Source organism: Scardinius erythrophthalmus, assembly GCF_964197995.2.
Source record: "Scardinius erythrophthalmus genome assembly, chromosome: 18".
Lineage (NCBI taxonomy): Eukaryota > Metazoa > Chordata > Actinopteri > Cypriniformes > Leuciscidae > Scardinius > Scardinius erythrophthalmus.
In genome coordinates, this window is record NC_138238.1 from 2,868,255 (window position 1) to 2,940,343 (window position 72,089).

The 72,089-nt window shown below is 39.4% G+C and overlaps 1 protein-coding gene across 1 annotated transcript; it reads left to right on the forward strand.

The window, feature by feature from the left end:
* Window positions 1-16,192: 16,192 nt before the first annotated feature.
* Window positions 16,193-46,921, forward strand: LOC308706831 (alpha-tectorin-like; the record flags this gene model as incomplete). The annotated part of the gene is made up of 25 exons (XM_081392697.1): window positions 16,193-16,250; window positions 18,377-18,519; window positions 18,702-18,980; window positions 19,108-19,203; window positions 19,288-19,441; window positions 19,603-19,856; window positions 19,946-20,092; window positions 20,179-20,758; window positions 21,030-21,613; window positions 21,713-22,277; window positions 22,387-22,991; window positions 23,070-23,637; window positions 23,811-24,016; window positions 24,299-24,508; window positions 25,024-25,212; window positions 25,305-25,594; window positions 26,339-26,610; window positions 27,133-27,252; window positions 27,370-27,554; window positions 28,432-28,592; window positions 28,761-29,006; window positions 29,201-29,363; window positions 30,974-31,076; window positions 45,261-45,339; window positions 46,525-46,921. The coding sequence occupies 25 exons, from the start codon at window positions 16,193-16,195 to the stop codon at window positions 46,919-46,921; spliced, it is 6,654 nt and encodes a 2,217-aa protein (XP_081248823.1).
* Window positions 46,922-72,089: the final 25,168 nt, after the last annotated feature.

The window sequence follows — 72,089 nt, forward strand, 5'->3', positions numbered from 1 at the left end:
AAAGAGTAAAGTAGAATTAAAGTAAATTCATTTGTGCACTACCAGTGGACTAGCCTACCCCAAAATTCAGATAAGCAGAATTAGAAACATATCTGTTTTATATCAATATTTAAATCAATATTTTCAAACAATGTAAGTTTCATAAGACTGTATATGAAAAATTATGTAAAAAAAATATATTTAATAGGCTACTCAATCAAAAGAGTTAACACAACTACAAGCCAAGTATACTTTGAATAATTAAATTTTTAAGTATATCTCGATCAAAAGATTGAGTACAAGTACAGGCCAAATATACTTGGACTTTTTTCTCAGTAAGTCAAGTACACTTAAGTGTAATTAAGTATATTTCTGAGAATTACATAAAGTATATTTTTGAGAAGTATATAAAATGTAGACTGAAAGTTTGCTTCTTTTTAGTTGAAAAGAAGTAAAGTAATAGAACACTTGAATAAACTTCTTTTTCGTAAGGGCAGTTACCGCAGCCCAGCTAATCAGCACGCTAGACTGTTTGCACGCTGTATTGTGCTGGCTGTGCAGCTGCTCTGCGTTTTAAATTAATGGCTTCAGTATTCTCGAGAAAAGGAGTTTTCCCACTGCATAAAGCTACGCAATACTCGTTCCCTACTTTCAGGGAACCCTATGGAGCTAGAATTGTGTCTTTATTACATGCCAGAAAATAAATGATCTGAGAGAGAAAAAAAAGTTGAGAGAAAAAGTTATCACACTGATAGCAAAAAAGCATTTCATGAAAGAAAAAAAAGAATGTTTGAGAGAAAATTTTTCATACCAATAGCAAAAAATAATAATATTTGAGACTAAAAGTTTTGAGAGAAAGTATTTTCTCATAGAACATAAAAAAATATAAATTTGAAATTTTTTAAATTATTTCTGAAAAAAAAAATCTCTCAAAATACTTTGAAAAAAAAAAAAACTCTCAAATATATATTTTTTGCTATCAGTGTGAAAACATTTTCTCTAAAAAAAAAAAAAAGTTTCTCTCAAAACGGTTTTCTTTGCTCTGTCAGGATTTTGCTTTTGCTGTGAAAATTGTGTCATGGGCGGGGCCACGTTCCTTTTGGCTGAGCATCGTCTTGTCTTGGGAGTTGAACTGAATCATTACACCATTGTTCGGTTCACCGGCATAGGTGCCGCCTCTGCCTTAGTTGAGCACGAACACTCCAATGTTTGGGTAAGATGATGACACACACTTGATGGGTAGCTGGCTGAGCAAGTTCAGCATCACTGAAGATTAAACATTAAAAATAGCTCTCATATTCATGAATGAATGTGTATTATATTATTAGCTTTTACCTATAGTGAGAGATACAGATGCTAAACACATTAATAACAATCATTTTATACAGTAGTTCAGTTATAGGTTCAAACAGGAAATCATATTGACCTTAAAACAAAATAGTTTATTCTGAGTCCATGGAGTAAAACTGTACAGGAGGTTGTATATGATGAACTAGGGATGGGCGATATATCGGATGAGGTTGTTATGCGCATCTCGTCAGAAAAGCCGGTTCCTTGATTAGTAGTAAATCGCCATCACCTGCTTTCAGATGGAGCGGCATTTACTACACAGAGCCGTAGTTCACTGACAAGCTGAGCCATATCGCATTAATTATCGCAGGCGATACGTCCGTTATAATGAAGGAGAAATTGCCCCGGTTGTCAGTGAACTACGAAACTAGTGAAAACTTCAATTACAGTGAAACTATCTAAATCAAAACATTCATTTGGCATTTGATTTAAAAATAGTATAAACCTATAACTGAACTATAACCTAAATTGATTGTTATTAATGTGTTTAGCTTCTGTATCTCTCACTTTATTTATATATGATAAAATTATCCCACCATGCGCTGGTTCTTCCCGGGTTAACCCAAAACCGACGCTCCATGTACGGTCGATGCCGCCGCTGCACACGAATAATAGCTTGCTTCCGGCGCATGTAGAGCAGTTATAGCATTGTAAAATGCAGAATTTACTTGCACAACAGCTGCTAGCAAAGATATACGCCATGACTGATGAAACCCAATCATAGAGCCGAGCGTGAGCCTCTACTACGTCATCGTTTCTAAAGTCCTCCGTTTTGACCCGTCCATACTAAAACGCCCTCCGGAGATTCAAAACGAAAAACGGGTCGGCAGCATTTCTAAACTTCTCCGTTTTGGGTCTCCGTTTTTGCTGTTTTAGTGTGGACGGGAGGTGCAAACGTAGCAAAAGGTCTCCGTTTTTAAACGAAAACGCAGTAGTGTGGACGGGGCCTAAGCAGGGCCGTTTGAAGGAATTTGGGGGCCCCAAGCAAAATGGACATGGAGGTGTAATAATATTTATAGATGGGTTACAAAGTATTTATTAAGTAAAAAGACTGTTTGCTAACAGTTAAATGACAATTAACTAAAGATTAAATAACTAACAATTTACCATCTATTAATGATGGTTATTATAAAGTGTTACCGAAAAGATATGTTAGCATTTCCATATTTTGATATTAGAAGGGATTGTCAAGACTCGGTGAATTCGTGAGAGAGGACTCAAGTGCAGGAAGGATCTTTATTAAACAAAACAAAACTACAAACAAAAACCTCCTCAAGGGGGAAAAACAAGACAGGCAAAAGTCAGGACCAGAACACAAGGGAAACATAAATAACGAACCAGCAAACACAGGGAGACTAAATAGGGAAGCAAACAAAAGAGGATAACGGGGAAAGCAGGTGAGGCAAATAATTAAATAATCAGGTAACAAGATGGGAGGGGCTAGACAATTGACAGGAGAGCACATGGCACAAGGAATACAAGACAAGCCATGTGCTCACAACAAACCAGACAAGACACATGACAAACCCAACACTGTGACATAACCCCCCCTCTACGGAACGGCTACCAGACGCTACAAGACAACAAGACCACAACACAAAACAAAACAAGAGTCCAGGGTGTGAGGTAGAACAGTAAGGGATCAGGGGAAGGGATGGGGGCCAGGTCCATGGAAGGGAACATGGACAGGGGGTGATGGCTTAACTGATGGCCAGGGCGGAGATGACAGTCCATCGGATGGCCAGGGTGGAGACCTCCCCTCGGGCGGCCAGGGCGGAGACCCCCCCCTCCCCCCGGGCGGCCAGGGCGGAGACAACCCTTCGGGCGGCCAGGGCAGAGCAGAGAAGACAGTCCATCTGGCGGCCAGGGCGGAAATGACCCCTCGGGCGGCCATGGCGGAGACTTCCCCTCGGGCGGCCACGGTGGAGATGACCCCTCGGGCGGCCAAGGAACAGGCACCGGCTCAGGAACAGACACCACCGGCTCGGGAACAGAAGACACCACCGGCTCGGGAACAGACACCACCGGCTCGGGAACAGACACCACCGGCTCGGGAACAGACACCACCGGCTCGGGAACAGACACCGGCTCGGGAACTGGAACAGACACCGGCTCGGGAACTGGAACAGACACCTCCTGCTCGGGAACTGGAACAGACACCTCCTGCTCGGGAACAGACACCACCGGCTCGGGAACAGACACCACCGGCTCGGGAACAGACACCACCGGCTCGGGAACAGACACCACCGGCTCGGGAACAGACACCACCGGCTCAGGAACAGACACCACCGGCTCAGGAACAGACACCACCGGCTCAGGAACAGACACCACCGGCTTGACGGCGGCCATCTTGTCCGAAGACACAGGCTCGGCGGCGGCCATCTTGTCCGAAGACACCGGCTCGACAGACGTGACGTGAACAGGCTCGCGGCGGCCATCTTGTCCGAAGACACAGGCTCGACAGACGTGACGTGAACAGGCTTGGCGGCGACCATCTTTTCCGCAGACACTGGATCCGACTCGGCGGCGGCCATCTTGTCCGAAGACACAGGCTCGGTGGTGGCCATCTTGTCCGAAGACACAGGCTCGGTGGCGACCATCTTGTCCGAAGACACAGGCTCGACAGACGTGTCGTGAACAGGCTCGACGGCGACCATCTTGTCCGCAGACACTGGATCCGACTCGGCGGCGGCCATCTTGTCCGAAGACACAGGTTCGGCGGCGACCATCTTGTCCGAAGACACAGGCTCGACAGACGTGATGTGAACAGGTTCGGCGGCGGCCATCTTGTCCGAAGACACAGGCTCGGCATAGTGAGGGCAGGAAACAGGGGTGATCAGTGGTTGGTGGGAGTCCTTCTGCTGAATCTTCATCTTGGCTGGTTCGTTCTGTCACGACTCAGTGAATTAGTGAGAGAGGACTCAAGTAGTGATGTGACATTTGAAGCGAGGCGTCGGAGCGTGTGTCGAGAAAAAACGGGCGTGCCAGATGAAGCCGCGATTCGAGGCTTGTGTTGTTAACGTGAAAATCACGTGACTAATGACAAACGAGGCCTCGGTTTGTGTGGATACGTCATCGGTTCGGTCTGAGTGTCGCTTCCGGATAAAATGCGGTTCGAAACTCGCGCCACCCTGTGGGTGTTGTCAGGAGTAGTAGAAGCAGTTGTAGTAGTGTCAGAGAGTCAGAGAGTTAGAAAACTATCATTGTCAGTGTCAGTGTCGTTATTGTGTCATATGTGAGGGCTGTATATTATTACATTATCAGGTTAGAATAGTTGTAGTATATTATTATTATAGTAGGCCTCGCTATATTATAGTCTTGTTGTATTAATTAGATAAGATTATTTGGATTGCTCTGGATTTTTGCATCTGGACTGGACTGCTTTTTGATTTGGATTGCCCTTTTGGATTTGTTTGCTTTTTGTGACTCTTTTCCTGGTAATGGAGCCAGCAAGAAAGAGGGAATCCTCCCCTGTCTGGGCTCAACAGAAGCATCAGTATCCTCATTTGTACCACTGCCATTTTTACGTTCCCCTGCATCCTCTGTTCCTTGTGAAAGGATATTTTCCAAGGCTAGAGAGATTTTGTCCAAGAAGAGGAATCATCTAAACCCCAACACACTTGAAATAATTCTGTTTCTCAATAAAAAAAATCTATTGTAATCCTTCCTTCTGGACTATTCTGATGCAGTTTACTTCAATCTGTTATCTATAATCTGCTAAATGAATAAATGTACTTTATTACACTCCCTCTAACATAAGCACTGCACTCAACAGTGTCACTGTTGTTGTTCATACTGTCACTATCCAAACAATTTATGAATAATTAATTAACTATGTGTGTGACTCGCACAAGTAAATTCAGATAGAGAAAGATACATATTTTATATTATACACAGTAATGGACAAATGTCTGATCATGTCTTTTTATTACTGCAAATGAAAGGTTACAGACATCAACAGTGAGTACAAAATAAATAAATAAATATTTTTATTTATAAAAATATTTTTATAAAATATAAATTTAAATATAAATAAACAAATAAATATAAATATTTATTTGTATATTTATATTACAAATAAATATTTTTATTTATAAAAGTATTTTTATAAAATATACATTGGGAGGGAGGGGGGGGGGCGACACTGGTTCAGAATGAATTAATTTGTCTGCTATTTCTTTGCACAGTAGCTAGGTGTCACTAGCTACTGTAATGCTGTATTCTACAGTAATGCTGAATGAAGCTTCGAGTAATGAACCTTTGGCTGAAGCAATGGGCTGCAAGGTCTCAGTGGTTCAGGAAGCCTCATTTTGCCATCACTAGACTCAAGTGCAGGAAGGATCTTTATTAAACAAAACAAAACTACAAACAAAAACCTCCTCAAGGGGGAAAAACAAGACAGGCAAAAGTCAGGACCTGGGGCTCGTTCTTCGTACGTCGCTAACTCAGTTAGCTGGATTTGATTGTTGACGATTTGGCATGATCTTGGATCGTTTGGTTCTTCGAAGCTCATCCTGGACTTGCTGTCATAACAACACATTCGCAAGCTCAAACCTGCTCGGGAGCAGGCTTATTTCATGTAAACAGGATTAGATCGCGGCTTCATAAGCGGAGCTGAAACGGGAAGTCCAGCACAGCGCGATAGTGCACTTTCTGAGATGTTTTTTTTTTCTTTCTCGTGACTCGTGAGATTGTCGTTTACATTATTAAATTGTTGGAAACGCACATTTATTTTCGACTTGTCGGAGTCTGGCTTTAAATACAGCACAAACTGTTTGCATTGCCCTAAGATTATTTGCGAGTGGCTCTTTCCTTTACACTATTGGAGATGCGGAGAAGTTGATGGAAAGGGCTGTCTGTCGTGTCATTTGGAGTTTACCTGGCGCTTTTAGGTTTAAAAAACAGTTTTTTTTTTTTTTTTTGGCATTTCCAAGCCACTTTAGACCCAATGTTGTAAAGCAGTTTTTTTTAAAGCAATTTTTTTTTTAGGCTATCATCATTTTTTTATGAAGATCATACAATCATGACCATGCCAAAGAGTATAGAAGCCCAAGAGGCGAAACTCTGTTGTGTTATGGGTAACAGTCTGTAGATGGCGCTGCGGAGGCGCGTCCGCCATTATGGACTGAAAGCTGCTGAAATCGTTAGCGCCAGTCAATGGCAAAATCCATTTTAATAGGCGTTTATAGTTCATGTGTGCACTTGCTAGATTGCACATCTTTTTTGTACCTTTCCGCCTGTAATAGGACATTCACAGATTGTTTTTGTTCTTCCCATTGAAACGTTCACTGTGTGCACTTTCACTGAAGATGTTGAAAAAACAAGTTAATATTTTTGTGATATTCTATGTAAAATATTAACTGTCTTTAGAAATGTTCATTTATAATTTTATTTATTTATTTATTTTTCCAAATCATATATATGGTGATGTTCACTAATTTCAAAATCAACATTTGAATAAACATCTTATTACTTATATCTTATTACTGTGTGTCTGCCTATAGCCTATATTATTTCATGAATTTCTGTTAGTCATATAACTAGGAAAATGCATAATAGAACATAAATATTGATAGATTAAAGTTTTGCAGTAATTTTATAATTTTATCTTTGCAAACCGTAAGTGGTAGGCTAATGAAGCCGATTCGGTGGGGGACATACCCTTACTAAAAAGTACTATAGGAATCTTATAGTATTTTGGGACAAAATATTATAGTAATCTTATAGGAATACTATAGTAATTTGGAAGTACGATAAGACTACTATATAAATACTGTAGCAGCTTTAAAATATTATAGAGGTATTACAGAAAATCACAGAAGTATGTTATGTTCTGTAATACCTCTATAATATCCTAGAGCCGCTATAGTATTTCTATATTAGTCTTATAGTACTTCTATAGTAATATTTTGTCCCAAAATACTATTTTCCTAAGGGTAATTAGGCCATGCATAACCAACACATAGACGTATATTTTCTGTCATTTAACGTCATTTAACGTCGGTCATCCTCATTAATGTATTTTAAATTGTTTTCATATTGAGATATGACGGCCAGAAAAAATTAAGTTATGTTAAGTTTTTGTTATGTTAAGTTTTTCAGTGCCATTGACTCCCATTATTTTTCGGCGTTTTCCTTCAGTTTTCAGTCCATAATGGCGGCCGCGCCGTCACGTCATGGGGGCAACTGTTGCTATGGAGCGTTCTATTGAGTTTCGCCTCTTGGGCTTCTATACTCTTTGACCATGCCGATTACAGTATGTCACTCAGGCTTCACTAACGTGATTGGTACCATAGACTATAGGCTGCCATCAAGGCCTCAATGAAGGGGATTATGTGAACAGAAAGGGGGATTATGTGAACAGAAAGGGGGTTCACAATGTAAATGTGCAGCCCAGTTACAATTGGGATTCTTAATATTGCAGATTAATAATATTATATCAAATAAAAAAAAGGCAGTTTACAAATCTTCCATAATCACAAATGTGAAAGCAAAAAGGTCAGGATCTGTGCATGACTTAAGAATTTTCAGAGATTCACATTCCTGCACATTATTTGAAAGTGGTAAGGAAAGTTCCACAATTAAATATCAAGCTCACTGTATTACATACACTTATTGATCCTAACAGAACTGCATTTTTCATAGGTGATTATGACATGTTCCTGCAGACAGGTGTTTTATGACCCCATTCCCTGACCCAAACCAGTTACAATGCAGCTCTAGCCAGGACAAGGGCACACAATAAAAATGAACTTCAGCTAACTAAAGGGAAGATTTCAGTGTCTGAAAAGTCTGAGGGTTGCACACCTGACAGGGCCTGTGACATTGCTACATGTGCCATATTACACAACATTGCCAAAAAAAAAAAAATCATTAAATGTTTAATAAAAGACAAATATGCTTAGTTCCTTGAGTTTTATTTCAATTGTTCTTTGTAAAGAAAAGCCAGTGGTCAAGTGCCTGCAACAAGATATTAGACACATGCCTCATGCAACAAATAAAAAGGAAAAGTTGGCTATACACTGCCCACCTGTAGGCCTATGTCTCCTCTGTCTGTGCAGACTCTTCTGTAGGCCTTTCTGTAGATGTGGAATCCTGCAACTTATATTGCAGCCATAAAGCATACAAGTATAAATTAAGTAAAGTTATTTATGCACTTGCAGGTAGGCTAGTTCCTCCATATGACAGTTATCTGAGAGGGGTTATTCAGTGCATTGGAAACAAATGGACATTACAAGGTCTTATACTTTCTTTCCTTTGGAAAGTTAGAGAATGTCCACTTACTGCACATATTTCAGCCACCACTTTCTTGGGAACAGATACAAGTGTTGGTGTATTATGTAAAAGTGCACAAAAGAGGAATTAAACACAATGTCATTACAATGAACTACACTCGGGAAAATGTGATCAATAACTCATGGCAAAATATTTTTACATTAATATAAGTTTATCAGTTTTCACTTTCACAAGTCAAAGCAATTCATCATTACTTTTAATGCGACCTTCATTTAATGCAGCAATATTTGTACAATTATTTTACAGTGTAGGCTACTAAGATCTTTTCTTTTTTTTCCAGCCTTTTTCTTGGTTGCTTTTATAAACAGACAACCATTTATTTAACAGTGCCTTTTATAGAAGAGAAGAGACTATAATATAACTAAAAATTACCATTAGGCTGTGTAGAATATTTTTGTACTTCACTTTTATTTTTTCCCATGTTCTAGTGTGGTGACTGACATTACAATGAACAAAGTAGCCTAATTATGCAATTATTAAAATACAAAAAAGGCTAATAAGTGATAAAAACATCTAACATGGCCACTTCTAACAGATTTAAATTGTCTGCTACTTTTTGCCAGCCCTCTCTCCGGGCTTTTGCAGACTTTGTGTTCCCTGGCGTTTTGATTAAACATTAAAATTCCGAATAAACTTCGACTATCTTGCTCTGTTGAGGAGAAAAACTGTGCGCGCTCTTTGGCCACGCTGAACAGCCAATAGCAGCGTTGCTGATCAATGTTTCTACGATCGATACATATCCCCTTTTAAGCCAGCGCATGAACGCGCAGTTATCTCAGATAACTCAATCCAGCGATACTAATCATAAACAACAGGTGAGTTCGAAGAACCCAATTAGCCGGATCATGATTAGCACGATGATATCATCTTGGATGTGTCATTTGATCTCGGATGTATTAAGCAACGTACGAAGAACGAGCCCCAGAACACAAGGGAAACATAAATAACGAACCAGCACAGGACTTTCTTTCTTTCTTTCTTTGGTTATGGTGGATTGCAACCAGCTTAAAGGTGCATACCGCCACCTACTGTACAGGAGTGTGTAACATCATGTCTCTGTACCTTAAATTCTACTTATTAATCCGGTATTTTTAAGAAATGTAAATAATGCCTCTCTAGTGTTCCTTATCCCTTCTCTCTCACCTTCTGTTCCCAGTATCCCCATCAAATTCCACTCTCTTCCTGCCTCCTGAACCCTACCCTGAAGTACCCGCCTTTCTAATTTGTGCAATGCACAGTGCAAAATAACATGTTCTGTGTTTTCTGTAACCCCACATTTTTCACAATTATTATTATGCCTTTTCCCCATTAAAAACAAGGTGCTATTCAGTCCTGTGTGATCCAATCTTAATCTTGTTATTAAAATTTCTTCCCTCCTGTTCTTTTCTTTATAATTTTTAATACTGACAGACTTTTGTACTTTATAGTATCCTCTTCCCTTCTTGTTTTCATCCCACCATTTCTGCCATAATTCAATACCTTTCTTCTTGATTATTGCTTTTCCCTCACCTTTTCCCAATGATATTGGAACTGATATTTCCTTTTGTAATGCCTCTTTTGCTAGTTTGTCTGCATATTCGTTTCCTTTCACTCCCTCATGTGCTGGTACCCAACAAAATTGAACATCCATACCACCCCTATGCAATCTTAATAGACTATAATAGAGTTCAATTAGTAAATCTTCTCTTGCAGATGTCATGGATTGTATGCTTTTTATAACAGCTAAGGCATCTGTGCATAATATCACTCTGTCAGGTCTGACCTCTTCAACCCACTGTAGCGCAATGATGACTGCTACAATTTCTGCTGTATATACTGAGAGCTGATTAGATAATCTTTTGGAAATGTTCACTTTGAATTCTGGGATATGTATTCCGATTCCCACACATTCTTGTTTGTTCTTAGATCCATCTGTAAAAATTTTGAGGTAGTTATAATAACTGTTTCTTAGATAAATATTTGTTTTAATTCCAATTTCCTCCATTCTCCATTCTTTCTTTTTCTCTATGATACTGAAATCTGTCATTACCTCCGGAAAAAACCATGGCGGAATATTACTAACTGGGGTGAACTTAGTGAAATCTAAGGACTCCATTCCATATTCCATTGCTCTATTTTGTCCATTCCATCCAAAACCCTGTCTCTGAAACTTGGAATACTCCCAACAGTCTTGTATTGTCTCCTTTGTAAGATTTTCTTTCCCACTTCCTTTTAGTCGTATCCAGTAAGCTAGAGTAAGTTTTTCTCTTCTTAACTTTAATGGCAATTCTCCTGCTTCTATGAGTATTGCATCAATAGGTGTGGTCTTAATGGCTCCGATACATACACGTAATGCTCTATACTGAAGTCTATTGATTTTTTCTAATATTGTTTTTGCTGCTGCACTGTAAACTATGCAACCATAGTCTATTGATGACCTCATACAAGCTCTATATATGTCAATTAATGATTGCCTATCTGCACCCCAATCACATCCAGCCACAGCTCTGAGTAAATTAATAACTTTTTGCATTTGGTTTCAAGATGCTTTATATGTGTTTTCCATGTATACTTACTATCAAACCATAAACCCAGATACTTAAACTCATTAACTTTCTCTATTGGTTGATGATATAAGGTTAGCTTGTCAATATGACAATTACGCTTATTTGTGAACATCATATAACAAGATTTGCTTATTGATATCTTAAACCCCCAATCATATGACCATTTTTCTACTTTCCCTATTGCTTTTCTTATATTCTCTGACACATGTGACACATTCCTTCCTCTCATCCATATGGCACCATCATCTGCATATAATGCTGTTTTGATATGATCACCTAAATTTGAAAACATATCATTTATCATAATGTTGAATAGAACTGGGCTAATTACACTCCCTTGAGGAATGCCATTGTTTACATAAAACTCCATAGAAACCTCTGATCCCACTTTAACTCTAATTCTTCTATTTGTTAAAAAGTCCATTATCCAATTATACATCCTTCCTCCAATACCCATTCTACTTAGTTTAATGAGCAGACCTTCTCTCCACATTGTATCGTAAGCTTTCTCTATGTCGAAATATACTATAGTCAACAACTCTTTCATTTTCAATGCCTTCTCCACCTCATTACTTACTCTTACTAAAGCATCGGTGGTGGAACATCCTTTTCGGAATCCACTTTGTATGTTAGTCAATAATCCTCTCTGCTCTAGAACATGTGATATCCTATGAACTATTATCCTCTCCATCCATTTACATAAGTGAGATGTCAGTGCTATGGGCCTATAGTTACTAGGATTTGTTGGATCTTTACCAGGTTTGTTAAATGGTAAAATAACTGCACTTTTCCAACAATTTGGAATTACTCCATCCTTCCATATTTTATTGAATAGTCTTAACACTAACTTAGTAGATTCTATTGGTAACTGTCGAAACATGGCATAACATAACTGATCTTGTCCTGGACTTGTATATCCAGTGCCTAGCAAAGCTATGTTCAGTTCTGACATTGTGAAGTCCACATCTAATGTTGAATTGTTATCCTCCCTCTTCAGCTTAATATCCTTATTCTCACTAAGTGCAAGATCTTTCAACTGTTTATGAATGTCTGTAAGATGGTCACCACTATGCACTAACATAAATGACCTGCCCAAAAGATCTGCCTTTTCTTTGTCAGTCGCTATCACATTTTCCCCATCAGTCAAAGCTGGAATTTTAACAGTTTTCCTCTTCCCACTCATCCTTTTAAACATAGACCATATATCTCCTAACTCTACTCCTCTACCTATGGTGGAACAGAACTCTCTCCAACTTTTCTTTTTGGTGTATTTAATTGTCCTGCGTGCCTCTGCCCTTTTCCTTTGATATTCCAAAACATTCTCTTGAGTCAGATTCTTCTTCAGAGTTCTAAATGCTTTGTTTCGTTCTCTTACCGCTCTACAACATTCCTCATTCCACCAAGGCACCACTTTCTTCATTACCTTTGTTGTTCTTTTTGGAATACTTAACACTGCTGCATTAAAAATATGTTCTGTGATTTCCTTTGTACATTCCTCTATGTCTCCTTTTAGTGAAACTATGTTTACGGTATCTTCACAACATGACCTAAAATATTCCCACTTCGCTTTCTCAAAACACCATCTATTGATTGTACTTCCTTCTTGAATGCTTATGTTTGTATTAACTATAATAAGAATTGGATAGTGATCACTTCCTAGGGTAGATTTACTCTTAATATACCAGTCACATACATTTACTAAGTTGTTTGATACCAACGTAAGGTCCAAACATGATGTATTACCCCTATTTACATCAATTCTAGTACCCTGTCCATTATTAATGCATACCAATGATCTTTCTTCCATAATTTCTTCAACTATGTTCCCATTTGTGTCTGTATGATTGCTACCCCACAGGCTGTTATGGGCATTGAAATCCCCACACCATATTTCTTTCCTGTAATCAGACCCAGCTATTTTATTTAACTGATTAATATCTAAATCTTTGCATGGATTATATAAATTAATCAACTTAATATTTCCCTCTTTCCCTGTACTGAATATCTCAACTATTACACACTCTATATCTTCTTGGCAAGGAACCTCCTTATATGCCACCCCATCCTTAATAAATGTTATGCACCCTCCACCATTATGATTGCTGGATCTATCATGTCTTACAAAATTAAACCCTGGGATCACAAAATCCAGTTGGGATCGCAACCAGGTTTCTTGCACACATATTATATCAGGAATAACATCTAATTCATATATGTATTTTTTAAGTTCTTGACCGTTTGCTAAAAGACTTCTAGCATTCCACTGTAGAATTTGTAGTACCATAATTAATAACTTAATCTTCAGCTTGAGTATTTCCTCCATTTCCAGTTTCAAACAGTAATGCATGAATCTGATCTGCTTTAACATTTCTTATGTCCAGGAATTTTTCTGCTGCTTCTACAATAGCCTTAATTCTGTCACTTTTCTTTTTTAATTGAGTTGCTACATTAATAGTGTGACAAATGAAACCCACGAAATTCACTTTTTTCACTACTAAAGTATCATCATCAACTTTACATTTGTGCACACAGTCATTCTGCTTATGTTCTTGAATCTGAGTTTGTGTCTGATTTACTGAGGTTATGTTTCTTTGAGCTACTTCACTGTAGCTTTTGCCAACTGATCTTGTTTCTCTCACTTTCTTTAATGCGTCTGCATATGATACTTTATTCAGAAACCTAACCTTCTGGACTTCTCTGGCTTCTCTTTGCACTTCACAACCTCCAAATGCTGCACTGTGCTCCCCTCCACAGTTACAACATTTGACCTTTGCATCCTTTTCACATTTGCCATACTCATGTTGGCCTCCACATCTAGCGCACCTTAATTGTCCTTTACACTGCTCTGCTATGTGACCCATTCTTTGACATTTGTAGCATCTGAGAGGTTTAGGGATGTATTCTCTCACGCTATAATTCATATATCCCATTTGTACTGATTTTGGAAGGGTTCTCTCAAATTGCACGACCACAGATAATGTTTCTTTTAATTCTCCATCTCGTTTAGTTTTCAACCGTGTCGCCTCAACTACTTTACCTCCTTGGATCTCTTTTTTGACATCTTCCATTGACATACTCAATGGGACTCCTGAAATAACACCTCTCACTTTTGTCATTGCTCCCGGAATATGAGCCTTCATCCTTTCTCCTTGCAGTGAGGACATGCTAAGAATTTTTTCTTGTTGTTGTTTGCTTATTGCATAAATCAGAATTCTTTTGTTGTTCATAAATCTTGCAAATTTGATTTTACCAATTTCCTTCTCAATTGCCCTGGTAAGTTTGATTGGATGATAATGCCCGCCATCCTTGTTAAACTCTATTATAACTTTCCAATCATTTCCTTGTACTTTTTCAGTATTCTCGTATTGATTGTCTCTTTGTTTCTTGTTAACATTTCTCTCATTAGATTCGCTATTTTCCGACCAACTTAATCCTCTATTTCTTTCTCTCAAAGCACGTTTCTTTCTTGAAGACTTGTCCATCATCCAATCCATTTCATCCCCATCAGAACTATTTGACATGATGTTACATTCACAGTACAGTTTATGCAAATCCACCAAGAAAAAGAAAGTTTGTTACGTATCCTTGAATGCGTCTATTTGTAGCTCCCTCGCTAACCACGCTGCCCGCCGCCCTCTTCCTCTGCCTATCCACAAACAGATCCACGTGTGTCCATCACGTCCATCATCCGACGGAAGGAATTGAGTGACGTCCAGCACAGGACTGCAAACACAGGGAGACTAAATAGGGAAGCAAACAACAGAGGATAACGGGGAAGCAGGTGAGGCAAATAATTAAATAATCAGGTAACAAGATGGGAGGGGCTAGACAATTGACAGGAGAGCACATGGCACAAGGAATACAAGACAAGCCATGTGCTCACAACAAACCAGACAAGACACATGACAAACCCAACACTGTGACAGGGAAGGGATGCAGCTGCTTTCACAACTACCAATGCTTAAAAACATCCCAAGCTAATGTTTGATGCACAGAATTTATTGTGTGGTTTTCCTAACCCCCATTTGGTAAATAGATTATCACGGTGGAATAGTTAGTATAGCATGCTATGCCACTTTCATCAAAACCTATTACAAAGCTATAGCAATGTCATGTCATTAAATACGATAAACAGTGATTCTGGAACAGATCTGCGTCTTCCTTATCCCGTTAAAAAAACATATTATAGTATGTAACCATATTCCGTCCGTTCGAAAAAAAAGTTGCACTAACTGTTTGTTACAAGCAGCATTTGCCGTCAGGCAGGTAACGTAGCTAACATAAACATATTTTTGCTAGCCTACCTGCTGCAAAATTACACCATTTGTACAAGACAAGTAGAGCTATTTTATCCAGTGTAATTTATCACTTACTACTATCTTGTTTTTTCTTATCCTACTCTTCCTTTCTTTTCTGGCTTCCTGAAGCATAATTCCGCTTCATGATGACTGCCGAGGAGGTTTTGTATTTTGCCAGCAGCAGAGATCACGTGGTTGGCTGGCTGCTGTCAGTGACTACTGAGAGGGGCCCCCTTGAGGGGGATCCCGATAACAGTGTCATTGCACTTTACTGCATTGACTATCAAAGGGGCGCTCACACAGTTTGTCGTTGCATTTTATTCTTAACCAGTCATTGTCTTGGGGCCCCAGGCCAGCTCGGGGCCCCAAACAATTGCTTGGTTTGCTTGCCTTGTCGCGACGGGCCTGGGCCTAACGGTACGTTCACACGGGGCGTCAGCGTCAACGCTTCCCATTGACTTTGAATGGGTGACGTCAAGCGTTGCCGAAAAGAATTGTGGATCCGTCGGCGGTGCTTCACTGGCGTTGCTCGCGGCAGAAGTTGAGAATTTTTCAACTTCTGCCGCGAGCAACGCCAGTGAAGCGCCGCAGACGGAAGCGTCAGCCAATAGGATCGCTCTATGCAAATACAGTAGCCAGGCGGCAGCCAATCACGTTCATCCTGTTCAAGAGCAGCAAACTGAGGATACATTTTAAATTTCATTGGCTGACGCTGCTATGACCATGGCGTCAGTGCCAAACTTCAGCCACGCCTTCCGTCAAGCATTGACGCTGACGCCCCGTGTGAACGTACCGTAAGGCAGAGGCGGCATCTATGCCGGTGAACCAAACAATGGTGTAATGATTCAGTTCGACTCCCAAGACAAGACGATGCTCACCCGACTGGCCAATGACACAATTTTCACAGTGAAAGCAAAATCCTGACAGCAAGAAATTGCATCGAGAGAAAAGAAAAGCATTTTGAGAGAAAAACTTTTTTTTTTTTGAGAAAATGTTTTCACACTGATAGCAAAAATATATATTTGAGAGGTTTTTTTCAAAGTATTTTGAGAGAGATTTTTTTCTCAGAAATAATGTAAAAAATTTCAAATTTATATTTTTTGAGAAAATACTTTCTCTCAAAACTTTTTTTAGTCTCAAATATTATTATTTTTTGCTATTGGTATGAAAACTTTTTCTCTCAAATATTCTTTTTTCTCTCGTGAAATGCTTTTTTGCTATCAGTGTGATAACTTTTTCTCTCAAACCTTTTTTTTTTCTCACAGATCATTTATTTTCTTGCATGTAATAAAGACACAATTCTAGATCCATAGAAACCGAGGTTACGTTAGTAACCGAGTACGTTCCTAATTATTGTGATCCAACATTTGCCTCGCATTTCAGGATGAAAAGATAAACATTTCAGGTGAAGGATGATCACATTCTTACCTCTGAGACTGTGTTATGATATATATGACCTTATTATTTTTATTGTGAGTATTAGGCTTATCATTATTGCTGATCACTGTTGATATGCTATATTTTTTATATAAAACTCAACATACATGTCTTCTAATATGTTAAATTGTTGCGTATACTGAGCTGCAGCGGACACATTTGTAAACGACTTTACTTGGACCCATTGTGCAAGCTGTCTCTTTAATAAAATTGGTCTGACATTTTTGATACACCCACCAAACAAGAGAAAACTTACCTCAAACCCCGTTGCACACCGTTTCGAGGAAACATGTCTTTCAATCGTAGCAAAAAGTTGTGCACTGTTTTTGTTTTTTTTTTTCTTCAAAATTACAGAATTCAATATTAGAGAGGTCCTGGGTAAGATTTGTATGCATTTCATTTAGCGGAGAATATCTCAACTGTTATCGACTAATATGGCCCCATTGAACAACGTCAGATGTGTGCCAAAATCTCTACCCGGGACGAAAGTCCTGAAAATGACAACAATAGGTGACACTATTATCACACTACAGGTGAATGGGACTTTTTTTCCCTTTATAGATATCCTCATACATTTCTACCAGTTTAATCTTCATATTAAGAAAAACACTTTTTGTATTACACTTTGTCTTAAAAATAAAATAAAATATGCAAATTAGGCCATATCTAATTAAATATGCGTACATGTAAACCCTTGAAGCTACAGATTTTCTGAGGTGATCACAATGTTTACAATGACTTTCCAATGTTATCATTGGAACATTAACTTGAAGTGAGAAATACAAAACAACAGGTTTATTCCGTGTGTTGCAAGGTAAAACTTTCACAACAGAGTCCAGGTATGGGGATGATGATGAGAGCTCATTCAGTGATAGGATTTTTACAACTATTGCCTCCCTTGCATTTGCAGTACTTGCAACAACGGATACCAGCTACCCGACAGGGACACCCATTCTTGTGTGCACAATTTCCACATGAGCAATGATCTGGCAAACCTTCAGGTTTTGAGATTACAATCTCAGGGACTAATAAACTGCCCTTTCTTACAAAACCATAAGTGTCTGCATTTAAGATCGAGGTGGCGTCTGTAAATGGTGCTTGGATCCAAAGCTGCTGTTGATAATAGGCTCTTTGTATATGTTTTCTTGCATTAGTTGAGGTGCAAGCGGTCCTCTCAAAGTCCATCTTAACAGCATTACTATCGAACGCAGCAATGCGCAGGTCATCAAATGTCTAAAACAAACATGCAGTTTGTTTATGTAAGAGATCATGTTTTGTTTTGTTTTTAAATCTAATAATTATCATTTATTTCAGATTCAGAAAACATAAACACTACAACCATGGACACTACGACTGGTAATATGATGTATTTTGTTTCAATATGGAGGATTATTGATTGGCATCAGAAAATCAGATTAATATTATGGGTTTGTGATGCATGTAAATAATTTTGTTTTGTGTTTCTCTCAGACAATGGCTTCAATATTACAAGCCGATTTTATCCATTTGGAACTGGAGACTCAGTAAATGGACGCATTGATGATGGGAGTTCATCTGTTATATACCTCCAGCAGCCATTTATATTTTTTGGGCAAACATACAACCAAATTTATGTAAGTCAATCTGACATAAATGGATATTGGATTATGAGTGTCTAATACATATGTCTATAAACTCTCTTTGAGAAAAGATAAATGGGAAAATGACCATTCACTGCTGTTTAAAATACTGTTGCAAATAATTTTGCATATTTTATAAGTATCCTCCACTGATAATAAGACCTCTTCTATTTCAGGTTAACAACAATGGACACTTGACTTTTGATGGGGCATGGTCCAGCTACTCTCCATACCAGTTCCCAGCTTATGGAGGGAAAGACCTCATTGCTCCATTCTGGACAGATATTGACAACCGTTGGAATGGTGTTATCTCATATCAACAGTACACCTCTGGCAGTGTCCTCACACAGGCGACCCAAGACATAAACCAATACTTCCCTGACATGAGTTTCTCTGCTTCATGGGTTTTTGTTGCGACATGGGATAGAGTTGCATACTACTCCAATTCAGGAACAGTAAGTAGAACAATTTGATACCATGGAGACTGTCACGTGCCCATTTAAAAATAAAAATCAGTATACCACATGTTTTTTGCTTCACAAAAAAAAAAAAAAAAAGTATTATTATTTGTCTGTTTTTAAGGAAACATCTTTCCAAGTGGTTTTGATCTCAAATGGCCATCTCTCATTTGTTGTAATGAACTACGGTGCAATCGCTCCAACGCAACGATATGTACAGGTAGGCACAAGATGACATTGATATGATGTATTGAACTGTTTATGACTAAATAATCAGACATCTGAATATCTTCCTTATCATTAGGCTGGTTATGAAACCATCGACTCAAGTCACCATTTCTCAATTACTGGATCACTCCAGAATGACATCACACGCCTACCATACAGCAGCAATGTCAATGTGCCAGGCAGATGGGCCTTCAGAACAGATCATGGAACACGTGGTTGTCAGTTTAATGGTAAAACTTATTTTCTGATTGCATGAAATATTTGCTATTTTCTGGAAGACTATGAATGGCTTATTCCAATGTAATTATATCATGCTAGTTAGCCATAGGTGATGCTTTCCAGTAATTACACATTATTTTTGGTGTTTATATCCATAAACTCTTTGTTATAGGTTTTCCAGTGCAGCTGGGAGACTCCTTTTGGAGTGATTCCACCTGTCAGCAGAGATGCACATGTACCAGAAGAGGCATCCAGTGCAGCTTTGAACCCTGTACTTATTCCCAAGCTTGTCGTCCAGCTGCTTTCCAATACTCTTGTCAGAACATTCAGAGACAAACATGCACCATCTCGGGTGATCCTCACTACTACACCTTTGACAATCAGATATTTCACTTTCAAGGGACCTGCACATATGTTCTGTCTGAGGTTAGTAATGCTGCTATGGGTTTCCATTTATTGTAGAACAGATTTAAAAACATTTTTTTTACTTATTCTGAATTTTTGGCATTGTTTAGGCTTGTGGAAATGGTTTGCCGTACTATCGCATTGAGGGGAAAAATGAGCATCGGGGTAGTACTCATGTGTCATGGACTCGAATGGTCAGAGTATTTGTCTATAATGAAGAAATTGAATTGGTCAAAGATCACTATTATGAGGCAAAGGTAATAATCACTTTATTGCTGTAGTGTTGAGTTGAGTTCAGCTATCCATCCATCTTCCTAATTTCTTTTTTGTCAACATTGTCAAGGTTAATGGGACCTTTCTAGCAACACCATTCACCCTCCACAATGGATCCATCCAAGTCTATCAGTCAGGGTTTTCCTTGGCCATCAGCACAGATTTTGGTCTCCTAGTGACCTATGATGCATATTACTATGTCACCATCTCTGTTCCTTATGACTATCAGAATGCCACATGTGGTCTTTGTGGGAACTATAACCTACATCCTGAAGATGACTTCCGTTCAGTCTCTGGGGAGATCTTGAGCTCAGATGTTGATTTTGCCAACTCTTGGAAGGTAGAGGGGGACACCGATCCTGAATGCCATGATGTTAGGTGCACAGGTCTCGCTTGTGCGGTTTGTACCAGCAGTGAAATGAGCCTTTACAGGGACACAAATCACTGTGGAATCCTGGGAGATGTTTCGGGGCCTTTTGCATCTTGCCATTCTGTGTTTTCACCACAGACCTACATAGAGAACTGTGTCTATGATCTTTGTTTAGGAGGAGGTTACCAGCCTATTCTCTGCCAGGCTCTCAATGTGTATTCTGCTCAATGCCAACAGCAGGGTGTACAACTTGGACAGTGGAGACAACCAGGCTTTTGTGGTAAGTGCCATCTTTATTATAAGTAAGTCTGGCAATCAGCTTAAAGGAACACACCAACTTTTGGGGACTTTAGCTTATTCACTGTATCCCCCAGAGTTAGATAATGAAAAGATGAAAAAGGTATGTATGGACTTATCTAACTGGGGGGGATACGGTGAATAAGCTAAAGTCCCAAAAAGTCGGAGTGTTCCTTTAATGTAACTGAAATATTTGTGCAAAGTAAAAGATCCAGAGTTTGATGCATATTCTTATTTTTGCTTTCCATTTCCAGAAATCTTATGCCCTGAGCGCAGTCATTTTGAGTCTAATGGAACAAGCTGCCCTGCAACTTGCAGTAACCCAGCTGCCCCAATAAACTGTCCCTTGCCTAATCAAGAGAGCTGTATTTGTGATGATGGGTACATCCTCAGTGCTGGACAATGTGTGCCTGAAGTGAACTGTGGCTGCACATTTGAGGGCTTCTATTACTCTGAGGGACAGTCAGTAGTGTTAGACGAGGACTGTGGGAGACAATGTGTTTGCAGTAGAGGGTCAATGGTCTGCCATCAGCACCAGTGTGGTCCAGCAGAGGTGTGTGGACTCCATAATGGTGTGAGGGGCTGCCGACCCATCAGTTATGCTACCTGTTCGGTTGAGGGCCTGGGTTCATACCACACATTTGATGGACAAACTTTTAGATACCCAGGAGCTTGTGGACTGACCCTTGCAAGAGTGATGGGGCCATCCCAACTGCCATACTTTGTTTTGACAGTGGAGAAAGTACCCAGAGGCCTTCAAGACTTTTCCAGGTTCCTGAATTTTGAGGCAGGAGGAACTCATGTTTCCATTGAATTGGGAGAAGGTAGCAATGTACAGGTTAGCTAAAGAATCTTAGCTTGTCATTTATTTGGAGCAGTTTAACTATATTATTTAAAACTAATATGCTAGATCTATTAACTTTTATATTGTCCTCAGGTGGATGGACAGATGGTTGGCCTTCCCATCAGTGTTGGTTCCAGTCAGATCCACATCTATCACAGTAGTGTGAGGGGTTTCGTTTTGGAGACAAACTTTGGAGTGACCGTTAGAGCTGACTGGCCGCACATTGTCCGAATCGCAGCTCCAACCACTTACAATGGTACACTTGGAGGTCTGTGTGGGAACCTGAATGGAAACACTGATGATGAATTCTACAGCCCGGATGGGGTCCTGCTGGATGACTCCCAGCTATTTGCTGATAGTTGGCGTGACGGATCCCTGTCAGCCCACTGTGAGGACCCAGCTGACATTTGGGAACCAGGACTTTATCAGAACAGAAGCGAGTTCAGTGAGCTCTGCAACATCATGGCAATGAACGATGGACCATTTGGTGAGTGCAGCAGAACACTAGACCCTAGGCAGCGGATTGAAGATTGCATTCAGATGCTGGAGCGGACGGAGGGTGCCAGGGAGGCTCTATGTGAAGCCCTGCGAGGGTACACACTACACTGCCAACAGAATGGCATTGCAGTTGGAGAGTGGAGGACCATCACCCACTGTGGTTAGTATCTTGTGATGTGATAATATTTTCAGAATTCAAAGTATAGATCTTCTTCAAAATTCTGATCATTCATTGCTTTTTCCATCCCATTTTGCCTTTATTATCCCAGATCCCAACTGTCCAGCAAATACCCATTTTGAACTGTGTGGCACATCCTGTCCTGCGTCCTGCCCTAGCCTCTCGTTTCCCTTCCAGTGTGCTCTGCCATGCCAGGGGGGATGCCAGTGCAATGATGGACTAGTGCTGGATGGAGATCGCTGTGTTCCCCCCACTGGTTGCGGCTGCCACTATCATGGCCGCTATCGGCAGCCTGGAGAACAGTTCTGGCATGGTGAAGAGTGCCAGTTCCAGTGTGTCTGTGATGGAATCACTGGGAATGTCCGTTGCACACCATCATCTTGCAGTGACCAAGAAGTCTGCAGTGTGGTGGAGGGGGAGTATGCCTGCCATCCTCGTCCACATGGTAGCTGTTATGCTGCTGGAGATCCACATTATATGTCCTTTGATAGAACCTACTTTGACTTTCAAGGCACATGCCGATATGTGCTGGCCACAGTATGTAATGATACTCGTGGACTACCACACTTCCAAGTGGAAGCAAGGAATGAAGCATGGCATGGATGGCCTGTGTCAATAACTGTTGAAGTTTTTGTCAATGTCTCTGGGCATCTTGTGCACATGTCACAGGACATGAATGGTTATTCTTCTGTTAAGGTAAGCAAGTCCACTGTAATCAATGTAATTATTGATAAGAATGGTTGAATAAACAAGCTCAACTTTTTCTTCAATTAGGTTGATGAAGAGATCAGAAACCTCCCTGTCTATCTTGACTCTGGTCGAGTATCTGTCTACTCCACAGGACAGTTTGTCTATGTCTCCACTGACTTTGGTTTTAATGTCGTTTATGGTGGTTCCTGGGTGGTAAACATTGTTGTGCCAGCAGACTACAGTGGAATTATGTGTGGCATCTGTGGTAACTTTAATGGCCATCCGGAGGATGACTTCCTCACTCCTTCAGGTGCTCTGGCACCTTCAGCAAACCAGTTTGGTGCAGAATGGATGGTTGAGGATGACATGTCATGTGATTATGACCATGGGGAGGGCGGTTCTGACCATTGCCATGATGAGAGCACAACTGAGATTTCCCAAGCCTTATGTGGGATCATCAGAGACAATCAGGGCCCCTTTAGCTTCTGTCATGGTTCTGTAGATCCACAAGCCTACTTTGATAACTGTGTGTTTGATGTGTGCATCTCTGGGAACCATAATGATGTCTTGTGTCGCTCTGTCCAATCCTATGTGAGTGCTTGTCAGTCTGTCAATGCCATGGTCTACCCCTGGAGAGAACTTGCATCGTGTGGTAAGTGACTGGAGATGTGAATGAGATATTTAAAAAGACCAGTGCAATTAAACTAAGTGTTTATTTATGTCCCTTACTCGTTGTGTTTTCATTTAATCTCAAATATTTAATATTGTACATATTATTAATAGCATTTAGTTTTCATGTACATATATTTTCTGCTACATTGCCAGTCATGGACTGCTCATCAAACATCCCAAACAGTCATTATGAGGTGTGTGGAACAGACTGTGGCCACACGTGCGCCAGCAGCATCGATGCTAGTTGTGAACACACATGCTCAGAAGGTTGTTTCTGTGATGAGGGATTTGTGAGAAGTGGAGGACTCTGTGTACCAGTGGAACAATGTGGCTGCTTATATGATGGATTCTACTATCATGTGAGGATTAAAATATAATGTTTTTATGTTAAGACTTATTATACAGGGCAATGGATAAGGGGAAGCACAGCCGTAGCATTTTATGGCAACATACATCATCTCAAACACTTGTCAGAAAACTGTGATATTGCCATTATAAAAAGATGGCATTATCATAAAACTTGCATTTACATTACTCCTAAAAACGACATGGTGAAACCATGATTTGATTTTTTATGTAATAATACTCACTGATGTTATGTTATGGAAAGGTAAAGTTTGTTGTCATTGTTGATTTTGTAGATTGGTGAACAGTTCTGGGATTCAACATGCTCTCAACGCTGTCAGTGTTTTGCTCCAAATGATCTACGCTGCACTGCAACTTTCTGCCCAGCGGCCATGGAGTGTGCGGTCAGAAATGGACGTCGTGACTGCTTCAGTCCAATGTCCACATGCACAGTCTGGGGCGACCCCCACTACATCACCTTTGATGGGGCTGTGGCCCACTTTCAGGTATAAGCTGGTAAACTGCTGTTTTTTTTTGCGGACAATTACCTTAACTTTTGTTTTGTGTCCCAGTAGACAAATAAAAATAAAATAAAAAAGGTCATTCTAAGGTTATTGGTTTTAGAATATCTAAACAGGGTTGGATTTTAAATGGATTTCATAAATCGAAGAATATTCATATATTTATGAATTTATGCAATGTCTTGCAAAATATTTATGGAAGGAAAGTGAAAGAAATAATGAATACTATGGCCTGCTCTCATCACAGACAAGGCTTAGATTAAGCCAGAAATAGGCTTTAGTTTAATTAGGACATTTAAGTAGCTTTCATTAACATGCCTTAGAAAAAAAAAAACTTTAGTGTGTGTATCTTGAGACAAAACAATGGCACTGACATATTTTATGATATGTCAGTGCAAGTTGCTTTCAGTTAAAACAGCTCAAAAATGCATTTAGCCTGGGACTAGGTTTAAGCCTTGTCTGTAAAACCGCAGGTAAGTGTATTGTGTTAATCTCACCAGGGAACGTGTTCGTATGAGATTGCCCAGACCTGTGGTAATGTTACGGACAGTGATCTGCAGTTCCGTGTGGTGGCCACCAACAGGCACCGGGGGAACATGGTGGTGTCATTTGTGTCTGCAGTGGATGTTTGGTTGTCTCAGCATGAACAACATAAGCACATCAGTATTGGGCAGAACAGGAGAGTAAAGGTAAGCTACACTTTAATTGATACCAATATAAATACATATTTCACTTTATTTCTCTTTTCTTATGTTGCAATTATTTTCTGATTCTCCTCCAGGTTGATGGAAATGCTATTGACACACCAGCCTATCAAATCAATGATCTTGTAGAGGTACATGAGGATCATGGATTTGTAATTCTAAATGCATTCAATGAATTCATTGTCCATTTTGATGGACATAGCAGCCTTCTAGTCAGAGTGAGTGAAAGATTCTCTGGATCTCTATGTGGAATGTGTGGGAATTTCAATGGTAATCCTGCGGATGACAAAGTGCTGCCCAGTGGAGAACTCGCTTCTGATGACATTTCCTTTGGCCACAGCTGGAAATCAGACACCAGCATTCCAGGGTAAGAACCACAAGACTTTAGGACAGTCATTTTTACCTGGTTGGATGTGATCCAAAAATGTGTCTCAGTTTGTTTTGATAGAGTGGTGGACAGGGAAAATGGTTAATGTAAATGTAAAGCAATGTAAATCAATTGCTATTAAAGCTTCTATCGAATGCAATCAGAGTGAATTGGATTGTTGGAATTATTTGCTGCTGACAGAATGAACCTCTGCATTAATTTAACACATTTGCATTTACAAATTGCCATTGCATTGGTTTATTTTTGACAGGATCATGTCCAGGCTGAGCCAAGAGGCTTTTTTGTACTGTATATGGTTTGCATGTTCTCCTTGTGTCAGGATGGGTTTTCTTCAGGTGCTCTGGTTTTACCCAAAATCCAAATAATTGGATGCACTAGATTACCAATAGAGTAAGTGTGAGTGTCCCAGCCACTAAGGTTGCACAAGCTACTGTACTCTAAGTGCTGCTCAGAATTACACCATTTAAGGGCTTTTAAAGGATTATGTATCCGGTGTAAAAGCTGTGCCGAATAGCTCTGTTGATGACTCCGCTCTGCCAACCCCAAGTAGGAGAAACCAAAAAAAGAGATAGAGAGAACAGCTTCCAAATATGAATTTCATGCTAATGCTCAATTTTACTAGTTTACTGTTAGTATTGTGTTGAGCACAGTGTCCAAATTAGAATCTCTCTGATGAAATAGTATAAGCATATAATTGACCTGAAGTTTCTTTGTATTCTTCAGCTGTGGTGCCAGAGACCAGACCGGTAATATTGATGAGTGTCCATCCAGGCAGAGGTATTCTGATCTCTGTAGTATCATCACCAACACCACTGGCCCCTTCCAGAACTGCCATCTTCACGTTGACCCGGCACCTTACTTCTACTCTTGTGTGTATGATCTCTGTCTCTACACACGTGCAAATGGCATGCTATGTTCAGCTGTTGAGGCCTACGAGACAGCTTGTGCCATCTTGGAGACACAGATCCCAGAATGGCGCTCGGGTCTCCGGTGCGGTAAGTCAAAATCACATTTCAGCACAGATTATTTTGGGATATTTGTCACCAGTGTCATTAAAAATGTAGGTTACTGAACTAACCTGAAAGCTAACCTTTAGAGAAAGTAGCAGGGCTTTCCATAGGATTCAAGTTTGCTTTTTGTCCTCTGTGTTACGGTTGCTGTTTTTAGAGAAACTAGTTCCAAATGATTCAGAGGATGAATGAGCTGATTTTTATCTAACCTTTAACTGATTTTCTAAACTAATAGAAAATAATGACAATTTAAAAGCCAATTTAAAAGCCCCCCCCCCCCTTATTTAATTCTTATGGTCAGATGGATGGAAAGTGAACTATCTGTGGATCTCAAAGGAAATTATTAAAAATGAAATGACCCATTGAATTCACTAGAAAGAATAATTTATAACCTTGAGGAATACAGAGCAATAATCATTCAGGGGACCAGAATATTAAGCTCTGATTTTGTTAGCATGACTCAGTGTCAATGTGTTGTATTTAATCTATCTGTGCTTTTCCTCTTAGATGTGAGAGATCCCTGTTCTAAACTCAACTGCTCTGAGGATGAATGGTGTGGGAAGAAAAATGGTGTTTATGGCTGTTTATGTAACGATGACCAACCCAGACCACAACCGGACTCTTTTGGTTGGTATCATTCACCAATAAATAAATACATAAATAAATATATATTTTTTCGGTCATTAGTTGCCTTTTTCTTTTTTAACAGTTATTACAATTTTTGGTCTTTTTATCCCCTCTCAGAGTTCTCAGAAACCTGTGAAAGCAGCTCTGGCTCCATGTCTGTGTCTCGCTGTCAGCTCTTTGAGGCTGGTTTTCCAGCTGATGTCTTACACCTCAATGATCCCAGCTGCAAAGGAACGGTCCGGAATGGCAGAGTGGAATTCCATTTTGATAATGATGAACACATCTGTGGTACAAATCTTGTGGTAGGTATAAATATGTATAAACTATTCAGTACACAAAATGTAAATATTTGTAGTGTCTGATACAACCAACAGAGTTTAATCTGACCACTAGGGCAATCTCTTTGAGACTTTGAGAAGTCTGTAGAAAGGTCTGTAAGGATACTGAATCTGTAAATACAAAATGAAGGACTTCTCAGAAGTCTCGAAGAGATTCAGTGGGGAAGGATACACAACATAATGCCACAAAAGACACTGGAACTTGTGTCCACTTTCTTCAATTCTACATCCTAAAAATTCAATTTGTAGCCCTTGACTGATACATTTTGGGCTTTGTAGTTTTAAATGATATGTATAATGTTGAGTTACAAAAAAAAGTTTATATTTACTCCAAGTGCATAGTTAGACAGAGGCTACTTACACTAACTCTAATTTAATAGTAGGAATAAAGCTTTCAACAGGCCTATAATTTGAATTGGATGTTGAGTCTTCGCGTTGATCGGATGGGCGGAGACATTGACGCGACACATGCAGCTCTTATTACCACACTCAAAACCATGGCTCTCTTCCTGGACCTTCGAGGACCTTTACTGATCAGCAGGTTCAATATGATAGGGTCAGGGGAAGGTGTAGTGTGGGCTTTAGGGACAGAGACAAGTAATGTCCCAGTGAGGTAGCATCCATTTATTATTATTGCAGACTGTTTTATAATAGTATTATTACAATATGAGGTGCAATTTAGTATCTGCCACTATTTGCACTAAGTATAAATAGCATCTAACTACCTCTTTTTTACTTAGAGCAAGGTAAATACTGCTGTAGTGCAAAAAGCTGCTGCCTTTTTTAAATACCTTGAATTCATTTTAGGCTAAATTACAAATGTTTTCTTTGTTGTCCACAGGCTAACGGCTCCCACTTCATCTATGATAACTTTATTCAGGGGACACCGAGGTCAGAAGATCTCATCATCAGCAGAAAGAAAATCCTGAAGCTTTCTTTCAGCTGTGTTTATCCTCAATCACAAACACTTTCCATGAATGTGGAAATCAACCCACTGGAGAGGTGTGAGTCAAATACAAATTCTGATTTCAGCAACGCTACCGTTATTAAAGGAGTAGTTCACCAAAACTGAATATTGTGTGTTTGTGTTTAATATATGCTACTCCTAAAGCAGAATTTTACCCATAAAACAAAGTAGTTTTAACACAGATCTATCCATTATTTCGACAGCATTGTGCACAGGACTCTTCCCGCTGGTCAAGGCAGATATCAGGTCCGGATGATTCCATATCAGGATGATGAGTTTACCCGGCCCTTCACTGGTCGTGTGGATGCAGAGCTCGACCAGGAGATGCATGTGGAAGTTCGTGTTGAGGGGGTCGACAGCCGCCAGTTTGCCCTGGTGATGGACACGTGTTGGGCTACACCTGTGAATGATCCTGATTACAGCCTTCGCTGGGATCTCATCCTTTCAGAGTAAAGCAGGGATTCTTTCTATTCTTTTTAAGCCTATAGCCTTAACTCAATGTAACATTTGAATAAATAATACTCATAAAACTTTTAGCATTGCCTTACATGCTTTGTCTTTCAGTATTTCAGAACTAAAGCATGAGATCATTTGAAACAGTTCATACAAAAGTGAAAGAATTTGTCATTATTGATATTCTCAGGTGTCCCAATCCAAATGACGACACAGTGGATCTGCTGCAGAACGGCGTCTCGACATCCAGCCGTTTCTCCTTTGGGATGTTTATCTTCACTGCAAACTCCACTAAGCTTTACCTGCACTGTGCTGTTCACCTTTGCCTTCTGTCAAGCAATCGCTGCTCAACTGTGAGTTTACAAAACCTCTCATAATTCATAAAATTGTGATATATTTTCAAGAGAAGCTTTAGTACTGTAGTTGTGAAATAATTTTTCAATGTGTTGAATATCAATTAAATAGCCAATGTCCCTCTCTGTCTGTTGTACAGTATATATATATACACACACACATATATGGAGTATCTATAGTACAATTAGATGTGTAAATGCAAAGGTTTATGAATCTGCATAACCCTTATTGATATAAAACACTAATATAAATAAGGTTGGTATATTTAAGGTTAAGGGCCAAATTTACTAAACAGGTCAAATAAGTGTGAGACAAACTAAAGAACACGGATGCAGTCAGTTCATTAACATAATAACCAATGCAATCTATGCAAATTTGTGTGAGAATTTGTGTAGGGCTACAAACAAGCAGAGCCACTGACAATCAGGTGCGTGTAATCTGACAACACGGGTGAAAAATGGGTTAAGACATGCTTTTTTGGAGCAGTAAATAATGGAGTAAATACCAATAAACTGACTAGCACAAACTTTAGTAAATCACATTACATGATTCATTATAGTATTGTCCTCGCATACATTTTGTGTCTGAAAGATAAACCCCTACAAATGCATATGCAAAAAAGTCCACATCCTTTCATCACTAATTCACTGCGAGTCTTTGTTAAATCCTGACAGTATTTTTTTATGTTGTAAAATAACGCTTCTGACACAGAGCTTCAGTACAGAGTCATGCTCATACTTTTTACTAAATACATACTGCCGTGCACATACAAAGTAAGAGAGGACATAGGTACAACTACAGAGGCCAGAGCGTCACTTAAAGAAAAGTCAAAATGACAATACATTACATCTTCCCTCCTAAGTATGAAACAAGAATGGAGACATAATCGCTTTACATACATATGCAGATATTGCAAACATTATACACTGCTGTTTACTTTAACTCTGGAATTTGCATGAAACTTTCACATCCAAATAATAATAAAGAAACATTAGCAAATATTGTATGCAACTTAGTCAATGATACAATCTATCACAGTAATGAACTGGTGTAACTAGGAAGGAGAGGTTACTAGGACATCACTTCCATGAGGCGTCTTTACTGCACCTTTCCTTGACTACAAGCAGAGCCTGTCAGGAGGCTTCAACTCTGGCTCGTCTAGTAGTGCACTGCCCAGTTATTAAAGTCTGCTTAGCATTCCTGAGTTCTGTATAGGTGATGTTTGGGATGAACTAGGATAATCCCAGCGATCTTGGGGTGATTGAACCATTCTTAACTTTTTATCTGTTCTTGACAGACTTCCGACACCATGATGACACAGAGCTTCAATACACAGCCATGCTCATACTTTTTACTTAATAGATACTGCCGTGCACATACAAAGTAGAAGTAGACATAGGTACAACTACAGAGGCCAGAGCGTCACTTAAAGAAACGTCAAAATGACAATAAATCACAAATGTCAAAAGAGGTTTTGTCTCTATCTGTTAGTAAATCTGGTCCTTAATGTTCAAGGCTGCCCTCTTCTGGAGACATTGTGCTCTCCTTTATCTTGTTGTTCAGTGATATAGGAATTCACACAGCTGGATTTTGCTCTTTTCTCTATTAGGACTGTTCTTCTGGACACCACCGGAGAGAGGGCAGATCTCTGGACTTCCATGACAGTGCTTCCATATCCATGGGTCCTCTGGTGTTGTCTGAAGGGAACACAGGTGAACATTTCATTTATTTTAATCAATTGTAAAAAGTTTCTGTTTGTTTCTATTATGAATACATTACATCTCACTGTATGTTCACAGATAAGTGGGTCCCAGAACAAGTGAAGGTATCTGAGGCTTCTTGTCTGTGTGGTTCTCTGATGCTGATACTTGTTCCTCTGATGAGTGTCCTGACACACTTTTAGCTTAATCCCACAACATTTTACATGCATATTGTTCAATGACATTTTAATTGGACACACTGGTTTGGGGTTTCTACATTTTTTTATTTCATAACTGTTATTTGATGAAGCATAATAGATTCATTGTTTAATAATTTGCATTAATTGTTACTACATAAATACATAGATCAAAACTGCCATATGTTACTGAATGAAATGTTGACCAGGACGAGATAGAGGACTGTGAAGCTTTGGGGGTGTTGATGGTCTCGATCTACTCCAACTACGCTTTGATTCCGATCCAGATTTTGTCTTTGACAAAAATGTGGTTTTCTCAGCTTTTTGTTTAAAATGCAGAGTTTTTTCCATCTTCTTTTTAAAGCAGAGGGTTTGTTCTTTCCTTTGATATATTGCATGTTCAGACATTGACACAACAACATATTCTTCTTTTGAGTTTATTTGACATAAAAAGTAAAAAGTAAGACAAAATATTCTTTGTCAAGGATAACACAATAAAGTTGAATTCATTTATTTCCATTGTGGTCCTTGATTTTAGAGAGTAATTCTCATTAATTTTCTTTAAAAAAGTTATTATAATTATTATTATATTATTATAAGGCATGTATGAAAAGGGTCTTAATGATCCAAAAGGTAAATGATAAAAAAAAAAAAAAAATGGTTGGACACTTTACAAATTATGGACACTTTCCTCGACTGAGAGTGTAATAACTGTTTAAGTTCTTATTATTATTAATACCATATTGTGAACGTGTTTCTATTACTAAATATGTTGGATTTGACAACAAAATATTACAGATCAAATACTTAGAAGATATCTACATTTGATCATAAACAATAAGCAGTATGTCAGTATAGTCAATGACCATATTCATGGTGTGATTCAGATTGCAAAGTCCTATCAAACATGAGCTATCATATATGTATGATAAAGTAGAAAGTAAGATAAAGTATGAACTGCTTCAGAGAGCAGGGCAGAATGCAGAACAAAAAGAACGAGAGACCAACACAGGCAAGGTAGCAAAGAGAACTGGAAGCTACTGATGATGTTACATATGTGTTGTGTGTGTGTGTGTGTGTGTGTGTGTGTGTGTGTGTGTAATATATATAAATAAGCCTACAACCTATGTTACATGATCATATATTCTGACACATAAACAGCATAGAAAACAAAATAATAAGACCACCATCAAGCAACTCTGTTGGTATTTTTTATTTCTGTATAGTATTAATAGAATTGTTACATTTATTTTATTGCCACACTTTAATATGTGAATTATATGATCAGAAAACTGAACATTAGCGTTGTCAGGCTTTTATTTGTGTTTAATGGTTAAAACAACGGCGCCGCGCACTCGGCTGCTCATAAACATGGCTGCTATAAATTTGACCTGCCACAAGATGCCGCTGTTTACGACACTTGCTGCTTCGAATCATTTCCCGAAACATTCAGGGGAAAGCCTCAGTGCCTCACTAGGCTTCTTTTGCCCATCCCTACTGGAAGCAGGCCAGGACACCGGGAACACTCACAACGATCTGACAACACAAGACACCAAACAATGAAAATATATAGGCGCGGCTGATTGGCAATAATTACGGTGATTGGCAATCACTGACACACACACACACGCACACGCACACACACCCACACACACACACACACACGCACGCACGCACGCACACACACACACACACACACTGACATACAAGCAGAAAGAGAGACAGTGAATTCATGAACGTGACTTTTATGGTTTCTATAGCAACAACAATACTAATAATAAACTATGGTATTTGTAAATTAATGAAAAACATCTTAAACACTATAAAACAACCTCTTTAAAAGTGACTTGTTTGCCCTAATATTACCCAATATTTAATGTAAAAATAATAATGTTAATATTAACCATAAATAACAATGTCATATTTCTACACCTTTAGTAGCTGCATAGTGCTGCATCTGTGTGTATTGAAAAGCTTAATTATGTTGTGTACAGTTGACCACAACACTTCAGTTTACATGGAGCTGTTTAATCTGGTTACGACTAGTTTTACCACAGAGCAACTTGTAGTTTAGCCGTTAATATATTCAGTATAACAGGTTTTTAAATGTGTCAGATATACATTTGCTTATATTTCATTGCACATCCATTTACCTTAGGCATACAAAAGCTTATGATGAACATTTGGGTCAAATTAGTATCCATTTTAATTAAATGAGATGCTAAGCAGAGATTGTTTAGGGAATAATTAAACAATATTCATCCTCTTAAGCGTGTTTCTATAATACTTTTATACATGAGGTTTGAGCTTCACCGAGAGCCAGTATACGATCAGCTAATAATGTTCAGGTTTCATGCTGTACATTCATACATTTCATTCTGTTTGTCTCGATGGTTAGATTATCTCGTCATAATTTTTAACCCTTTTACTTTTTATCACATGATCTACTGCATTCTTATGACTGATTTTAACATGATTATTTTGCCCATTTGTAATAATATGCAGAAACTGCAATCATCATATTTGCCATTGTGTGAATGCAAAATAAAATAAAAAAGAGTGCAGTGGTGACAGTCAAGTACTCAAAGCTCTGAAATGTGTAAAAATGAAAGTAACCCTTAATATCAGGTTATGAAATAAACAGTATACTTCTCATGAGATGCTCATACTTTACTGTATTCAGAGGATGAAATGTGCTTTATATCAGTGCCAGATTTACTGTGTGAATTTAAACTCATAATAAATGAACTAATCTTCATTTATTCTGCTTGTTAAAAAATTATAATTCTCTCAAACTTGTCATGATCCCCATTTTGACAAGGGAGTGTGTAAATGACATAATAATGTCATGACTAATTAATCAAACCATACTGTTCAATTCTTTAACAAAAACTCTTGACATATACAAAGCATTGCACATTTGATAACTAGTAAGAATAGATAGCCAAATCAACATGGTGACACATCTAGTTTAAATGTTACCTATACAGTATGTGTAAATGTATATGTGTGTGTGTGTATACAAATACATATGTTGGTACATATGTACCCACACACACACACATTAATATTACACAGGATGTGTAATGACCCGGGGCTAATAAATCTGTGTCCTCATAAACCAAATGGCTTAAAAAACATACTAAATGGTGTTTTTTGAAATTCAAAAAATGCCAGAAGTTTTCTGTGATTGGTAGGTTTAGGGGTAGGGTTAGTGTAGGGGGATAGATTGTACAGTTTGTACATTAGAAAAACCATTACACCTATGGAGAGTCCCCGTAAACCACATATCCAAGTGTGTGTGTGTGTGTGTGTGTGTGTGTGTGTGTGTGTGTGCGTGTGTGCGTGCGTGCGTGTAAGAGAGTGTGAGTGCAAGAGTGAGTTTTGTGTTTCTACCCCTGCCATTCCCGCACAGGATTGCAATTCTTAAATGTGATCTAACAAAGATAAAGAGAAAATATTAAGCATATATGCAGTTTATATTGCTTGTAATTGTAAGTATAAAAAATATATTGTGTTGAATTAAAAACCCAAACATGCAGCGGGTCCATCAGACCCACTGGTGGAAAAATGAAAGTAACAAATCTCAAATCTCAAACACTTGCTTGTTTTGCATTCAGTCATTATAGCGAAACAAAGCCCTCGCAACACACGTGTCATTTCCGTCCAAATGCATTAAATTAAATAAATGTCTGACAAACTTTATATCTTTGCTTGGTTTGCTTTGATCGATTGCTCCTGTCTGCCCTGCTGCTGTTTTTTTATTTTAATTTTTTTAATTTTTTTATTGAACATAACAGCAAATACAGTTAAATCTACAATAAAAATAGAATTATAAAAATAATGATAATAATTTAAATCCAATCCAATAATAAAAATAATTGATCCAGTGGTAACATATAAATTAATATAAATTCAATAGAGATAGAAATGCCTCGAGTCCCTTTTTGTTTTCATTATAAAAAAGCATAAATATTATACTTTGTGCACAATGTAACTGACTTTAAAGCTTTGGCATTGTTGGAAGAAGAGATAGTACCCAAATAACGTTTCACGTCATTGCAAAAAAATAATAAAAAGAGGTTTGATATATTTACACTTGTGTACAAAAAATTTGGCTTGAAAAATAAATAGATTTACAAGAAAATACTTGTCTTTTAGATTTTTGTCAGAGTTATAAAAACCAAATAAGACATCCTTAAACCCCAAAGAAAAATTGACTAATAAAGAAGCACGTACAAATAGACACAATTTATTCCAAAAAGTAGCTACATGAACACACTCCCAAAAAAGGTGAGGTACAGACTCGTCTTCCACTCCACAGCAGGAGCATATAGGGGATCCAACTCAGGAAACATTTTTTGGATAAAAAGATTGACTGGGTAAAATCGATGTAAGAATGATACCTCTTTAACCTTATTAGTGATTAAATATTTGTTGGATAGAGACCACACTTTCTTCCAAGGAATATCATTAAGACAATTACTCCAATATGATATTATAGAGGGGACAGTAATAATATCATTCTGAAAAAGTTGTCTAATCTTTCTATTCCTAAGAGAGGGACTAGATAAAAAAAACAGATCTTCCCTATTGCCGTCTCAAAAGGATGTATCCAAGAGGTAGAAGAGAGTAAAGAATCACCTGATTTTTTCAAAAGTGCAATAGCACCACTGGGGATGGCATCCATCACTATGGCAAAGTCTCGTGGGGTGACAGGAATACAATATTTAGTTAAGAATTCAGAATAAGAAAACAAATGACCGTTTGAATTTACAAGTTGAGAAACCAAAATAATATTATTATTAAACCAATCTGAAAAGAAGAGTGTCTTATTTTTGTATCGGATATCATGGTTATTCCAAAGAAAATACCTGTGGGGGCTAAAATTATGTTTGTAAATGAAGTGCCAGGCCAACAGCACCTGCTTATGGAAATTTGATCATTTGATGGGCAATTTAGAGTTCCCTTTCGAAAGGGAACTCTACACTACGTCAGAATGACGCTATGGGGAACGCCTCAGGCGTGACAGGTGTCTGAAATAAATATCAACTCACGTCAATTATGTTGACCGGCGACAGCCCGTGAATCATCAGCAGGGCCGGCGCTAGCCATTTGGGTGCCCTAAGCACAAATGCTTGGTGGTGCCCCCCCCCACCACCACCCCCACCAAGGGGATAACAACCATTCAGAATTTCTTAGTTAGGTTCTCTTTACTTCCAAAATAACTGCTGCAAATAAATAATTTTACATTAACAATGGCACCAAACATGAAAAGAAATAAATAATATAAAGGTTAAAATTATAAATACCAAATACCACCACAATTACTAAAAACACAGATTTGGAACTGAACAATGTAAACACAGAAAGTTAAAAGTGCAAAGGTCAGGCACAATATAATGATTCTGTACATAATTTGACAACTCTGTGAATATGAAAATATACAAACACTGAGATTGTGGTTTTTTTTTTTTTTTTTTCTTCTAATTGCAGTTTCAAAGTTTAAAAAAATATATATATATATATTAGCCATGCAGGGCTAAAGCCCCGGATCTTTTGCACTACTATAGCGACGCCCCTGGACATGCATAGGCGTAATTTGCGGGTAGCACATGTCCCCACCACTTTTGAAACATCTCGCGGCACGAATGTACCAATACAAACAAACAAAACATCTCCAGTTAACCAGCAGAGCATTCATTTAATTCGTTTTTTAAATAAGAGTCGATCTAGCGCTGAAATGTGTTGTTTTTTTAAATCAACTGATCAAAGTGCTCGTTGCCGAGCGATCAGTGGCGCGGATACTATGTTTGTTTCTGTCTCGCGCACAGCCTTCACTCAGACGCGCGTTTCAATCCGTTGTGGAGAGACTCTCTATTCGCTCCGGTACAATTAGAAAACAAAAAGCACAAAAAGTGTCCCTGCCTGATATACAACCACTAAAAAACATAATCGGTTTTGATGAGAAAAAAAAAAAAAAACTATATGAGTGCGGATTAGAACTCAGAACCTCTGACACGCTTGGCAAAAATTCTACCACTGGACCACTTAAATACACACATAGTCTTCGTCGGATCAACATATAATAGGCCTCATTGAACGACCACTTAAACCCAATATTAACATGCTTTAGACATATTTTATTTGTTATTTATACTAGTACCCTATTGTGATGATTTTTCACGATCCAGATTTTTTGGTGCCCCCCAAGCACTTGGTGCCCTACGCGCAGTGAGTGATGTGCGTGTGCGGAGCGCCGGCCCTGATCATCAGCTTGATTGATTAACGCGCAACCTGGATGTATAAAGGGAAGCCTTGCATACATGACAACATCTTTTCGTCTTCAGGGACTGTTTGTCTGTATTGAGAATATCGCTGAAGCGCGCGGGAGGCTCTCGAGAGAGCCTCTTGTGCAAACTGTGAGCGTTTTTTATTTAAAAATGCTCCGCTTTCGCGGATCCTTTTCTCGAGGGAGGAGGGTTCAGCATCTGAGCTGTGGTGCGTGAGATCTGTGAAACAATACTGTTTGGGTACGAGGCGTTCACAGTCAGTTCCTAAGGGTGCTGGCAGTGTTCATTAAGAAATATCTCGGCGCGCGTGAGAAAGAAAAAGTCCGTGCGCTGTCGGATGTTTCAACCTCGCACCTGTTGACTTTCTTCTCGAGGGATGAAAGCCAAATATTTTTTAACGGCTCTTTTCTCGCGCTTGCCGAGGCAGTGTGTAGATTACGAGAACGTATAAATGTTAAAACAGTATTCTCTGGTGAGTATGGCTGCATTTAATTCTATGAATTAAAATGATGGAATATTATCTGACTTTTAAGAAGTTAGATATTTAGTAATTCAGCCTATCATCCAGATCGCGTTATCCAGTGTTTTTGGCTGCATTTTAATTGAAAAATGAGCAGTGAACAAAAAGAGCAGGTGTAATTCTGGTCTTTTTGTAAAATGTGAAATTAACATATTTCTGTTTCTTTTCAGACCACATCTCCTGTTTTAGAGTCTGGGGCAAAATGTTATGGGAGTAAATCTAAAGATTTTTTCGATGGTCAGGTAGTAGGTCTTAACAGGCCTCCTTGACCAGACAGTCCCCATTTTGCAACCGGACAGTGCTTGGGCCTCCCTGAGGTGAGCTCCCAGGAATTGACTGTCAAGGAGTAATGTGGTTATCAGGTTATAGGCCTCACTAGGCCTTCCTGAATATGAGCTTCCACATACTATGGTTAAATGAGCTCCCACATATTATGGTTATCAGGTCATAGGCCTCACTAGGCCTTCCTGAATATGAGCTCCCACATACTGTGGTTATCAAGTTATAGGCCGCTCCAGGCCTTCTTGAATATAGCTCCCATATAATGTGGTTATCAGGTCATAGGCCTCACTAGGCCTTCCTGAAAATGAGCTCCCACATACTGTGGTTGAATATGAGCTCCCACATTCTGTGGTTATCAAGTTATAGGCCTCACCAGGCCTTCTTGAATTTAGCTCCCATATAATGTGGTTATCAGGTCATAGGCCTCACTAGGCCTTCCTGAAAATGAGCTCCCACATACTGTGGTTGAATATGAGCTCCCACATTCTGTGGTTATCAAGTTATAGGCCTCACCAGGCCTTCTTGAATATGAGCTCCCACATACTGTGATATGAGCTCCCACATTCTGTGGTTATCAAGTTATAGGCTTCACCAAGCCTTCTTGAATATGAGCTCCCACATACTGTGGTTATCAGGTCATAGGCCTCACCAGGCCTTCCTGAGTATGAGCTCCCACATACTGTGGTTGAATATGAGCTCCCACATACTGTGGTTATCAGGTCAGAGGCCTCACCAGGCCTTCCTGAATATGAGCTCCCACATTCTGTGGTTATCAGGTCAGAGGCCTCACCAGGCCTTCTTGAAAATGAGCTCCCACATACTGTAGTTGCCAGGTTATAGGCCTCACCAGGCCTTCCTGGTTATGAGCTTCCACATGTCAGGTTACAGGCCTCACCGGCCTTCCTGAATGTGAGCTCCCACATACTGTGGTAATCAGGTTACAGGCCTCATCAGGCCTTCCTGGTTATGAGCTCCCACATACTGTGGTCGCCAGGTTACAGGCCTCATCCGGCCTTCCTGGTTATGAGCTCCCACATACTGGGATATCAGGTTACAGGCCTTACAAGGCCTTCCTGAATATGAGCTCCCATACACGGTGGTCGCCACGTTACAGGCCTCGCCAGGCCTTCCTGGTTATGAGCTCCCACATACTGTGGCGCCAGGTTACAGGCCTCACCGGCCTTCCTGGTGATGGGCTTCTACATGTCAGGTTGCAGGCCTCACCCGGCCTTCCTGAATGTGAGCTCCCACATACTGTGGTCATCAGGTTACAGGCCTCATCCGGCCTTCCTGGTTATGAGCTCCCACATACTGTAGTCGCCAGGTTATAGGCCTCACCAGGCCTTCTTGGTTAGGAGTTTTCACATGTCAGGTTTCGGGCCTCGCCGGCCTTCCTGAATGTGAGCTCCCTCATACTGTGGTTGTACATGAGCTCCCACATACTGTAGTCGCCAGGTTATAGGCCTCACCAGGCCTTCTTGGTTAGGAGTTTTCACATGTCAGGTTTCGGGCCTCTCCGGCCTTCCTGAATGTGAGCTCCTACATACTGTGAGCTTCCACTTACTGTGGTTATCAAGTTATAGGCCTTACCAGGCCTTCTTGATTATGAGCTCCCACATACTGTGGTTGAATATGAGCTCCCACATTCTGTGGTTATCAAGTTTTAGGCCTCACCAGGCCTTCTTGAATATGAGCTCCCACATACTGTGGTTATCAGGTCATAGGCCTCACTAGGCCTTCCTGAGTATAGCTCTCACATACTGTGGTTGAATATGAGCTCCCACATTCTGTGGTTATCAAGTTTTAGGCCTCACCAGGCCTTCTTGAATATGAGCCCCCACATTCTGTGGTTATCAGGTCAGAGGCCTCACCAGGCCTTCCTGAATGAGAGCTTCCACATATTTTGGTTGAATATGAGCTCCCACTTACTGTGGGTATCAAGTTATAGGCCTCACCAGGCCTTCTTGAATATGAGCTCCCACATACTGTGGTTATCAGGTCATAGGCCTCACTAGGCCTTCCTGAGTATAGCTCTCACATACTGTGGTTGAATATGAGCTCCCACATTCTGTGGTTATCAAGTTTTAGGCCTCACCAGGCCTTCTTGAATATGAGCCTCCACATTCTATGGTTATCAGGTCAGAGGCCTCACCAGGCCTTCCTGAATGAGAGCTTCCACATATTTTGGTTGAATATGAGCTCCCACATGCTGTGGTTGTCAGGTCACAGGCCTCACTAGGCCTTCCTGAGTATGAGCTCCCACATACTGTGGTTGAATATGAGCTCCCACATACTGTAGTTGCCAGGTTATAGGCCTCACCAGGCCTTCCTGGTTACGAGCCTCCACATGTCAGGTTACAGGCCTCACCGGCCTTCCTGAATGTGAGCTCCTACATACTGTGGTCATCAGGTTACAGGCCTCATCTGGCCTTCCTGGTTATGAGCTCCCACATTCTGTGGTTATCAGGTCAGAGGCCTCACCAGGCCTTCCTGAGTATGAGCTCCCACATACTGTGGTTGTATATGAGCTCCCACATACTGTAATCGCCAGGTTATAGGCCTCACCAGGCCTTCTTGGTTAGGAGCCTTCACATGTCCGGTTACAGGCCTCGCCGGCCTTCCTGAATGTGAGCTCCTACATGCTGTGAGCTTCCACTTACTGTGATTATCAAGTTATAGGCCTCACCAGGCCTTCTTGAATTTGAGCTCCCACGTGCGGTGGTCGTTAGGTCACAGGCCTCACCGGCCTTCCTGAGTTTTAACCTTCCACAATTAGTGGTCACCAGGCTTTAGGCCTCTGCGGCCTTCCTGGTTATGAGTTCTTTCATGTCAGGTGGCAGGCCTCACCAGGCCTTACTGAATGAGAACTCCCACGTATTGTGTCTATCAGGTTACAGGCTTCTTCTGGCTTTCCTGATTATAGGTTCCCACGTACGGTGGTTCCCTGGTTACAGGCCTCACCAGGCCTTCCTGGGTTTGAGCTTTTACATGTCAGGTTACAGGCCTCATCCGGCCTTCCCGAATGTGGGCTCACACATACTGTGTGATGAAGTACGAGCAAATCTTTACTTCATTCCTTTTTGGTACATACGTTCCGTACCTTTTTTAAACCATGCTTATGGTAAGTCACACGACTTATGTCTTGTGTATTTTCTAAATCCATTTTCTATGGTAAGGGTCATGTGCGTATCGCTTCTGTCCCTTCCTATGTGGCTCAGACCCTGGTCTTACTTCCTGTCGTCACTTTATTACGACAGATGTTTTTCTCTAGCTAACTTCCACATTCTGATGAGCTCCCACACACTGTGGTCACCGTGTTACAGGCCTCACTGGCCTTTCCGAGTATGAGCTCCCACATGCTGTGGTCGCCAGGTTAGAGGCCTCATCAGGCCTTCTTGGGTTCAGAATGGCTAAGTACATGCACTTTCTTTCATGTACTTTCTATTTCCATTTTTTATGGTAAGGGTTGTGCGCTGTACGCTTTTTCCCTTTCTGAAAGTGAGCTCCCACATCCTGTGGTCGCCAGGTTAGAGGCCTCACCGGCCTTCCTGATAGGAGCTCCCACATGCTGTGGTCACCAGGTTAGAGGCCTCACCGGCCTTCCTGATATGAGCTCCCACATGTTGTGGTTGCCAGGTCAGAGGCCTCACCGGCCTTCCTGAAGGTAAGCTCCCACATATTGTGGTTGAATACAAGCTCCCCCATGTTGTGGTCGCCAGGTTAGAGGTCCTACCAGGCCTTCCTGGAGGTAGCTCCCTTTAGGCCCTCACAGGCCTCCTCAGTGTTTTGAAACACAAACACTGGGTAGATCCATGGATCGAGTAGAGAGACTCCCCTCGCTGGCAAGGGTTGTAAAGCACTATGCTGAGTCATACTCTCCAGGATGTCCCGTCTCTGAGATCCGGGCTGAGTGGTTCACTGCCTGTTTTGCAGTCCCTCGGGTTGGATGCCTTCTTTAGGCAAGTGTCCAGAGGCTCTGTCTTCAGACAGACAGGAAGTGGCCAGACTCTAGTGTCTTATGTAGTGACACCAGGTCAGGCCTGCCTGGTGGTATTTCAGGTGGCACGCTCCCCTGAATAGTGACTGGCTGGGAGTCCCTTGGGCCCCCTAGCCACACTCCCTAGAAGGGACCCCTTCTTTTGGAAGCTGTGGTCCTAAGCCTTTGAGCTGGCCCAGATATACCCCCCATTAACTATGTTCTGGCGGTTTCTTGGTTCATTAGCTTGGGTGATGACCGGTAGGGAGTGCTGTCACTGACAGCCCGATGTGACCTAAGGGTGAGTGGTTCCAGTGTTTTCTGAATTACTGGTTCGGACAGTTGTCACTGCCTTTGGGCATGCACTCCCCTCAGCATGGTGGCGTTGGTATATCGTTCCCCATAGCGTCATTCTGACGTAGTGTAGAGTTCCCTTTCGAAAGGGAACGTCTCAGGTTACGACTGTAACCTATGTTCCCTGAGAACAGGGAACGAGACACTACGTCTTCCTGCCATGCCTCGGGGCCTGCCTGCAACAGTCCCTTCAGACGATAGGATGTTGTCATGTATGCAAGGCTTCCCTTTATACATCCAGGTTGCGCGTTAATCAATCAAGCTGATGATTCACGGGCTGTCGCCGGTCAACATAATTGACGTGAGTTGATATTTATTTCAGACACCTGTCACGCCTGAGGCGTTCCCCATAGCGTCATTCTGACGTAGTGTCTCGTTCCCTGTTCTCAGGGAACATAGGTTACAGTCGTAACCTGAGACGATATTATGATTACATACTAACAGAAAGGGGAGACCACCAACTCTAGAAAAAATATAATTGGGAATAACATTCCATAATGAATCAGAATCGTTCAAAAACTGCCTCAACCAATTGATCTTAAACATATTGTTTAAAGAGGCAAAATCAAGAAAATTTAAATCGCCATGTATATTCAAAGCTATTTATGACAATAGATTTCTTGATGTAATGTCTTTTGTGTTTCCATAAAAAATCAAAAAGCATTCTATCAACCTTTACAGAAAATGTCTTATCCACATGCAAAGAATCTAGAAATACCCTCCGGTTTGGCGAGGAGTGCCCTTCCTCGTAAAGACAAGTCTCTTTGGAGCCAGGAATTAAATTTTTTCTTAGCTTTAGTAAATACTGGATCAAAGTTTAATTTTCCCCTCAGATTGACATCTTTACAAATTGTAACACCAAAATAATTCACTTGAGACTTAACAGGAATATTGTGCAGGAATGGAGCAGAACAAGACTTTAGGGGAAGAAGTTCACATTTATCTAAATTCAAAGAAAGGCCAGAAGCTTTTGAGAACACTTTGATAAGATCAAAAGCGATAGGGATCTGCAAGTCGTTTTTTAAAAAGAGTGTGGTATCATCAGCTAATTGAGTTATTGCAATGTGTTTATCTGCTATATTAACCCCTTGTAATTTACTATTCAACAGGGAAGTAGTAAGGAGTTGAGCAGCCATCAAGAATAAATAAGGCGATACCGGGCAACCTTGGCGAACCCCTCTAAATACATTAAACCTTGGGAGAAGTGTCAGATTTCAGATTAATTTAGCAGTGTACATTTTTGTATAACGTACGGACAGTTTTGCAAAATAAATCACCAAAACCGAATTTATAAAGGGATTGCAAAATAAATTCATGTTCAAGGGAATCAAAGGCTTTATAAAAATCTAAAAAAAGAATAAAACTTTCGTCTCTAATCAGATCATTATTGTCCAACAAATCTTAAACAAGGCGTATATTGTTAGCAATATGCCTCTTTGGGATGAAATCTGACTGAGTTTCGTCTATTATTGTACTCAGAACCATGGTGGCATTCAAGGGGGCTTAAAAGTGTCTTGTTATTTTGTACGTGTGAATACGGCAAATCTCAGATATTTAGCCAATTACCTCTGTTTTAATAATCAGACTGGCGAGATTGTGTCGTGCATCCTTAGGAGAAGGACTGCAAAGCGATATAGTTTCCTTATCTATAAACGGAAAAATATGAAGTAAGAGTAAATAGAAGAATCAAATGTTATAATGGCCATTTAAAAAGACTAAATGAGAAGAAAAGGTATTTGAAACCTAGAATAGAGAAACAGCCAATGTACATCTTATCAGTCCTTAGCCAAAAGCCTTTTCATATTCAAATGTATTGACATGAGAACAAGTAGAGATCTGACCATGCGTTAAGTTGTTCCAAAGACTCTTCAGAGACTGAAAACAATATAATTTGACTTGTATTGTTAAAGAATATAATTATAACTTGAATTATAATAAACATTATATTACACTCGCAGAGTAGGATAATAATTGGAGAAGTGTAACTTTCGTCATTAAAATTGAATTTCTAAAAAAAAGAATTTAATTTGTGTGCTACCCAGTGCCAAAAAAGGGGCGGGGTACGCCTTGATTTTTCACCGTTAGAAAACACGGCTAGAATTGTGGCACAGGTAATAGCAAACCAAATTGTGCAACAACTAAAATGTAATCTAATCAGAGAAGTAAATTTACAAGGAGGGTGTGAAATGCTAAACAGCAGACAGAAGTACCACAGTTTTTTGCAGGTCAAAAAATATCTGCACTAACTAAAAAGTGTGAACGACACCATAAAAAGCAAATGCTGACCAGACAACCCACAGATCTGGCTGTAGTGAGAGAAAGCAATGAGCATTGCACATGCAGCGGACTGAAGGCTGAACTGAAAGAGCAGCTTCAGGTGTCACATGCAACACACTGAAACAACAGCAACAATTCAGACTTGGTCAATAAAACTCAGTTTCATGTGACATCTGGAATTAAAAATTGCAACTGACATGATAATGGAACAAGTAAAAGAATTCCACACGTCTGAATTTAATGTTTTTGAAATATTGGAATTATCTGTGGTACGCTCTCCTCTGTTTTCTGTCTCAGGCTTACTTCTGCAAATCCCTCGGAAGACATGCCAGGAGGGGCAGGAGCCCACCTGGAGCAAATCCAGGACAGCGGAATTGTTAGAACATAACCTGAGACTAGGGAGATGGGTGAAAAGGCATTATAAAAGGCCTTTTCACACGTCACACTATCACATTACTGCATAAATATGGCCTCCCAGTTTAGAACTGGAACTAAATTTGCAACACAATTGTTATAGATTAGATTCAACCCATCTCCTAGACATGAACACTGAACACACACCTCCATCACTATACCCTCACAACTGAACACTACACATCATACGAAAATGTATCATCTTCACACAAACAGATCCAGAAATCTTTAAGACACGTAGGATGGTCATGACAGTCTAAAAGAGACACACATAGCATACGCCATTCACAACACACTGCCAACTCATTGGAAAACACTGAAATATACATATGAATGACTACAGTCACAAGTCAATGATGCAAAGCATAAAGCAGAGACAGACCTGCTATAAATTTTAAAAATGTTCAAACTTTCTGATTGTTATTAAGGTGGTTGGAAAATCAGAGGGCCCCTGATTTCTCAACTTACCACTAATAACAGAAATATCATAAAAACGGAGAGATCTGAAGTGTGAGAACTTCCATCAATTACAAAATTTACAATTTAACCCTGTCGACTGTGACTTAGCCAGCTCTCTCTCTCTCTCTCTCTCTCTCTCTCTCTCTCTCTCTCTCTCTCTCACGCACACACACACACACACACACACACACACACACACACACACACACACACACACACACACACACACACACACACACACACACACACACACACACACACACACACACACACACACACAAACAACACTGTTGCAAGGAATGAACAATTTCCATTCTTATATGCCTAAACATGTTCCAAGTCACTTCTGGCTTGCATTGGAAGATTCATGAACAAAGTGATTACTATATACATGCATTTCTTCCTAATTGTGATCGAATATTATTATTGCTGTTATTTACTGTATTTAGGTTACACCGACCTCTTGCTGTATTTCCTTTGAATAATTCAGACCAAGAATATTTAAATTCCACTAACATTTAACATCACAGTGGTAGTGAAGAATTGGATATTTAAAATGAGACCATTCTACACGACCCTGAGAAACATTTGAGACTAGATGTACCATTCGCACTTGCTGACATGAACATGATATTTTATATTAGACATGACATGAGTTTGTTTTGTTGCATTATGTGTCCCCATGCAGTTCCATACGACTTCAAGTTCATAAGTGCTCAATCGTGAAGTGGACATTTAAGATGCTTTTCAGGTGTCTCAGGCTTTTTACACAAAGCAGTGTGAACCAAAGGAGAACCCCTTCATCCACTGAGGTCTGCCCAGACAACTGCACCACTGGAGGTGACATGATCGGTCAAGAAGGGTCAGATCATCATCGTGGAGAAGGTGCCAGAGAAGCAGGAGCTTCTCCATGGAGGAATGACACGCCAACTGAACAAGTAACAAAGGTCCAGATTGACTCTACGAACTTTGCTCACATCTCAAGATCACAGGAAGAAAACCTGAATGCTTTCATCCACCTGCTGGACTCAAGCAACATACACCTGGTGAGACCAGGTGTTCTGCAGGTGAACACAGTCCTCTGAACTTCTACAGATGCTAACATTGAAAAGACAATTTTCTCAAGGATTACATCAGAGGTTAATCAGTGTCTCCATAGGAGCTCATTTGAATTTGACCCACGGAGTCAAGGAGGGAAAACTGTAAGAACTGATAAATTAGGAAATTCCAGACAGTCTGTTTTGGGGGTGGCCAGGCCCTGAGAGGACAAAAGGACCTCTCTGGAGATTATCATTTGATTTGGCTCTCGTGCACCATCTCACCTCTGAGTCATCTTAATCTACATCTCCTACATCTGAGGCTGAGAGAGAGAGAGATCTCCTAGCCTCACGTATTTCTTAAAGTTGGGTTTGCATCTTCTCTCTATTTCAGAGCATTTGATGTTTTGTATTGATTATCTTTGAATTGATTATGAAATTGGCATGATACATTTACCTGACATAATAAATTGTTACATTTGATTATTCTAACTGACTTGAACGGAATAGTCAAACATTAGCTCACTTTTAGTGAGGCACAGATATTATTAAAACCTTTCATTTATGGAGTCAGATGAAATAAACGAGTAAATATATGATTAATATGAGAAAAGGACAGTAACACGTGATACCTTCCCCGTGTATTGGCGAACCGGCAATTGGACCAATATAGCGGGCCTTACACAGCACAGCAGTAATGACTTGACTATGACTATGAACTTCTTTACTAACAAGATTGATAATATCAGGGATAAAATTATAACTATGCAACCGTCTACTACAGTATCACAACATGCATTGTAGTCTCCTTGAGTAAAAATTTGATTCATCCATTGCTATTGGAGAGGAAGAATTTACAACGTACTAAACTTGTTAAATCATCTAAATCGACAACATGTATGTTATACCCTATACCGACTAAGCTACTGGAAGAGATGCTTCCAGAGGTCCTAGATCCTCTTCTTAATATCATTAATTCATCTTTATCATTAGGATATGTACCGAAAACTTTTAAGCTTGCTATGATTAAACCGCTTGATAAAAAAACACAACTTGATCCTACAGAATTAGTCAATTACAGGCCGATCTCGAATCTACCTTTTCTGTCAAAGATACTAGAAAAGGCAGTATCCTCACAACTATGTTCCTTTTTAGAAAGAAATGATATCTACTATGAGGATTTTCAGTCAGGATTGAGACCGTTCCATAGTACTGAGACAGCTCTCATTAGAGTCACAAATGATTTGCTCTTATCATCCGATCGTGGTTGTATCTCGCTATTAGTGTTACTCGATCTTAGTGCTGCATTTGACACCATTGACCACAGCATTCTTTTACATACACTCGAAAATTATGTTGGCATTACTGGAATTGCATTAGCATGGTTTAAAACCTGTAAAACCGCATCTAAATTATGTCATATGCTCTCATTGACAAATGCGGAACAATTAGTTAATGTGTTCATGACATCAAGGCTAGATTATTGTAATGCACTACTGGGTGGTTGCCCTGCACGCTTAATAAACAAACTACAGCTAGTTCAAAATGCAGCAGCTCGAGTTCTTACCAGAACCAGGAAGTATGACCATATTAGCCCAGGTCTGTCAACACTGCATTGGCTCCCTATTAAACATCGTATAACTTTTTAAATATTGCTGATTACTTACAAAGCACTAAATGGTTTAGCTCTGCAGTACTTGAGCGAGCTCTTAACGCATTTTAGTCCTTCACGTCTATTGAGATCTCAAAATTCTGGCCAGTTGATAATACCTAGAATATCAAATTCAACTGCTGGCGGCAGTGGCGGAGCCAGAGGGGGGTCCGGGACTGGACACCCCTGACATGCGATTGGCCACCCCGGGTGCCACCCCAAAATTTTATTTGCTACTGGCAGTTGCTGACGCTGATTTAAAAAAAATAATAATTACGTTCGCCGGCAGCGCGGCGCGCGCGCGTTTTCAAACGGATGAGCAGAGGACGAGAGATAGTTGCAAGATACCGAACTTCACCGAATAAGAAAACATCATATTTGAAGTAAGTTTTTATGGCGAATATATTCGGCCTAATACACGCATACAGTAGGCTACCTTGCCGTGTGTACGTTACAGTATACAAATGTTCTAGCTAATGTGAGGATAGGAGATCAAAACGGAGGCAAAGAAGAGCAGAAACAAGCGATATCATAATGCGATCACTAGGACTGTGAAGCTTTATGGGTGTAGGGTGCTGATGGACTCGATCTACTGTGTTTTGATCATCATTAAATTAAATCTGATCCTGATGTAGTCTTTGATAAAAATGCGATTTTCTCAGCTTTTTGCTCATGTTGCTTTTATGAAACTTGCCAACATTCAAGTGTTGATAAAAAAGACGCATGAAGCTAGAATAAAACAGATTTTTTTTTTTTTAAAGCACAGGGTCTGTTCTTTGGTATGTTCAGATATTCATACAACAAAATATTCTGGGGTGCCATGAAATTGTGAAAATTACCAAAAACACCAATTTTTTTTTATACTGGGAGAATAGTTATGATAAAAATGTTGGTAATTGATGATTGGAATATGAATATGATTTGAATCATATTTTAAACATGGCATATTTTTTAACAGGGTCAATTAAACATGAAAAGAAAGAGAGATAGGCTATAAGAGTTATTTTTAATAAGCACAAGTCCAGTCATTTTATGAAAAAAGGTTTAACAAATTGCAGCAGAAGCAAACTCAAATAATTTTGTATCCTCAATATGTCCTGAGTAAGGAAAAAAAGTCCAGAAGAATTCCTTTAGGGGAAAGTTTTGAAAACTGTTTCTGGGGATTCACTTTTTATTTTACCTACCTTTTGTCTTCTGCATTCTCCTTACCATTGTCTCCTGTTCTTCCCTCAGACTCGTCCCCCAGAAACAGTCCCACAGACCCAGCCCAAAACCCAATCTCTTAAAAAGTACTTCCTGCCTCTATGTATTAATGGTCATGGGTAGCCTAAATGGGTTCCATTCAGACATTAACATTAAGTATTTTACAGTTATATGTCAACAAGATTCAACAAGACATTTTCACCTGGCTATACCCAATGTTTAGATCTGTTGTGGTATTTATGCAAATTAGCACATACATAATTAGATTATGCACCATTTGTCCATGTTAACAAACAGTTTTAAAAAAAAAACTTGTAATACATTTTTTGTTTGTCTTGATGTAAGTAATCAACTCAGTAATTTTCATGGTGATATCTAAAGGTTAATTTTTACCCTATTCATGTGAGAGAAAGAATGAATAGGCTATATTTGGGTCTTTTTCTAAACTTTCCCCTAATGGGATTCTTCGGGACTTGTTTTTCCTTACTCAGGACATATTGAGGATACAAAATCAGTTGAGTTTGCTTCTGTTGCAATTTGTTCAAGGTTGACCCCCATTTTGGCTTAAAATGACTGGACTAACAGGCAGATCAGATGCAAACAGACCCCAGTCCCTGCATCACCACTGGCTAGTCAGAGTCAGTGTGGTCAGACTTCAGAACCATCAAAAGCTCAGAGCATCTACCAGACACAGGCAGTCAATCACATACCAAATTCAGGAATTTAAGTTGAGAAGATTTTGCCAGATTAAAAGGATAGTTCACCAGAAAATCAACACACAAAAAAAAAAAAAAAAAAGAAAGAATAATTATAAATTATTATAATGAAATAATTATGTTGTATTAAATCTTCCTAGGATAAGATTTTATATTGATGGGCAATAAAATTGTTTAAATTTTTCAAGTACATGTCTGCTTGATGCCTGCTATATCTAATTAAAAAAAAAATTTGTAAATGTGAGGGTTTTTTTGTAAATAAATGCAGCAGTTCATAACAGACACATGCTACGGTATCTTATCTCCTTGGTGCTTCAGCTTTGTTTTCTGCAAATATTTTGGATGTTCAACACTTATAGACACAAACAGAGTGACCCAATTCCTTCCATAAGCTTTTCCACTGTATGTGTGTGTGTGTGTGTGTGTGTGTGTGTGTGTGTGTGTGTGTACTGTGTACCCCCGCAAGTAGCAGTGGCCACCCCCTGGCCACCCCATGTATAAAACTCTAGTTCCGCCACTGGCTGGCGGTAGATCCTTTTCCTATTTAGCACCAAAACTTTGGAACAGTCTTCCATTGTCCGGGAAGCAGACACACTCTGTCAGTTCAAAGCTAGACTAAAAACACATCTCTTTGACCTAGCATACACATTATAGACTTCTATAATTCAATGTTAGGCTCCATAGATTAGGCCAGCTGGAACCGGGAACACTTCCCATAATTCCTGATTTACTCGTTAAGAAGAATGACGTCTACGCCAATATTAATCTCTCTGTTTATACCGAGGTTTACCGCAGTCCGCCGGATCCAGGCTGTATCCAGATCTGATGAAGGAGCTGAGCCTGGACGCGACGACAACGCAGTCCTGAAGTGTCAACTAGTCTCTCCCCTGTGAAGGCCTCCTTCCCTTTCCTTTACCTCTCTACAGACAAAACGTTTTAGGGATAATTCCGGTTCGCGTGGCTACGCGGAAGCGGTGACAATTCTGTTTGATAAATTTTAAGGGCAGACAAGTAGTTTGTTGAGGGTTGGTTTGTGGGGAAGGACTACACCCCTGCGCACATATATTCAAATGCTCATACCTATGGACTGAACTCGTAATACGCATGTGCACGCCATCAGCGTTCTCACAGGCTCACGTTTTTAAAGTTTGCGTAGAGAGAATTTAAAGAGTTTTCTGTTAAAACGGTGTTGTGTTAGCGGCCCCTAAGTTAATAACTAATGATCGTTGTGATGAAAGTGAATCAATCAAAACTAACTTTAGCTGGACAATAGCTCTATTCTAGAGCTACTATAAAGCCAAAACAATCTCTGTTACTTTAATTTCCTATTATTACTGTAAAGCTGCTTTGGAACAATCTACATTGTTAAAAGCGCTGTATAAATGAAGATGACTTGACTTGACTTAACATAATACTAAAAAACATTATGAATATTGAAGTGACTCCTTGTTCCAAAATGTATTTATCTTAATTTTTTTATTTTTTTATTTATGAATGTTATGTGCTCACCTACTAGCATAAAAATATTAACTATTTCATATAGATTTTCCCCATTATTTCCCCATTTTCCCCAATTCTTCCCCATGTAATAAATTAATCTTAAAAAAAAGGGGGGGGGGGGCTTCATAATCTGTCTATTTTCCCTTTTGTTTTTGAGGTATATAACATTAATTAGCTTAATGAGATAAATGTGTTATTGATATTTGAAATACCATCTGTGAAATTGTTTTCATTTCCATAGTGATGATACTTATTTGCGTCAAATGTGTGTGGCAATGCAATTTTAATTTCGAAAGCACCCTGAAAATGTTGCAGCACTAGTTGCAGTTCTCTTTAAGAAGGTTCAGTTAGGGTGAGGTTCAGTTATTACTCTGATCACTAGATCAGGCTGAATGTTCAAACAGGTTTGTCTGCATATGGGCTGCGGAGGCTTTGATCTGAAAAAAGAGGAAGCATTTTTCACCACTCTTTTTCTCTCTTCTTCCTCTCCTTTTTATACATCATCTTCTATTTTCTTTCTACTCATTTTGTTCTGCCAATTGCACTTCTTCCTCATCTTTTTCTTCTGGACTTATATAAAGGGAAATCATAATTGTTGTCTGAATAGTTTAATAAAATGAGGTGGGGTGTTGTTAGAGTTGTCAACCAATCTAGAAAAAGGTCCACCCACACTTAATACAGGCCTTAAGATTGTGAGGCCTGTAGTTCATTCTTCATTGTATTCTGCAACTTGATTAACTAACTAAGTCGCTGTGTTTTGGAGTTTGTGAAGCAACATTTTTGTATCAGGTAATGTCACTAAGTTAATTTAATCTCTTTGAGCTCTAATTACTCTTTCAGTAATCTGGTTTTGGTAACACATTCTTTTTTATTTTTTTTAATTAGCCAATGCCTTAACTAACACAAAGTAACAATAAACAATATCATTTTACATCATAATAATATTTTAAAAATAGTTTTTTTATTAAGTTGTTTTCCCAAGTGTTGACAACACTAAATTTAGTACAATAGATATAGAAGCACATATTTCCCATGTTTATGTTCATGTGTGCAGGTGCTGGACGTGCCGTTTATTACAATGAGTTTTCTATTCTCATTGTGTGTTTCAATATTGCTGTTTGGTGAGTGTTTTTTACATCGTTGAAGTTTTAATACACGTGGCTGGAATGCCACAGTATATTCAAATAAGTGACCTGACTGTATCATCTTTCAAAATGAAACCAATGTTGTTATATTTTTTATTTGTTTATTTTAAAGGTAAAATAATTGATGGACAATCAGGTAATTCTTTCTATTCATCTTCTTATAATAACACAACACTTATACTTCATCTTCACCAGTTTTAAGACTGCTTCCACTTTCTATCTCTAGTTTTCTATTAGACAAACAAAACGTGTGGAAAAAAGATCTTCATTGTTGAACTTTATGATAAACGTTATTTCAACAGTACAGAGCTTTTAATAACCTTTAGCTTAATATGTACATTTTGCATTAAAAAAAAGTTGGCTAAAGAAAAAAAAAAAAAGTTGGCTAAAGTAAGAGTCTGATTGGATCTCTGTATTAATAGTTTTAAAGAGCAAGGACCTTAGTCTGGAGAAATGTAAAAAAGATTGAGGAAAAACATAAATGGAATCAGAAGTTCCCCACTACTTAGTTTATTGAAAAGTGCAATCATTTAAGCTTCAGATAAATGCACGGATCGTGAAAAAACGTATGCTGTGTTGCAATTTGCCCTGAAACTATGGCCTAAAAGTATGTACTGTTTGTCATAATAAAGTACATATTTTTTGAGCATGTCACAATTCGGTGTAGCATGGAATTTAATTTTGAAAACCACATAGTGTAGGCGTGTGCATCATGTCACCACAAACCGACCTGTCAATCATTTTGTCACAGTTGACATTCCATATTTCAATACTTTAAAACATTAGACAACCAACACATTACAATACTTATCAATACTTAAATGTTAGGCTGTTTATATCCCCTTTGTCACAGCTAAAAGAAAAGAGATGCTCATTCTTAATCTAATTTTAAAGTGCCCCTATTATGCTATTTTAAAGTTTCCTAATGTTGTTTTGGAGTCTCCAACATTTTAATTGTTTAAAATGTAGGAGGTTTAATTTCCTCATAATATACATCTGCACATCACCACATTTATGGAGAGAATTATGTGCCATAATTAAACAAACAAATCCAGCATTTTGCAAACAAACTCGATCTACTTTGCAAAGGAAAACTCGACTCGCAAACAAACAGAAAGCAATGTTGTCACGACACACACAATGGAGAGACAACAGATCCAAGTGCAGTTAGATATATTTATTTGGGGTAATCCGTAAAGCGTAATCCAGTCCAGGCAAGGGTCAAATATCATGTGAGCAATCCAACAAGAATAACAAAATACAGGAACAGGCAAGAAACCAACCAGGAAGTGTGAGGACATCTAACAAGGACTTGACAACTAACACAGAAACAGCCAGGGTGTATATACACACACAGATCTAACAAGGTGATGGGAAACAGCTGAGTGCAATGAACTGATGAGTGACAGACAGAATGCTGGGAATTGAAGTCAAATGTGAAAGACACCGTGAGAACGAGGACCTCTAGTGACAACCCAGGCAAACACAATCAGACACTGTGACAAATGTGCAAGTACAAAGGTCAGTTTAAATGAAAATGCAGTGGAGTAACAAATATGTATTGTGTTTTACAAATATAAATAAATGAGCCAAGATAATACTTAAATACACAAATAAATACAAACCATCCTACAAATTGCATGTAACCTTTGAACAAATACCAAATCTAGTGCATACAAATGCATATCTGTCTGTTATGATTGTGTGACACTTGGCTTTTTATGAGATATCTCGGCTCGATTTTCTCACAAATGCAGTTGAGCAACTTCCTCTTCTAAAACAGTAGATGGCGCTAAACTATGGGATTCATTTAGCGCTAGTCTCCCAGGAAAAGCACTGTTTTGAAGCTTGCCTTTGCCTACAGCTGAGGAAAATGACCGGTGAACAGGTGTGTTTCTGTCTTAATTTATCTATAATTAACCTTTTTGAGGTTTTCTTTTGCAAAATGTTTGTTTGCAAGTCGAGTTTTCCTTTGCGAAGTAGATCGAGATTGTTTGCAAAATGCTGGATTTGTTTGTTATGGCACATAATTCTCTCCATACACATTTTCAATGATTCTCAAATGAATCAATCTCTCTAAATCCCACCTTTCCGCGAGCTACTCTGCTCTGATAGACTAGGTGCACGAGGCCGCCATTTTGGATTTCGGATCAGCGAGTGTGCGGTTAGACACTTCCGGTTTCGCATTACGCCCAGTGCAGGGAGCCAGAGAAAGCCGAAATTTATCTTTTATAGTTGTTTATAGAATCAATTATCACTTAAAATACTACTAAGATCCATATTACTATCACACGAGCCAATGGCAATTAAATTAACGGATGCATAGTCAGATGAATGAAATACTGTTCACGAACAGAAGATTTTATTCATATACGCATACGCAATGACAGTTATGCCTACTGTAAATAGAGAGTTACAACTACGATTAGAGTGTTTGCATAAAGTGCACCGTGAACATTCACATGTTTGCCCTGTGATAGGCTATTTATCCATGAATACTATTTTCTCAATTCTGCATGCATTTTTACTTATTTACATCAATTGCTCGATCAATATTTTCATCACATATTTTACATTTACATTTTTTACTGTAGGTAGCCTACCACAAACAATTTAATATAGGTAAGTTTGTGTATATTTTACACGTAGAACTGTATGTGTTGCTTATAAACACCAGACAGATTATTATTATTATTTATGAAACAGATCTTTACTCATCTCACTTGCACAAAATAAAAGCAGTAATAGAAAGCATAAACGCCCAGGTGAAATACACTGAAAATTATGCATTTAAAAAGTTGGTCGGGTTGAAGTTATCCCTCCGGATCTTCTGTATCCACTTACCGCAGCATCAACGGGCATGAAAGCTGACTTCTCTGTTGTAACGTGACGAAAAGGTACAAAACGGCACACAACGATTAAGTGCTGAGGCTGTCACTGTCTGAAAGGCAGGCAAGTCACCTCTCTTGAATACTCATTGTGAAAAAAAAATCTCTGTGGTAATGGAACTCGGTCGCTGTTGTCTCTCGCTCTCGCTGTCAGATCACCGCTAGTTTTCACTGGAAGTACTGGCCCACACACTCAAGTTCGAATGGTTGCCGTGCACGGAGCGAATTGTAGCCATTGACAGTGATTGTAGCCTATCACAGGACAAACGTGTGAATGTTCACGGTGCACTTTATGCAAACACTCTAATCGTAGTTGTAACTCTATATTTACAGTAGGCATAACTGTCATTGTGTATGCGTATATGAGTAAAAAAAATCTTCTGTTTGGGAACAGTATTTAATTCATTAATCTGACTATGCATCCGTGCATTTAATTGCCATTGGCTCGTGTGATAGTAATATGGATCTTAGTAATATTTTAAGTGATAATTGATTCTATAAACAACTATAAAAGATAAATTTCGGCTTTCTCTGGCTCCCTGCACTGGGCGTAATGCGAAACCGGAAGTGTCTAACTGCACACTCGCTGATCCGAAATCCAAAATGGCAGCCTCGTGCACTTAGTCTATTGGCCAGACAGCTCAGTCTGTTGTGATTGGTTTACCACGTACAGCTCGCGCGTTGAAAACAAAAACGCCCATTGCCATAACAACGGTCTCTGTCCTGAGACTTCCTACACTATAAACTAAAGACAGTAACGAACAATGATTTCGATTTTACCATATCAATGCGAGCGCGAGTCCGATGATGAAACACTGGAAGAAACAGTTATTCATCCCGAACCTCCCTCGACAACTCGAGCAGGACGTTTCTCAGTGATAACTTACACTACTCAGTTTGAGGCAACGTTACATTATGAGATGTTACAAATGTAATTCCTCACCGGCATCAGCATTAACAAGTACATGTCCATCAACAAACCGATTATTTTACTTGTACTAATTTATTTACTGAGTATTTTTGTAATATATTGCGGTGAACACGTGGAAACTGTATCAATAACAGTGCATGTATGCAATGTATACATTAGCCAAGCTCTAGCGTGAATAGAGGCTTTTCACTACACGTCATCAATCCGGAAGTCAGCCATTTTGGAGGCACTGAACGTAAACAATGCCACTGAACTGAACGGACTTGCAAATTTGGCTGATTATTGCTGCTGAAAAATGGTCGTGTTTTGGTCTGTACTAATCGGTCGCGAAAAAACATTTCGAGTTCTATAGACTGCCGGTTAAAGAGAAGAGTGCAAAAACTGATGAAAGATGGCGTTTGAGAGAGGCACAGCATCAGCCACATGTGTAAATGAAGCTTTGACTATGGCTAAAATGTTGACGTAAAGTAGTTCACTATGGCTACCTTCACACTGTCAGACCAAATCCGATTATCTTTGTATCCGATTGGAATATGATCTAGAATGATGTCCACACTGTGTATCGCAACTGTTCAGATCTGATTTGTGTGTCCATGTAGCTCTTTGACAATACGACAATGATGTTGCGTTGATGGAGGGGTTTGCATTAGCAATAGAAATGTTGTCTTATTTAAATTTTACAACATGGAAATGTGTAGCCGCCGCACTGGACTACTGCGTCTTGAGTCGGCTGCAGAACTGTAGGAGGCTGGTATGCACAACTCTTTTTCTGCGCCGGTTTCAAAATGTTTCAAAAATAATAATTTTCTGCTCGTCCGGCACTTTGCAACAACACAGCCTTGTTTCGGCAGCGGCTTTCAGCATGTTCCCTATAATAACGTCTGATGTTTACATTTTACGTGGCGTGAGAAAGTCACATAAACCACGCGAAATCCAATCAGAGCGTTCAGACTGAGTTAGCCAGTTAGCAGGAGACCTACACAATATAAAACTCAAAACGAAGTATTTTGAACACCATCTTTCAAGAGCAAGCGGTTTGCGAATCCTGCATTGAACTCCGTGATTTGAGAAGCAGTCATCAGTGAAATAAAGGTAACACAGCAAAAGTTTAGGATTATACTGCTGTGGTAACGTGTTACATATGAATTTTAACCACTGATTCTTCACATGCTCGTCCTTGGCAGTGGAAGAAAACTGGCTTTACCTTCACATTGTAGAGATCAGCGTCTATCCAGCATCCATAGGAATCAGCTGCAGGTTTGAGGTTAAAATTTTCCCTATTGTCAGCACGCGCAATAAGTGGGTGGGCAGTATGCTGATGTTTCGTCATGACGTCACAACGAAAAGGCTTATGACTCGTTTGAAAAACAATTCAAAAAACAATTTGACTCAGAGTAGACTCTTACTTTTGAAAGACAATGGGCCCTATTTTAGCGATCTGAAACGCAAGTATCAAATGCGAAACGCAAGTAACTTTGTGGGTAACGGCGGATTTGCCAGGCGCACGCCAGGAGCGGTACACAGCCGAGGAGACTGACATTCTGGACAGGGCCGTAAAGCACAGAGAAGTGACATTGTATGGGGATGGAGAAACCTACCATGCTATGTACATGCTATGCACTTAATGCCGAGGGACTTCCGGTTTCATGGTACGCTGGCATGTTTTGCTGCCGCTCCTGTTACTGCTTGATTTGTTTTATCATGTTATTTTAAATTATATTTATTTATTTTTAAGTTTTTAGTTTTGTCTTTAGTTCTGTGCTCCACCTGGACTAAGCTGCAGCGTGTCTCTGGATCATCGCCTTGGCTCGACTGTCTGTGTGGATTGTATGACTTTGAGCTTGTATTGCGCTACGGAGATCCAATTGGAATAACCTGCTGTGTGTAACTCCGGATCATTGCCTCAACTTGGCTGTGTGTGTGGATTGTAGGGGAGAACGGGGGGCGATGCGGAGAGCCACCTGGAATAACCTGCAGTGCGTAACTCCGGTTCATCGCCTCTGTTTGGCTGTGTGTGTGGATTGTACGACGTTGTGCTCACAGTGTGCTACGGAGTTTCATTCGCCCTGGCCTTGTGACTGTGCACTCACCGACCATGGCGCGACCATGAGGCATGGCATGGCATGGCATGGCATGACCATGAGGTACACTACACGCATGCCTTTGAAATTAAAACAGAACTGTTATTGCCTAGCTAAAAACTCTTACAATCTCTGTCGAGATGCTGGACTGTTACGTCCTAAGTGATATCCATCGGGGCTTGAGGCGCAGCCTTGCTGTCTCTTCCTCTCCTAACATCTATGTCCCTACCTGTCGACGTAAGCCCAATAAACTGCTCCATACTGGTGCTGTTCACAGTAATTTAATATCGGTTCCCCGTATGGAAATTAAACCTCTGTCATCTCCGTTACAAAGCCAGGCTTACGCAGCTTTATTTAATGCGCGGTCTGTGAACAACAAAGCGCTGCTTTTATCGGATCTTATTACTGACAAAAAGCTGGACCTGTTGTTCTTAACTGAAACCTGGCATAAAGAAAATGATGGGCTCCTGTTTAATCAGATCACTCCAGCGGGTTTTGGAGTATTAGACCTCCCGAGGCTATCTGGCAGAGGTGGAGGCATTATTGTGGTTTACAACTTGAAGTTGCGCACAAGCTCTGTGACTGTTTCCCAGTTTCCGTCATTTGAGTGTCTGGTTCTGAGTATTTCTGCTCCTGTATCCATCATCATCGCTACAGTTTATAAGCCACCTAAGGCTACGACACACGCAGCTTTTTTGTCAGATTTTGCGGACTTCTGTCGATGCTGACCATGAAGTTTGACAGAATTCTAATTGTGGGAGACTTTAATATTCATGTTGACCGGAGTGACTCAGTAGCAGTTAAGGAATTTCTGTCGCTAAATGACTGTTTTAGCTTCACACAGTTTGTAACTGACCCAACTCATAACAAGGGTCATACGCTGGATCTTGTGATAGCTAACGGCTCATTTGTATCACAGTTTTCATCTACTGATATTGGACTGTCTGATCATTCAGCCGTCTTTTTTAACCTCAAACTATATCATTCAAATGAGCCTACCATCTGAACAGTAACCTTTCGGAAGTGGAAGTCTATCAATCTTTCCACTCTAAGCGATCTTCATCCCATATCACTGGAGGAGAAAATTCTGCAGCTAAACTCCACTCTGGCTGCTAATCTTGATTCTTTTGCTCCTCTAAAGTCACGTAAGGTCACATTCGCTCACTCTGCTCCCTGGTATAATTACAATCTGCGTTCTAAAAAGGCTGCTTGTCGGAAAATGGAGCGCAAATGGCGCCTTACTGGTCAGACTGTCTACTACCAAGAGTGGAAGGATCTTCTGGGGGGGTATCGTGCTCTTATGGAGTCTGAAAGATACTCTTATTTCTCTCAGGCTATCGTAAATAATCAAAATAATCCCAGACATTTGTTCCAAACCATAAACAGATTGCTTCAAGTTAATTCTGGTACCATTATGCCTGTTTCTCAGCAGCTCTGTGACTCTTTTCTACAGTTTTTTAATTCGAAGATTGTCAATGCTCTCAAAGAAATTCATGTTAACCCTGACTATGCCACTTCACTCCTTTCTACATCTGGGTTCACTGGTGTTTCTTTTACTAATTTCTCACTGCTTGATTCTGAGGCTCTCACAAGGGAGGTATCCAACATGAAATCAACCACTTGCTTGCTGAATAAACTCCTTTTTAAATCATTATTTTGTGTAAATGTATTTATTTATTTTGTAGGTAGCCATGTAATAAGCGGGATAATGTATAGCAAGGCGGTTGTTATAGCAACAACTTAACAACTAACTTGTTAAAACTTGTTAGACTTCTTAACTTGTTAGAGCTTCGCGTCGGGGTCCCGTTCAGCCTGTCGGGGTTGTTATTCGCTATAACAACCGCGATCGCTATACATTATCCCTTACAATGCTTTTTAGTTTCCACACGCAGTCCACAAACACTTGAAAATGTGCACATTTAATACAGACATTATAGCCTACATGTAATATAGAGCGGCCCGCTCATTTTAAGATGCCCATCAACATTAAAATTCAGGCTACGCCACTGTTATAGTCAAATTCCCCAATAACGTTACATCTATTTACGAGACGTATCAGTAATGATAATGGTCACATTTCTAATAAGAAAAAAACATAATATGCAACCAAGGCCAAATTATGACAAACAGAAAAGATTAATTCATTACATTAGTAATCATTATAGATCTTAGTGAAACTGACTATAAAGAGATGACTTTCTTACCTTTCCTTGTGGTTCTTGAAATGTTGAATGAAATTTGACGTTGTGGTTGTCGTGTCGGATATTCTTGCGTTGCATATTTTGCATTTGGCAAATCTTTTTTTATTGGCACGGTCCAGTTCAAAGTCCTTATATAAGCCAAACGAGACTATTTGTGGAGCTCAACTACTGTCTGCCATGTTTGGCGCGGTTTGAATTGTGCAGCGTTAAAGGCACAGACGCTGATTAGTGCTGCAGACGTCACAATAATTATTTTTTTTAAATGAATTTTGTTGCTGTTTGTTTATTATAAGTTCAAGTCATTGTTGAGTCTTCCACTTCAAGCCAAGTCAAGTCTCAAGTAACTTGTTCTCAAGTCAAAGTCAAGTCAAGTCATTTTCATACTTTAATCAAGCAAGTCGCAAGTCCTGAAAATTGTGACTCGAGTCAGACTCGAGTCAAGTCATGTGACTCGAGTCCCCCACCTCTGCAAGATAGCACCAGGAACACGCCTCCTCTTTTTGCTGAACGGCCCCCGGGAGTGCAAGTTCATTCTCTAATTTACCGTGTGTGGAGGGAAAAGTCCGCTCTACGTCGGGTGCAAAATAGGAATGATACATGCGTCGGTGTACAAAGTCAATTGCGCTGGGTGCAAGATAGGGCCCAATAACTTTATATACAGTGCACTTTCAGATTTAAAATTTTGCAGGATGTTTTCATTCACTTAGAGCTATGTTACACACTACATGAAAAGTCATTTTCAAAAATCCATAATAGGGGCCCTTTAAATAGTATATGTAATGGTATGTAGTGTTGTGGTTTCAATCTTTTTGAGAAATCACTTCTCAGAGATTTTTGATGCCAGAAATATTAGACTTTATTTCACAAATAGAGCCGAATGCGTCTTCTGCAGAAAGACACGCTCCAGATCAATGGCTGCGTCACATATATATACACACATCCTTGTCCAAAAATGGTCATAAATTCTATAGATATTTTGAGAAATATTTTGTACCGTGTGATATTACTGAAATAGAATTCTCTGTTGTATCAGCATTCTGTCCTTCAGGTTTCCAAAGTAAAACCCAACACACAGCAAGGAAATAATAGTATACAAATCTTTAGCTAAATTACTTATTTCCTTAATAATAAAATCTTCAACAGTAGCATTGAAATATGAATTTACGGTACAAATATTAACAAACATTATTTTTATGTTTCCATAACAGCGGACCCCTGCAACAACTACAAAGTTCTGAATGATTCATGGAGAGCCACCAACAATCACTATCCCTCTGAAATAATGTGTGACTGTGAGGTCAGCTGGAAGGGCTGGTACCGACTCTTTTTTGATGGTCAGAGCGTTCAGATGCCAGACACATGTGTTGATGAGTATAGTTGTGGCACTCATGCTCCACTGTGGCTGAAAGGAGGACATCCAATAGCTGAGGATGGAGTGGTCACTCGAGATGTCTGCGGCCACTATGACAATAACTGCTGCGCTTTTCTGTCCAATCCCATTAAAGTCAAAGCCTGTCCAGAAGATTATTATGTCTATGAGTTTGTGAAACCATCTTTCTGCTATTTGGCTTACTGTGCAGGTAAATATATTTACATTTTTCTTTTTTTCTTCCTCTTCTTCTTTTTTTTTTTTGTGCATAAGTCATAATTGCGTTATTTAACTTTATTCAGATGTAAGGAGCATCAACACCACCTATACCATCTCAACCTCAGCTATAGAAATGACATCCGTGGCTATTACGACTGGTAATGTGATGTTTTTGAAATGTTTCTTAAGTATTTTTGTTCAGATTAGCAAACCTATGCAGTCAGACCAGATCCAAGTTTTTGACTACATGTAAAGTGTGTGTGTGTAATGTGCAGCTGTGATTTTGATTTAGGTCTGCATAATTACTATTAGTGAGTTGTTTGCAGAATATCAGTGCAGATGCATTGTTTTCAATCACAAAAGTAAAATAGGCTCTGGGGAAATGAATTGGAGCAATGTAGAAATATTCCAAAAATGTGCTTGAGTACATTTAAAATCCCTAAAATCACAAATTCAAACTAATTGATTTCTTTTTGATATTGATAATTGAAAAGTATTCACCCCCTTTAATGTGAGAAATAATAAATAGTACGTATTAAAGAACACTTGTGCGTGGTCAGGGAATTTCTATTGATTGTAGCTGGTGAGTCAGTAATTTGGCATAATTTACATCATGAAGAAAAAAATCAACTTTTAGTAGCTTTCCAAGGCATGGATACAATAATGTTTCCAAATCACTGGAATCCTTTAGTATACAGTTTAATCAATAATTAAGAAACAATAATTCATTTAGTTTCCCATTGAGACAATGACCCTAAATGTCAAGCAAATGGCTGAAAAACAACAATAATTATGTCATTGAGTGACCAAGTCAGAGTTCAGATCTCAATCAATTTACAGTATGGGTGGCCTAGGAAAATGTCTGTCAAATCCCAATCTCCATGCATGCAATCTGACAGACGTTGAATGGTTCTGCAAAGGGGAAAAATTACAGTTGCCATATGTGAAAAGCTGATAGAGACTCAAGACTGTAATGTTATTTACATTTACATTTAGTAATTTAGCAGACACTTTTGTCCAAAGCGACTTACAATTTAGGACTAAATTAAGCGAGTCATCGCGAAGAGGCAAAATCAACGCAAGAAGTGCTCAAGATACGAAGTTCGGGCATTGTTCGGAGTAGCATAAGCTTGATAAGGAATGATTAAAGGAAAAGGAAAGATTTTTTTTTTTTTTTTTTTTTTGTTATTATGTTGTTAAAGGTGCATCTACTAAATACTTACGTAAATGGAATGAGAGCAGGCAATTATTTGTGTTTAATACTTGCCGTACATTTTTTCAATTTATACAATTATAGTAGTAAAAAGTTCAGTTTTGGAAAATATTTTAAAAAGTAACATTTTGAAGAGGATGAAAAGTTTTGATTCTAGGATTTCAATATTAGGGGTCATTTATTTATTTTTATTTACAAATATAAAACAGCGGATCCCTGCAACAACTACAAAGTTCTGAATGATTCATGGAGAGCCACCAACAATCAATATCCCTCTGAAATAATGTGTGACTGTGAGGTCAGCTGGAACGGCTGGTACCGACTCTATTTTGATGGTCAGAGTGTTCAGATGCCAGACACATGTGTTGATCAGGACAGCTGTGGCACTCATGCTCCACTGTGGCTGAAAGGAGGACATCCAACAGTTGAGGATGGAGTGGTCACTCGAAATGTCTGCGGTCACTGGAGCAATAACTGCTGCTATTTCCAATCCAATCCCATTAAAGTCAAAGCCTGTCCAGGAGATTATTATGTTTATGAATTTGTGAAACCAGATTTCTGCTCTTTGGCTTACTGTGCAGGTAAATACATTTACAGCTTCCCTTGTTTACATAAGTTATAATTGTATCTTTGTTAATTTACAGTGCATAAATATTTTTCAGATGTAAGGAACACAAACACTACCTATACTACTGTCACTCCAGAGACAATGTTAACCACAGAAACCACAATGATGGACATTACACCTGGTAATGAAATGTGCAAATTTTCCATCAGCAGGATTTATTACATGACTAGATCCATCTTAAGCATTTTTGTCTGCATATAAAGAAGTTAAAAAATAAAAAAGTGAAATGTGCAGTTAGAGGTCTCTTGACTTCTGTTTATGATTTAGGCCCAATCCCAATTAAATTTTATACCCTTTCGCCTAACCCTTGCCCCTTGAAACAGAGTGTCAAGGCGTAGGGGTGAAAATATTCCCCTAAGAAATGGGACACCACTACTACACCGTTTCATTATACGTCGTCGCTAGCGCCTACGTCACAGGAGATGCACCAATGTTTATCACAAACTTCCAAGATGCTGTCGTCAGCTGCGTCTTGCGTGAGTTACAGCTATTTTTTGCATTTTTTTTCTGAAGTTCGCAGAAAACAACGGAGATGATGATATCTTCGACGCTTCAATGCTGCGTTCACACCAAACGCGAATAGAGCGTCTGGCGCGAGTGATTTCAATGTTAAGACGCGTTTACGCGCATCTGGAGGTCTTGCGGCGCGAATGAGGCGTTTAGCGTGGCGCGGTGGACGTGAATTCGCCTCATTCGCGCGTCCACTTCGCTTCAGACTTGTTACACGCGTCATATTGTTAACGAACTTTAGCGTTTTTTTTGCAACCGTTTCTTTAATGAACATGACCGTAAACATGAACACAAGATTGAATGTGACATAAAGAAAATGATTATTGGCAGTCATGTTGCCTCTGTAGCCGGTGTATGCAGGTATATTTCTCATACCCCTTCGTTTGAAGTGTGGTCCTGAAAAATCCACCCTACACCTTCACGGGAACGCACAAAACAGAGGGGTAGGGGCAAGGAGTGAATTGGGATTGAGCCTTACTGTTAGTAAGCAAATAGTAGGGGTGTAACGATTCATCAACTACATCGATGTATCGATTTATATTCCTATGATCCAACTACATCGATCTGTGCTCGGCAAGTTGGCCTTCCGGACGACATACATCGATCTAACATTGTTTTAAAAGGTAATGAATCGTTTGTATCGATTCTAGGAAATAACACATTGGATTTAAGCACATCAGACTTTATATGGATGTTTTTTCTTTGCACTTTTAATGATAAAGGCGTTAAACATTACTCGATTCAGTCTGCCTATCTGTGACGTCATCGCCATGCGTGATCTATTTTTTACAGTCTATGTGCATGACGCGGCAGCAGCAGCGCAAAGACAACAAGCAGCGCAAAGTCTCTCACCTCAGAAAAACTGACTTTTCTGTCCTCTCAGCCGCTATACAGCAGTAGCGCGCACTCTTCAATTGCACGCGCAAATGCGGCGGAGCACGCTGTAGGCCTATATCGCTTCACTATATATAAAGCACAAAATAAACTACAAGCATGCAACGTCGTTACGTTTTAAATTAGAAAAATAAAACGTGTTGTCCAGATTCAGTATCTGCGGTCAGATGATGTTGTCAGGTTATATGTCCATGTCATTATTTTCATAATTTGTAACGAAATAAAGTCTCTCACTTCAGAAAAACGAAATTTCATGTCCTGTCATCGTTATACTGTGCTCGTAGCGTGCACATTAATTGCACGCGCAAATACGCCGGTGCGCGCTGTATCACTTCACTAAAGCGCAAAAGAAATACAAGCATGCAACGTCATAAATTAGTAAGTTACGAAATAAAAGTAAAATACCAATAAATTAAGTTATTGGTACGTCATGTGTGTTGCTATTTATCAGGAGCAGTTTCCATGTTTCTTTACCCGTTCTTCTAAGTATTGTGTATCACTATGGAAGCCTAATTGTTGTTTGTTTCCATAACAAAATGCCACTTACTGGTTATTTTGTATATTTTTATATGACTGTGGTGTCTCATACCAAGATTGTATTAACAAAAACTAGTTTGCAGTGGTGGACGAAGTACACATACCATGTACTTGAGTAAAAGTAAAGATACTCAAGGTAAAATATTACTCAAGTAAAAGTAGAAGTGCTGCCTTTAAACATTCACTTGAGTAAAAGTACAAAAGTAGTTGCCTTCAAATGTACTTAAGTATCCAAGTACTATGATTTTTTTATGGCTATAATTGTCCTATTATTATTTTTGTCACAAGACTCTTGCTTAACTCAGTCTACGTGAAGACTCCAATGTCACTCTTGGCACATCAATCTATTAATAAAATGACATTAATTAGTCTATATATATATTTATATTATATATATATTTGAATTGAATACATTTTTTTGTGTGTTTAATTTTGGACGGAAGGGGACTGTTCCCATAAGGTATAATACATTTACAGTATTTACTGTATATATTTTTCACGAGCGTCTAGTTATAATAGGCCTATTATAAACATCCTAATGTTATGATACATTCACATAAACCTGCACAATGCCATTAAACACACAAACACACACACACACACACACACACACACACACACACATATATATATATATATATATATATATATATATATATATATATATATATATATATATATATATGTATATAATTTATTTATTTATTTATTTTTCTACGTTATGGGAGCAGCCTATTTCCCTCCAAAATTAAACACCAAAACGTATTAATGCAGTGTTTCTGCTACTCCCCAGAAAAAAAATGCTATTATATGCAAGTAATTTTAGTGTCAACGTAATAAGCAATGCTCATTATGCGTCAATATTTACCGATAATTGCTGCAATAATAGCTGCTGCTCTCTGCCCCGCTTAAAATCATTGGCAACGTGATTTGTTTGGAACTATTGAGAGCTACACGAATCACGTGACCGCGCGGCGGCGAGATTACAGCGGCTGCACACTGCACAGACCATTCGCTGAATGATATTAAAATACTGCGACTCGAGATAGATCGATTAGAGTGTACTAGTGTAGACGGCTCTGTATGCTTTTCAATCACTCTCGCGATGTCATAAACGGATCGGTCTGTGCAGCTCCGGTTCAAGTCGAACAAGCCTATAGTGTGTCGCAACTCTCATAACGGCTCTGGTTCACGCAGATAGCGCCAAGGCAAGTTCAAAACAAAGCACGCAAGTTGTAGGCTAGTGATTGGTGGCTCGTTTGACCAGTTAAGTTTTTATCCACTCATAAATAAAAAGGAACGACTGATTTTGAAAATGTAGTAGAGTAAAAAGTAAGATATTTGACTTTGAAATGTAGTGGAGTTAAAGTAAAAGTCTTCCCAAATTTAAATACTCAAGTAAAGTACAGATACACAAAAAAACTACAGTACTAAGTACAGTAACGAATTACATTTACTTCGTTACTGTCCACCACTGCTAGTTTGGGACTGCTATTTAATAGATTAACCTCGCAGTGCCTATCAGTATTTGTCATGTTCTTAATTTTTTTATGTTAAGTAAAGGGGGACAGAACTTGTGTGTCAACAATTTTTGTGTAAACAAATGTATTATAATAGGCCTATACAGTATAATTCCTAAAAAGGCGGGTCGCGGCTTGATGACCATGGGGAAATGTGGGTCCCATGGCCAAACTATTCAAAACATCATTCAATGTTGTGATAATCGTAATTAATAATCGCAATTACAATTTCATGGGAATAATGGACAATTATGATTTTTTCATAATCGTGCTGTCCTACTTTATTCAAATAAAATGTGAATGAATTTAACATTAATTGCTGTTTACTTGTTTGTTTATCATAATTAATTGATACCTGATTCCCTTACAAGAATTTTTGGCTAAAAAGTCACTGAATTGTTTCAAGTCACTGAATCGTTTCGGGTCGTATCGTTCTAAATGAACCAATGTCGTCCTTGAATCATATCGACAACCACGAATCGCAATACGAATCGAATCGTTGTTAAAACGAATCGTTACACCAAAAAAAAAAAAAAAAATTGTTTTATATATATATATATATATATATATATATATATATATATATATATATATATATATATATATATATATATATGTGTGTGTGTGTGTGTGTGTGTGTGTGTGTGTGTGTGTGTGTGAAATTGTTCAAATGCACTTGTGTTTTTCCAGATATTGGGCACAATACCACTTTCTATACTACTACCACTTTAACCATAACAACTACATTTATATATACTAGAGCAATGGACACTGGTAATTTAAGATGTGAAAATGATGTTTTTTGTTTTGAATGACCAGATCAGATCTGTTATGAGTTGTATTTATACTGTATAAGTTAAACAGTTTGTGAAACATGGAATTCCCAAATTTGATTTGAATTTGATTTGTGAAATAACAGATCAAATTATGAATAAATACTAATATATAAAACATTTTTAAGTTTAAATATATAAACATATTTACTGTCCCTTACAGAAAAAGTGGATACAACAAAGATAATGGAAACCACAAAAACAGAAAGTAAGGCTATGGAGACTACAACTCCAGAAAGTACCACAACCGAGAACACAACAGCAGAAAGCATCTTAACTGAGACCACAACACTGGGCACCACAAAAAAAGAAAGTACGACCACAGGCAAAACAACTCCGGAAAGTATAACAGCCGAGACCACATCAGCAGAAAGCACCACAGCTGTGGGTACCATAACAACAGAAGTTACCACAACCGAGACCACAACAGCAGAAAGCACCACCCCTGAGGCCACAAATGTGCTTACTACAACAACAGACAGCACCACAGCAACAGAAAATATCAAAAAAGAGACAACAACAGCAGAAAACACCCGAAGTGAGGGTACCACAATCGAGATCACAATAGGAGAAAGCACCACACCCGAAACCACAGCCGTGGGTACTATAACAACAGAAAGCACTATAACAACTGAAAGTATGACCAAAGGCACAACAATTCCTAAAGGTACAATAAATGAGACCACAACACCAGAAAGCACCACACCTGAGACAATAACTGTGGATACTAAAACAAGAGAAAGCACCACAGTAACAGAAAGTACCACAAGTGAGACAACAACAGCAAAAAGCCTCACAACTGTGGGTGCTACAACAATAGAAGGGACCAACACTCAGACCACAACACCTGGCACCACACCTGATAAAGAAAGCATAACAACAAAAGAAAGTACAACAACTCAAGAAAGTACAACAGCAGAAAGTATCACAACTGTGGGTACCACAGCAACAGAAATTACCACAAGCGAGACCACAACAGCAGAAAGCACGACCACAACAGAAAGCACGACCACAGGCGTACCAACTCCTGACAGTACCACAACTGAAATCACAACTGTGGGTACTACAACAACAGAAAGCACCACATCAACAGAAAGTACCACAAGCGAGACAACAACAGCAGAAAGCATCACAACTGAGACCACAACACCAGGCACCACAACAACAGAAAGTATGACCACAAGCACAACAACTCCTGAAAGTACAACAACTGAAACCACAACAGTAGAAAGCACCACACCTGGGACCATAACTGTGGGTACTACAACAACAGAAAGCAGTCCAACAAAAAGAACAGTCACAGGCACAACAACTCCAGAAAGTACAACAGCCAAGATCACAAAAGTGGAGAGCACCACAACTGTGGAAAGTACCACAAGCGAGATCACAACAGCAGAAAGCACCACCCCTGAGACCATAAGTTTAGGTACTACAACAACAGAAAGTACGACTACAGGCACAACAACTCCAGACAGTACTACAACTGGGACCACAACAGCAGAAAGTACCACACCTAAGACCACAACTGTGGGTACTACAACAACAGATAGCACCTCAAAAACAGAAAGTACGACCACAGGCACAACAACTCCAGAAGGTACAACAGCCGAGACCACATCAGCAGAAACCACCATACCTGAGACCACAACTTTGGGCACTACAACAACAGAAAGCACCACAGCGACAGAAAGTACCACAAGTGAGACCACAACAGCAGAAAATACAATCAAAGGCACAACAACTCCAGAAAGTACAACAGCCGAGAGCATGACAGCAGAGAGCACCACGACTGTGGCTATCACAACAGCAGAAAGCACCACATCTGAGACCATAACTTTAGGTACTATGACTACAGAAAGTACCACAGCCAAGAGTACAACAGCCGAGACCACAACAGCGGAAAGCACTACAACTGAGCCCACAACTGTGGCTACTACAACAACAGAAAGCATTACAACAGAAAGTATGACTACAGTCACAACAATTCCAGATAGTACTACAAATGAGACCACAACAGCAGTAAGTACCACACCCGAAACCACAACTGTGGGTACAACAACAACAGAAAGCACCACAGGAACAGAAAGTACCACAAGTGAGACCATAACAGCAGAAAGTACAAATATAGGCACAACAACTGTACAAACCGCCAATACCACAACAACCGAAAGCACCACAACTGTGGGTATCACAGTAACAGAAAGTTCCACAAGCCAGACCACAACAGCAGAAGGCACTACAACAACAGAAAATATGAACACAGGCACAACAACTCCTGAAAATATCAAAACTGAGACCCCAACAGTAGAAAGCACCACCCCTGAGACCACAACTGTAGGAATTACAACAACAGAAAGTATGACCATAGGCACAACAACTCCTGAAAGTACCACAACTGAGAACACAAAAGTAGAAAGTACCACACCTGAGATCACATCTCTGGGTACCACAACAACAGAAAGTACGACCACAAGCACAACTCCAGAAAGTACAACAGTCGAAACCACAACAGCAGAAAGCACCACAACTGTGGGTACCACAACACCAGAAAGTACCACAAGCAAGACCACAACAGTGGAAAGCACCACACCTGAGACCATAAGTTTAGGTACTACAACAACAGAAAGTACGACTACAGGCACAACAACTCCAGACAGTACTACAACTGGGACCACAACAGCAGAAAGTACCACACCTAAGACCACAACTGTGGGTACTACAACAACAGATAGCACCTCAACAACAGAAAGTACGACCACAGGCACAACAACTCCAGAAGGTACAACAGCCGAGACCACATCAGCAGAAACCACCATACCTGAGAACACAACTGTGGGTACTACAACTGAGACCACAACTTTGGGCACTACAACAACAGAAAGCACCACAGCAACTGAAAGTACCACAAGTGAGACCACAACAGCAGAAAGTACAATCAAAGGCACAACAACTCCAGAAAGTACCACAGCCGAGAGCATGACAGCAGAGAGCACCACGACTACGGCTATCACAACAGCAGAAAGCACCACCCCTGAGACCATAACTTTAGGTACTATAACAACAGAAAGTACCAAAGCTACAGAAAGTACCACAGCCGAGAGTACAACAGCCGAGACCACTACAGCGGAAAGCACTACAACTGAGCCCACAACTGTGGCTACTACAACAACAGAAAGC